Source organism: Juglans microcarpa x Juglans regia, chromosome 6S (genome assembly GCF_004785595.1).
Source record: "Juglans microcarpa x Juglans regia isolate MS1-56 chromosome 6S, Jm3101_v1.0, whole genome shotgun sequence".
Lineage (NCBI taxonomy): Eukaryota > Viridiplantae > Streptophyta > Magnoliopsida > Fagales > Juglandaceae > Juglans > Juglans microcarpa x Juglans regia.
The window spans coordinates 8,367,636-8,439,724 of NC_054605.1; the positions used below are offsets into that span (position 1 = coordinate 8,367,636).

The 72,089-nt window shown below is 36.2% G+C and overlaps 1 protein-coding gene across 3 annotated transcripts; it reads right to left on the bottom strand.

Moving 5' to 3' along the window:
* Positions 1 to 36,456: 36,456 nt before the first annotated feature.
* On the bottom strand, positions 36,457 to 41,667 carry LOC121237863 (tRNase Z TRZ1). 3 transcript variants are annotated; one of them, XM_041134770.1, is made up of 8 exons: positions 41,304 to 41,664; positions 39,952 to 40,114; positions 39,776 to 39,846; positions 39,585 to 39,680; positions 38,526 to 38,639; positions 37,302 to 37,370; positions 37,101 to 37,175; positions 36,457 to 36,760 (listed from the first exon to the last, which is right to left on the bottom strand). In XM_041134770.1, exons 1-8 carry the CDS (start codon positions 41,517 to 41,519, stop codon positions 36,686 to 36,688), a joined length of 879 nt encoding a protein of 292 aa, XP_040990704.1. In that variant the 5' UTR covers positions 41,520 to 41,664; the 3' UTR covers positions 36,457 to 36,685. The 3 variants fall into 3 exon arrangements, with proteins under 3 accessions (XP_040990704.1, XP_040990705.1, XP_040990706.1); XM_041134771.1 differs by lacking the exon at positions 39,585 to 39,680 and having other exon boundaries at positions 41,304 to 41,667; XM_041134772.1 differs by lacking the exon at positions 38,526 to 38,639 and having other exon boundaries at positions 41,304 to 41,667.
* Between the last annotated feature and the right edge of the window lie 30,422 nt (positions 41,668 to 72,089).

Here is a 72,089-nt window from a genome sequence, read left to right on the forward strand (position 1 = left end):
CATTTTCCTTTCTACGCTCCCCAGTGTGTACATGGTTACAAAACTTGCAGGGGTTATTTGATTGATAACCCTGCACTTGCTTTTGCCCCGAGCTGCTCCCATCATTTCTCTTCTTCCATGGCCCTTGATCTATCACAGAATGAGACCCCTGTGGTGCAGTCCTCTTCCTCTGATCCAGCAGTGCTACGCCTCTTTGAAGACTCCGCTAAAAAACTGTGGCCTTATTCACCAACTCTGAGAAGTTCCGGATTTGAAAGCCCACAATTCGTTTATAAATCTTTTCATTCAGCCCCTGTTCAAACTTACGAGACTTCTTCTCCTCATCAGGGATCAAATATGCAGCAAAACGTGATAACTCGATAAATCTAGCTGCGTACTGGTGTACTGTCAAAGCTCCCTATACCAAATTAGCGAACTCCATAGCCTTGTCATCTCAGACTGAGGTTGGGAAAAAGCGTTCCAGAAAGATCTGCTTGAAGTGCACCCAACGGACTGTTTCCGTCCCTTCCGCTTCTCTGATGGTTCTTTTAGAAATCCACCATCTTTTTGCTTCTCCCGTTAGTTTGAAAGCAGAGTATAGAACCTTCTGTTCGTCCGTGTAGTTTATAACGCGGAGTATCTCCTCAATATCTTGGATCCAGTCTTCTGCTAAGGTTGCGTCGCCCCGACCATCGAAGGTGGGAGGATGCATTCGATTAAACTGTTCTATGGTGCATCTCCATTCATCACTTGTCGCATTCATACCCAACACACTTCTTTCCCGACGACAAGGTGGCATCTTGATAACTTGGATTATTAAAAACTATTACAAGAATAAAGGGTTTGTACAAAATAAGCAAATGATGGTAATAGTAAAACAAACATAAGTACATATAAAAAATAAATTGTACAAGCAATAGTAGTAACTCTATATAACTCTAGAATCTAAACCTTCCATCCTGTTAAAAGCCCTATATGCGGTCTACAAAACCGAACCGAACCTCAATCAACATGAACATCTCAGAATATCTATAAAGATCCTACCCTTCAAATCCCATAAGATATCTTGCCTAACGTCTAAAACTTTTAATACCCCAAGTACCGATAAAGATCACCTCCTACAGTCTACAAATGTCCACACCACAGCTTTGAAAATTTCTTCCTAAACCCACAGATATCTAAACCTCCAAGGTTTATAGTATGTAGAATTCAAACCTGTCTCTCATCCCAACTGTAACGCCCCGATCCCTGAGGTCCGGAGAGTTAACTCTTAATATCTAAAATCAACTTAAATAACACAACTAAAAATCCAGAAAATCCGAAACAATGCTAATTCATTTAATCAATCCAAATATCTAGGTTTCTCGATGGGGACAATAAAGAGAATCTCAATAACATAACTTAAAAATTCTCCAAAACTCGAAATTATCCTTAACTCATAAAATCAAAATACTCGAAAAATAAAATCAGTTTACTAACTACGACTCTCAAATAAGCACTTGTACCCTCAAGCACTTATTCCACTTCGATCATCACAACTTGCTAAAACTTCCTATTCTTGTTCTCCAGTTGAACCATCAAAATTATCTGAAAAATATATGGAGATAAGGGGTGAATTATTAACAACTCAGTAAGCAGAGGACATATACTAGTGTGTAAACATGAGCATTTACAGAAATCAGAATGCATAACAAAACATTTTCATTTTCAGAGTGCGGAAGCAAAACATGTTATCAAAATATCAGAGCGAAGATTTAGAAATAATTTCATTCAAAAATATCCTTTTGGCATAGCATAAATGATCATCATCATCATCAGAACATCATATCAGAACATAAGCCATGTATAACCCCCGTGGTAGGGTTGTGCAATCTGCGGCTAACCAAGCAGAACATAAATCACTCTGTTACCAAGGTGTCCACTCAAAACAGAGACCACTACTATAACCCGTGGCAGGGCCATATCCACTATTATAACCCGTGGCTGGGCCGTATCCACTATTATTACACGTAGTTGGGTCATATCCACTATTGTAACCCGTGGTTGGGCCGTATCCACTATTATTACCCGTGGTTGGGCCGTATCCACTATTATAACCTATGGCATGGCTGTACTGAACAGAACGGAAACATAATCAAATTCAGAATAAAAAAAGTCATGCCAAATGATTTCAGAGATCACATCTTATCCAAATAGAGTATTGAACAAAATCATATTTTCTTCGTAATCAAAATAGATCCAAAGCATATTTACAATATTTATGCACAAATTTTTATATTCGCTCTTTTTGCATAAATCAGAAATAAAGTATAAAAAATAAGCTCATGTCTACACCAGTCATGGTAGCAAGTAATTTCTTCTTAAGCAAAATCTCATGAATGGTGCAGAACAAATAACTAAGGTAGTTCAAATTTCTTTTCATAATTAAATATGTATATTTTCCAAAAATAACCTCAACTCATTTTATTTTAAATGCAAAGTCTAGCATAGGAACCCCGCCTACCTGGACTTCTTAGCTTTTTCGAAATTTTCCTTAAAAATGTCGAACACTAATTAATCGTCACCTATAAAATAATCACATAATTCTCGTAAATTTCTAATTAAATCTCATATTTCGATATTCAATCCTACGCTTCTAAAATAGCCTATTAAATTCCTCAAAACCTAAAATTAAACTAATAACTTTCTAAAATCGTCACTGTTGATTTAATAACTATGACTACAACATTTAAAGATTGATCTATTTATTATTGAAAACAATTTATAAAGTTTAATACTAGATAATATAATTATCTCAAACTATTTTAAAATAAACCATAACTATTTTTAAATAGACTAAATCATATCTAAATTGTAAAAAAAAACACTACACCAATATTATTTACTCTTAAAATAAATCTTTACTTAATAACATGTTAAAAACATACTTAGTGATTTTCTATAATCCTAAATATATAAGAGTGTACTATTACATAATATAAATTAAAAGCCCATTAATAAATCATGTATTAGAGGGTATTATGGTAATTTCAATTAATTCCTTGAAAACTAAACAAAACCTACGTAAAACAACAGAACACGCACGGCAGGCTTACTCATGGAGGAAAATCACGAGGCAACGTGCGACGTAGCGAGGGGCTAGGCAGACGGCGATGATCTCGGTGGAGCACTGGACGAGAAAGAGAGAGAAACACGGTGAGAGAGAGACAAAGTCATGCTATAAAGGGTGACACATGGCATGTGCATGGAGGTGTTACCGAGAGAGAGGGTGGTGGTTTGAGCTTGCGGCAGTGTAGCAAGATGGTGTAGGGCGTAGCAAGACCGAGTTATGGCCGTTTCGTCGAGGACAGTGGCTGAACGCGTGCTTGGGAAAGATGGTCTGGCTATGGAAGTACTCTATTTCTTGATGCAAAAACAGAGCAGTTTTGGCTTCTTTCGGGGTTTATCTGCAGGTCGTGCGGCTGCTGGTGGAGGCTTGTAGTGGTCGATTCTGCTTCGGGCTAGTGTTTTCTGTCGTGCAAGGGGCCAGACGTGTGGGTTGCTTCGGTTTTACGTGGAGATGGAGGTGGTGATGCGAAGGTGTTTGCTGCAAACGTACAAGGACGCAGGCTACGACAGTGCAGTGGTTGAGGCTTACGTTCGCATGGTCTGGGCAATGGGCATGGTGGTGGGGTTTGGGGTGAGGTTCATAGTGGAGAGTGGATGAATTGTGCGGCAGCAACGAGTGGTTACAGTGGGTGATTGAGGCTGAGGCGTGAAATAGGAGAAGTGGCAACTCTCAATTTTCGTTGAGGATGAAGAACGTGCAAATATATAGATGAAAGGATGACCACAAATAAAACCCTAGAGATGAGAGAGTAACGTGCATGCGGACGGAGAAGAGTTGTGCATGTGTGTGCATGTCGTGGACGAAAAGGAGACTTACGGGTGAAAAAGAAATATAGATGGAAAGAAAGACAAAAAAATAAAAATAAATAAATAAATAAACATGCGGAAAAAAAAATATTTTACGTGTGAACAATTAGAACAAAATAAAATGAACAAAATAAATAAATAACAAAATCAATAAATAAAAAAAAGAGTTTGATTGGGTCTGGGTGTTACAGAGATTAATATTATACCTTCAAATGTATAAATATGATGCTTGAATTTGTTCTAACTAAATATATTCCGTTCGAACGGTTTAGAAACTTTCCCACCAGGATTTGCCACCTAATATTTTCCGTTCGAACGCAACAAATAATCGTTCGAACATTTGTGAACTTTCCTTGCCATAATAAATTAATTCTCCGCCAAATTTTACTGTTCGAACGGGAAAAAGTTTTTGAGACAATTTAATTCGTCACAGAAAATTCTGTTCGAACGGTTATTGTAACGTTCGAACGATTTTGTAAAGTCATCGATTTTTTGGAATGAAATTTAAATTTTGTCCCAAGAAATGAGTTTTAGGGACGAAATTTTTGTCGTCCCTAAATAATTTCATCCAAAAATCTCAAATTTGTTGTATTGTTTCTTGCAGCATGTGGTTTATTGCATGGATGCATATATATACTACATTACGGGACATGGTTATCTCCTCAAATATAAGTACGTACGTACCTTCTCCTAGCTCCTACATATGCAAGATTCGACACAATGATTTTGATCTATCTCATAGAATTTTTATCTGAATTTTAAGGTGTAGAATGCATGGGAGAAATTAGAAGCAGGTAATTAATTCCACACCATTTATAATTGTCTGGATGAATTTTTTAAACAACATTAAATAACTATTTAATATTAGAGATTTGAATCCACAACACATATACACTGTAAATTATATAAAGAGTATATTGTATGTTCAGATTAAAAAACACTCTTAACTCATCTCATCTCATCATTACAACTTTTTCAATTTAATTTTTTTTAATCTCAAAATAAAAATAATATTCTAACAATAATATTTTGTTCAACTTTCAACTCTCGTCTCAGCTTATCCTAACTCACTATCCAAACCTCCCCAAAATTTTCTAATTCATTTGCGTGTCTGATCAGTAGGGCCGGGTGAATATATATTGTATTCTACTCTTTCCTAATTTATATATATGTACTATATATATGTTTGAGATCAGATGAAATTAACTTACGTGGAGATTGATCATGATCATGATCAGCAAAGTGAAGTAGAGGTAGTTGTCATTTTATGTGCGTTTCCAAGTGCGTAGATACTCCGAGGTTAGATTTTGCATAAGGAGGACTTGGAGTTCCTCATAGAACACTTGAGCATGCTCATTCAACGCCTCCCTGCACCCACCACTCTCATTGAAAGTACGTTGGTATGGGCAGCACCCAATTGCTGGCACACTAATTATCCCAATTGTTTTCGCCCCCAAGATCTAGAAGACTCTACAAATGAATGGAAGACTCAAGTCAGGATAAAAGAATAAAAATTTCAGAGAAAAAAAAAAAGAGAGAAAAGAATAGAAAGATAGGAAGGTGCTCCAAATATTAGTCAATTACAATCTGATCTCCCTCTCTAACTAGCAGTGGTCATATAGTCTGACGGTTCTCTCATTTTAATAATAAGAAATAATATTTGCGGTTGTGGTGTGCACAAGTGTCGCGCACAATCTCTTTAAAAAAAGTAAATAAATACGAGATCCACATAAAAAAAAACTAATTTTTTAATAATAGGTCTCACTCTTTGTCAAAACAATTACGCGGTATTTACACACTTTACGACTGTATGTAGCATTACTCGTTAAGAATAAATATATATATATATATATATATAAAGAGTCAAGAAATTATATTAATTTGCAAATCAATGTAAATAACGTACCTTTCACATTACTGATATAATAGAATTTATATCGTACGGCATTATAAGATGTGCTCTTCACATGACCTACTTATAATTAAAAAGATTAAAAATATCACAAATCTATTGGGGACCTTTGCACAATGTGACATTATTGTCTAGTATATTGTTGTTAAAAAAAAAAGGCCTCGTACCTTTAAATGAGTATGGTAATTAATATCCATTAAAGAATTCATAAAGTCTTGCTGGCTTTGAGTACTGGTAGTGCCAAAATATTCAAAGATGTCATTGCTTCCCACGCTGTCCAGAAAAAAAGACTTGCTAATGATGTTCTCCGGAGATCCACCCATTGCAGATTAATTATGAGAGATTGCTATGAACGGTTGCAAACTGTTGGACTTGTTCTCTCTTGGAAATAACTTTTGACTGTTGTGGAACATATATATCAACGACAGAAGTGCATGGTGATTGATCATGAGTTGGTCCTATCCTATTTGGGATTTTAAGATCATAATTGTCAACCTACCAACTATTATGATCTATTACGTCCAATAAACTTTTGGCAGCATCTCCTTATAGTTCTCCAAATATGCTCGTTTAGTCGTGCACACTGACGAGTAATACATCGATGCACCATCACCGAAACTACATATCCAGAGAACAATAAGGGATGACTCTAATAAAATTATAATGTCGAATGCAACAGATATAGTTTGATAGTTTGCGAGAATGATCTTACAATTCCAAACTGTCCGCTCTGGACAATTCAAGAGTTATCAATCAACCGTTCAACATGATTGATAACTCTTGAGCAGGTCTAACGTTTATTTCAATGAAAAATAGAAGATACGATATTAAAATACAATAATAATAAAAAATACAAGAATACAAGATGATACGAGAATAGAAGATACGAGAATCCCCAAATCTTAATTATGTATTTTAATTATCAAACTATTTTTAAGTATCTATTTATATCATGGGTATTTTAAGTATCCTAAATTATATTAAGTGTATTGTAAGTATCCTAATTATATTAGTTTTTTAATATTAAGTGTATTTTCAGTATCCTTAGTATATTAAATTTTACTTAATTACTTATTAGATTAATTATACATTATAGTTATTTTTAAGTATTATTTAAAATTAATTTTATTATTTGTTAAGTTAGTCTTCATAGTTTTTAATTAATTATCTTTTAAATATTAATATGAATTTAAGTATTGATAATTCTTCTGTTTTTATAATATAATTTTAGCCCATTTTAAGTTAGTTGTAAGATAGTTTTTACAACTATTATCTTTTAAGTATTAATATGAGTTTAAGTATTATTAATTCTTATATTTATTATTTTTAAATTATTTAAAATTTAATTTAATTTTTTTTAAGTTAGTTGGAAGATAGATTTTACAACTATTATCTTTTAAGTATTAATATGAGTTTAAGTATTAATGAGTCTTATATTTATTATTTTTAAGTTATTTATATTATAATTCATGAACACAACCGTTCGAACACTTAAATGACTGTTTGAACTCGTTTATCAATTCGAATGGAATATTACCGCGTTCAAACAGTCTCAACTCAGAACCCAAACACCAATCAGTTCAGACGAAACACAATCTCACAAAACATCATAAATTCATATTCAGAAAACACTACAAACATACAATATATATACTTTGAATAGCAACCCTCTAACAAACATATTTTGTGTTTAACCTAATAAACACCTACACAACATATATATAAACTATAAAATCAATAAACAATTATATTAAATTATAGATTTCTCTAATAAACACCTATACAATATAAGTGTGCAATCCTTTTTGTAAGATGATAGAATGCAAAATTGTGTAAAGAAAATAAAAGATTTTGGAGAGAAAACAGAGAAGAGAGGAAAAGATGAGAGAAAAATGAGTGACTGACGGCGTGCAGGAACATTATAAGTTCTCACTAACCGTTCAAACGTAAATAAATTGCGGTCGAAAGCAAAAAATTTTCATCGCCAATTTTTCCACCTGCACAAATTTCTTTAACATGATCGAACGGAGACAAATGATATTTGAACGATTACAAAGGGGGCATTAATTAGTGGGATATTTTCCCACCACTACAAGAAACCATTCGAACGATTACAAAGGACATTCGAACGGTCATCCAAAGTCATTAATTGGCGGGATATTTTTCTACCACTGCAATAATCCGTTCAAACGTTGAAAAAAGACATTCGAATGGTAATCCAGATTCATTAATTGGCAGGATATTTTCCCACTACTGCAATAAACCGTTCGAATGTTTTTTTCATAAATTCAAATTCAAATAAAGCCTTCGAACGGTTTATGGATACCGTTCGAACACATCACCTTAATATTTAAATATATTTATTTTCATCATTATATGAAAACTGTAAGATCATATGTATTAGTAATATATACTATCATATATATAGTAAGATATATTATCATATATATAGTAATCTATACTAAATATCATATATATAGTATTATATGTATTATAATATACTAAAGTATACTATAAAAATGTAAGATGATATCTATTAGTAATATATACTATATATCATATCTATAGTATCATATATATTATACTATACTAAACTATAAAGGAAATTATAAGATCATGTGTATTAGTAATATATACAATATGATATATAGTAATCTATATTATATATCATATATATAGTATCATATATATTATACTATACTAAAGTATAAAGGAAAATGTAAAATGATATATATTAGTAATCTATACAATATGATATATAGTAATCTATATTATATATCATATATTTAGTATCATATATATTATACTATACTAAAGTATAAAGGAAAATGTAAAATGATATATATTAGTAATCTATACAATATGATATATAGTAATCTATATTATATATCATATATATAGTATCATATATATTATACTATACTAAAGTATAAAGAAAAATATAAGATCATAAGTATTAGTAATATATACTCAAATATATATTGCCTCAAATATACTAAGATCATATAGTAAAATATAAAGAAATTTACAAGATGATAGTATATTAGTAATCTATACTCTATATATGTTGTATAGTATCATATATAACATATATAGTAAGGTATAATGGAATATATTGTATGATATATATTAATTAAGTATAAACTCATATTTATAGTACTATATACTATCATATATATATATATATATATTATCATATATAATACTTTGATAGTAAAGTATTATAATATATTACTATTATACTACAATAAAATATATATAAGTTATTATGTTTTCATTTAAAGTATTATACTATCACAATATATATTATAATATGCTATAATATTACATATATATTACAGTATATATAATCTACTATAATAGTATATATATTATATTAAATTATGGGATTATAAATATAATAAACTATAATATAAATTTTTACTAAACTTGAAACAAATACGTTCAAACAGTAATTTAGAACCGTTCGAATGTTTAAATATAACATTTGAATGGTTCTGCATATATAAGTTATCACAGGTAGAATTTTCTCGAACGCCGCCGTCCCCACCTTTTGAAAACGAGAGAAAAGGTTTAAACGCCCATCAATTGTTGCCATCTGCCGTCGTAATCACCACCTACGTCAAATACTCTTCCTCCCAAGTGAAGGTATGCACTTTAAAAGTTAGTTTACAATTTATTTTTATGGTTTTATTTGTTTTATCTAGAAAAATTATATTTTTTCATCAATAGTTACCGTAGAACACCACAAATCTACCGTAGGATGTTTAAAAATAAAGAGTAGTATGTGTTTTGTCGAAGAAACCCACGGAATCGATGCATTTTTAAGTATTTTCATGGCCGCTAAGTTGACTCAACCATGGGCGAGCTTGATTTGTTTTCCGTTTGAACGCGTTCAAATGAGTTTAACCTGTTGTTCAGACACTTTCTTAAACGTTCAAACGGTTTGAACCAAACAAGTTGTTTTCCATTTGACCACTTTTTAACGTTTTAAAAATTGTCGTTCGACCACTTTATATTACGTTCGAACCATATAGTCTGTATTAGCTTATTAAATTATTTTCATCATTTTATGAAATTGTTTTATCAATTAATTTATTAAATTGCTATTAGTATATAATTTTGTAAATCTTTTCTCATATTAGATTTTATCACTAATGTTGAATATATATTTTATTTTTAAAATTTCAGGTTCATAATAATGTTTTATAGGGGCTATAAACATGGTAGATTAAGGGAACCTTCCATCCAAACTGTTCGAGAGTGGACTACTTTACTTGAGCAACATGTAAAATTGTTTGATTTTGTGACTCTCATATGGGAGCGTCATTCCCTCCCATCAGTATTCAATGATCGTGATTGGGCACTAATCTTAGATCAGCGAGAAGAAGGAGTGGAGCTCATTTCCTACGTTGATATCGTTTTTGAGTTTTATAAAGAGTTCGGTCGTGCTAGCCTAGACGATGGAGGGGCATACAAAATCTATGTTCGAGGAGCTCTTGTTATATTTTCAAAAGACCTACTCGCTGCATATCTCAGTATTCCTAGGCTGGTTGATGCTTATCCAAGCATGCCGCCTAGAGAGTCTGATCCTTCAGGTGATGCAGATATGTCTCAGGACGAGGGACCAGTTTATACAGATGAGATCGATACACTTGTTGATCATGAGGTCAGAGACTTGATTGTTGGTCCAGATGCTCTAGTGTACGATGGGACGAAGGGCATTAGGCGAACAAATTTATTTTCTTTCTTCAAGATCAAGAATTTGATCATCGCTAATAATATTGACTCTCAATAGCACAAGACCGAGGTTGGCATGGATCGAGTGAGATTTATGATACGGGTCGCTCATGGCATTCCGATCGACCTCATGGGGTATATATTTGAGAGGATCCGATCAGAGGCTCGGTACATTACAGCAGATATACTGCCGTTTGGAATCCTGATCACTCGATTTTTGCTACATTCCGAGGTCGTGCCAGAAGTTGCCGAGCGTGCACGGGAGCCGATAGGACCGTCAACAGCACCACCATGTCACAAAGCACGGGACACTCGAGATTTCATTTAGAGAGATGCACAGTCGAGAGATACTGGAGTATCGACTGGTGAGACATCTACGCAGGCTGATGCATCACGCACATTTACTCGCGAGGAGATGGCCGACATACTGCATGCTGAGATTGGTGTACACACATCAGCGTTGATCGATGCAGTGCATACTGCCATGTCTGAGTTGCGTATAGATATTAATGAGTTACGAATATAAATTAATGCCAATAATGTAACTCAGGTCATGCTCAGTACTTGACTGACACAAGTAGAGAGACAATTAGCTGCAGTCGAGGATGTGTGCAGAGACCTCGTATCACAGTAGTTTCTATTTTTTATTTTTTATTTTTTTATTATAGTTATGGACAGTATATATGGTGTTTTGATAATTTGCTTTAGTTGTAAATTAAATATTTTGTCTTTTTTGGAATAATTATTGATTTATATTATGGGGTATATAGCTGATAATATTTATTTAATTAAAAATCTTAATTAACATAAAAGAAATCATTAAAATATTTTTTAATTAATTAATAAAATTAATTAATGAATTTGTATATATGATATATATTTTTTATATTTTAAGTTACGTACCGAGATTAATATTATATGTTCAAATGTATAAATGTGGTGCTTGAATATGTTCAAACTAAATATATTCCATTTGAACGATTTAGAAATCTTTCCGCCAGGTTTTGCCATCAAATATTTTCCGTTCGAACAAAAATAATAATCGTTCGAACGGTTTTGAACTTTTCCCGACATAATAAATTACTTCTCAGCTAAGATTTTTATGTTCGAATGAAAAAATCTTTTTGAGACGATTTAATTCGTCACAGAAAATACTGTTCGAACGGATATTTATCCGGTCGAACGATTTTGTAAAGTCATCAATTTTTTAGAACAAAAATAAATTTCATCTCAACAAATGACTTTTAGGGACGAAATTTATTTCTCCCTAAAAATCAATTTTGTTGTAGTGTCCAGTCTAAGCTTGACTATCCGCTTATATGCTTTATCATTGCTAATTTATAGGTAAGTATGTACGTAGGAAATGTCGAAAAAGAAAATGAAAGAATCAGGAAGGAACTGTGTATTAATTCTCCAAGGGCTCATTGTCCAAAGTTCCAGTCTGTATAGAGCACATACGAGCAGAAAAGATTGATTTATAGGCAGAAAAAGATGTGATTTATTAGCCCGTTAGATTAATTCTCGTGTGATGCCCTTTGATGTCAATGATCATGGCTCCATCTTCTAATATTGCTTATTAAGTTGACAAAAAGGAAAGCTACATCTTCTACCCAAATAATCACTTCTTTAATTATTCATTCTAAAACATACAAATTAAATACAATTCAAAACAAATATAGAAAATAACACAGGCAGCTAACGGGCGCCTCCATGCAATTACTATCATTAATGAAAAAATTAATTTGCAAGTAGTTTATAATTGACACACAAAATACAACACTAATGTCATGTAAGCATATCATCTCAGCAGGTATTTAAAAAAAAAAAATAGAAAAAAATTGGATGTACAATAAGCCTTTTTTTTACACACCTAGCAGACCACGAGATGAAAAAATATTTATGTTTTATTTTTTTTTATAATTATAATGGCTCTCACAACAAATGATATGTTGACACACCCGAGTTGCGAGTAGAAAATTCAAAAAAAATATTGCTATCATAATTGTTTTTATAATTATAAGTAATTGAACTTACCAGCAAGGGCCATAAATCTATATCATCATATATATATATTGATCTGATATCAAACGCCTGTGAATGTATTGTAGTTTTAATTAATTCATTTTCCTTAATTGGCACGTGAAAAAAGTGTACATCATTACGTCCAAATGAGACATGACAAAGGGCCTATTCGGGGTTGTCTGAGGCGTCTTAAAAAGTGCTTAATTAATAACCTTAAAAGCTTTTTAAAGATAAATTTAAGTTATTTGGGTGTTACATATTAAAATACTATTTAATCTCTAAATAATACGTTTGAGGAAAATGATTGTTTCCTCATACGTGCTTTTTCGGGTTTCTGTACAACAGTCAATGTGTAACACCCAGGTCCAACACCAAATTGTTTTCTAAACTTTTTTTTGGGTTTATATGGATAAAAAGCTCACTTGAGATTAGCAAGCATTTTTTTGAAACCCCTTCGAGCCCAAATTTTATTTGTGACGGATGTCGAATATATTTTCTTTTCATTTACTAATTAGGTTAGAATCATTAAATATTTTTTTTTATTAGGTGAAATCCTTTTATGGGCAGAAAATTAGTGGGACAAGTTAGTTTATTTTAGAGGTTGAATCGGGAGCCCAAAACTAAGAAAAAAAGCCCAATCTACTCTCAAAACCCAAGCCCATGAAGCCAGGAACTAGTTTCCACACCAGGCGCGTTCCATGCTTGATACCATGCACGGTTACCCTCCTTTTTGTTCTCATCTAGGGTTTTTTCCAATCAACTCTATAAATACATGTTTTTCTCTCCAGCAAAAGAAGTTGACGCAGCCTAATCTTTTTTCAGTGAATCACCTCCTTCACATAACTGCCATTTTCTTCCTAGTTCATGCCTCTTTCCACCGTAGAAACAGCCCTAAATTGCATCTGTACCTCCTCAAGCAGACCCACCCATCGGGAGCCACTCCATGAAAGCCCAATCCCGTGTATGTCCACTGCATCGAACCACCCTTCCCAAACCATACAACCACCATCGAAGGGTAGTTCCAATACCAAGCTCTTCCACGCCGCAACCCACACGACAAGGCCCCCTGCATGACGGGAGACGCTGCTTCACTACTATCGAAGGACCTTTGTTTTTGCTCTCTGAAACAGAGCACTAGTCTTGACTCAACCAACCCACTGCACTTAAGCCACCGCCCACACTGTTTGCCTCAGCCGTAAAAGACAACACTGCCACCGCTCCCAGCCACCTTGTTGCCGTTTTTTCACTACCCTCACAGTGAGTCCCCCATACGTTGCTCTCTTTCTCTTGCTCTCTCACTCTCCATTCACTCTCTCACTCTTCGTTCTCTCTCCCTCATCACACACTCTCTCTCTCTCTCTTGCTTTTCGTGTTCTACAGTTTCGGAAAGCAGTCGCCAATTCCTTGTCGGAAACCACAACGACAAACCACGTCGCATGACGATCTAGTAAGTCCACCTTGCCTTTCCATTGCACATTAGTGATTTTAATCCCATAGATAGCATGTTATGTAAATACCTCTCTAATAAGTATTGATCGTGGGATTAATATTTTTAGGATGTGATTGTGATGAAAACCGGATAATTTAGGTATTTGAAGGTGGAGAACAATTCAAACATGGTGTTAGCGGGAGATTTTTAATAGATCTCAATTATTTTGGAGTGAAGATATTTTTTTAGGGTTTTGAGAATTTTAGATTTTTAAGAAAAATATGTTAGTTTAGTATTTTCAGATTTAGATATTAAAATATGTTTTAATTAGATATTTAAGTAGGTTACGTGTTCGATTGAAAATTTACGGAAGTACATGACTATCTTATAGGTGACGATTGATTTTTGTTTGGCATTGTTGTGAGGAAATTCAGAGAAGTTAAAAAGTCCAGTTAAGAGGGGTTCCTGTGCTAGACTTTGCATAAAATAAAATGATTTGAGGTCCCTCTTGGAAAATTTGCATGTTTTGTTATGAAAAGAAATATGAAACGACTTCAGTTATTTGTTCTGCATTACTCATGAAATTCTATATAAGAATAAAGTATTTTCTGGCATGACTGGTGTAGACATGAGCCTATCTTTGGCATTCTGTTATTAAACTGATAAAAAATGAGCGAAATATGAAAATTTGATAAACTTTGCATGTGATGTAAAGATGTTCTGAATCTGTTTTGGAAAATGTGAAATGATTTAAATTTCAGTACTCTGTTTCGATATGATGTGGCATATGAAAAACCTTTGTCATGACTTTCTGATTCTGTTCTGACTCTGATTCTGATATGGTGATTCTGATTCTATTTTGCTCTGATATGTGGTCCTGTCACGGAATATAATAGTGACTTCTAGCCCTGTCACTAGATACAATAGTGACCTCTGACCCTGTCACGGGATACAATAGTGACCTCTGACCCTACCACGGGATATAATAGTGATCTCTGCTCTGAGTGCAATCGCTTTGATAACATTGTAATTGTTCTGCTTGGCTTTCAGTAGACTGCACAACCCTACCACGGGAGTTAAACATGGTCTCTGTTCTAGTATGATACTCTGATATGATATGATAAGATGAAGATATTCGGTCATGTTGTGCCAAAGGAGTCATTGAATATGAAAAGTTGGTTTCTGAATATAAAATGTTTGAAATATCGCTCTTGTATTTTTGAGATTTACATATTGAAACTGAAATGTTTTGTTTCTGCATTCTGAATTCTGTGAAGATGCTCATGTTTATATACCAGCATATGTCCTCTGCTAATTAAGTTGTTGATAACTCACTCCTTATCTCCATAACATTTTTCAGATACTTTTATGGTTTAGCTGGAGAAAAATAGTTGGAAGTATTGGAAAAGTCTGATGATTATAGATAAATGAGTGCTAAGGGTACAAGTATTTTGGAGGATCATATTTAGTAGTTTTATCTCTAGCGGTTATTTTGGTATGTCAAGTTATGAATAATTTGAGTCTTTATGGATATGTGATTTATTTTATTGAGGTTTTTGTTTAGTATTTCTGTAGAGGGACACGGATTTTGGATCGAACAAATAAGTTAAGTATTTTGTGGAGTTTCTGTTTGTTTATTATTGATTATTGGAGACGTTTTTGAGTATTAGGAGCCAACTCTCCAAACCTCTGAGAACGGGACGTTACACAACGGGCCAGCGAAAATATCCATACAACTTTTAAATAATTACCAACTTTCAAACTTTAAAAAATATGGTCATAATATTTTAAAAAAATCAAATGATATTTTATGTCATTTAGTTCAAAAATATTTTTTTTAATTTATTTCCAAATAAATGTAACATATTTAAAAGTGTTTTAAAAATATAGTTACCATATAGTAAATAACTTTTTAATAGTAGAATTTATTATTTAAGTTAATTATAAGCTATAAGACCTAAAGTTAACAACTATATTACCCACAACAATCTCAAACGTGCAAAAAAGGCATTGAGGAGCTAAGGTCTTATATTTAAATTTGAGAAAACATTAATAAACTTCATTCCTTTAACGCCGGACAGAATAAGGATTATCATGGTTAATGACTAGTTAATCAATATAAATTAGGGATTGAGATTTAGAAAAGATGTCAAACAAAAATAAAAACTCTTAACATTAATGTTAATGACAAAATTCAAAATTAGTTTATGAAACCCACAAGTCAAGCTTAAACTTCAAAAATTGAAATTATATGAATTTTTTCAAAAAGGAAAAATCCAAATTATTGTATGAAAATTAAATACATATGTAAATAAGAATCTTGTAAAAAATTTGGCCAAAATCAAAATCAAAACCACTTTAAGAATTTAAAATGAAACATTTTCAAAGAAGACAAAAATGAAGAAAAACAAGTGATATTATATATCCCAATCCAATAAAACTTAAGTTTTTTTTTTTTACCATATTTGCACAGATAAACCCTCTTTATAAGATAATTCGGCATAATCAATATAAAATTTGGATTCAAATATCTCATATCAATTTAGATTCGCATAAAAAGAGGGAAAAAAGATAGAGCAGCCTCAACAAAGTTCAAGATGATCAAGTCGTTGAAGTACTTGTCCTTTTGTTTATATTTTGTCCTTTTTCCTCACTTTCCTTTTTCGAGCCTCGAAGAGTATATACCGTTAGAGTTTTACTACACAACCTCCACCACACTTCACACTTCACATTTTTTTAAAATTTTTAAATTTTTAATTTTTTTTTTAAATTTTTTTTGAGTTTATTCTTTTTAAATTATTTCAAATTTTCGATTTATTATTCATATAATAAATATTTGATAAAAGAAAAAAATTAAAAATTAAAAAAAATATAAAATTTGGAGTGTGTGGAGGTTGTGAAGATTTATTCTAATTTCTAAAACTTTTTCTTTGCTCCCATAAGCCACCTCAGTATTTTCTTAATTACCTTAGTTTTTTTCCTATTTAATTTCTTCTTAATTACAACAACCTTTTCACTCCACCCGTTGTGACTTTTCACTTCTTACACTTCTCCAACTATTTGAAAATGATAGGATTACTATTCTTTTACTACCCATTTACTACTCTTTTTATATTTAAATTTTTTTAAATTTTTTTATTTTACTTAATGGTTAAGAAAGTAACTATTAGTAAAATTATATATTTTTTAAATTTTTTCTTAATGATTAAGGATGTTAAAAAAATGATAAAAAAAAATTTTAAATACATGTAAGTGGTAAATGGGTAGTAATAGAGTAGTAACCCTATCACCACCCATTTAAATAACCATTTGTTGGGTCCCACCATGAATCTCTATTGTTCACCTAACATCGTTGTCTCCCTTTAAGCGTGCCGAACCTACAAAAGAAAAAAAAAGTTTCTACAAGCTTACACTTCATTCTAGGGCAAGGAACAAATGTAAGTTGTGGGCCCAGCCAGCACTTGTAAACTTGAACTGCACTCACTTGTGGGGCCTAGCAAATGTCAATTGTCAGTTCTGGCGCAAGGAATTTGGGTTTGAGTTGCCGGCGCTATTCATAATTCATGAGCTAAGAGAAGGAAAATGATTTATATATAATATTTTTTACAACACTTTATATAATTATGTTTTAAATGATAAATATTTTTATAAAATATCTAATAAAAATAACATTATTTTACAAAAATATTATCATTTATATAATATTATTGTATAATAAATTGTGTGTATATCATTACTTGAAAGTAAAAGTAGATTTGTCAGTTGTAGGGCTCAACCAATTGGTTCAAATTTGAACTGCACTCATTTGACGACCCACATGTGTTTGGATGTTCAAAGCAGCCTAAGGGTGAAGTGCACTCAATTACTCTGTGCATCCAAAGTGAAGTGCTCTCTTTATAGTAATGAAAGAGATGGTGACATGTTGAGTTCTACCTCCAGAAAAAACATGTGTCTTTTGTAAAAATAGAGAAAAGTGAAGAAGTGGTGGATAGCACATCTTTGAGTTTGAAATATTAGAAGAAGACATGGATCCAGTTTGGATTACAGAGCTCAGAGGCAATGAATGTACAGATTGCAATCTGTTGTGCCATCCACTAAACCTGACCTTTTATGGCTTTCATAAATGATAATGTCAAGCACACGGATAGTAAATATGGGACTAGGAACTAGGAAGGGGATCAGCTTCCCATTTAACTAGGCATAAAATTAAACATGCCAAAATATCCTTGTAATGCGAATGATGAAATATATAATTTGGGGCAAAGAACATATTCACAGTGCGCAGTTGAAATATGTGCTTATTGGATACTAACAGATATATATTCCACAAATTAAGACAAAGAAAACGATTATTCCCCATCAAAATTTGTTCAAATTATAGCACTTGATGTGAAGGGAGAGAAACTTCTTCTCCCATCATACGCATCACCTACCATTTTCATATAGGAGGAAATCATTTGCTCCGCATTTTGGACTAATGTTATCTGAGCGATCAAGATATCCATGCTGACAATGAAGGGAGAAATAGGGGCCGAACAAAGATAAAACAAGGGTTGGTGTGCAACGATGAGAGAATTGAATGCGAAGAAATATTCCGCAAAAGACAAAAAGAAAACGATTATTTCCCATAAAAAAAAACAGTGCAAATCATAGCAATTAGCACGACATGTAAGGGAGAGAGAGAGAGATAGAGGGGCTTTCTTAAGCATTTTAACATCAAAAGTTAATATTTAGATTTTCCATTTTTTATGATTCATGAAATTAAATAAGAATAATTAAAATACATATCTTTCTATTTACACTTGAATAAAGAATCTGACCTGATTATGAGAGAATGATCACCCTAACAACTTTGTCTCTAAGTGTATCCTGATAGTTAGAGGCATAATAATGTTGTAGATGAGAACCATTAACCCTCTTGGTGCTTAAATAGACGTTTGGTCATCATAAAATCTAGAGGTATTTGTGTCCCACTATTACTCATTAATTAAGAGATATATCTGAAGTAGCATAAATCTATAGAGATATGGGTATGTGGAATATTGAGTTTTAGTAAAACATTGATATTCTCCCACTTGATTCATATGCCCATAAAATAACATTTTTCGTTCATGGGTTTATTATAAGAAATTAATCATACTATGCAAGTTTATTTTTAGAAAACTTTCCTAACTTCAAATACATTACATGAGTTTCGTAGTATCAATGTTAGATCAGCTATCAATGCGAGTTATGATAGTCCTCTATTATATAACCAACAAAATTTCTCCCATGTACTATAACACTTGTAACTTAATTTAACATGATCTTTAATAGGGACAATTAAGGCTAATACTGTAATTCCAAAAAGGGGAAGGCTAGGACGGCCCAACGGGAACAATTTGTGTCCAACAAAGCAGACGCATCAGAGATTCTGATCAGCGTGGGAATTCGGGACAATGCACCAACAGACATGCCCCTGCTCAGAAAATCCATGGGGAATCATGTTGCATTAAATGATCAAGTTAGGGGTTAGTGCGGCAAGTACATGACTGATCGGGACAACAGTGAGGGCCCAGTCTTAACTTGATACAAGATCATGGACTTGGAAACCCAGGGACAGATCATATCCCTAACAGGGTGTCCAGAGAGAAGCCACAACTCACCACCTGCCCCAAGGGATATGACTCGAGGTACTATGGGAGAAGCCAAATTAAATGCGCCAACATGGCTCCACATATGGGTGGGGTGGGGGGGGGGGGGTGCACTCCTGGCACAGAAGAGCGATAGGGGCTCTATCGCAAGGGGAGTATATAAGGCTGAAATGCAGGTAAAACAACAAGCTCTAGCTCAAGAGTTTAGCTTTAACTTCCTAAAAAAATATACTAACTTAGGCATCAAAGATATTCTGGAGGACTCTCATCCCCCTTTTTCTTTTTGATTGCAGGCTGCAGGAGGACAATGATTTGCATTACGAAACACATCCCTAACAAGCACCACATTTGGTTGGAATGGAATGATCCTTCAAAGGATCACCGCAAAGAGTAACTTTGAACCAGGTATCTGAAGCAGTTCACTCATCAAGCTAAGATTTTGTTCGCTAGCATAATGGTATAAGCCTGCTTGACTGTGAGATCAACTGATCAAACATAGATGAAAGTTGGCCATAGTGATTCGAGAGTCCCGTGTGGAAGGGGCTCTTGCTCAACAAGAACAAATGTATGTCGAGGATAACAGGCTGATTACTCCCATGAGCTTTCTCAGATAAGAAGAAAGCTTGATACAAAAACAGGATGAAATGGATAATTCCATAAGGACTTAAAATGTTATGGGGCATATTTTTCTCTTGCTCGCCATAAACTATATGAGGAACAGGCGGGCCAGCTTCCCAAAACTGTCTATGGACCCGGGTGCCAAGGACCCAAACCATACTCTCACCAGCCCCTTCAAGGTTAGCGGAAAAGCCCTACAGGCCATTTCTTTTGGGAAGCCATACAGGGTCATGTGAGCTATGAAGGTTTCCAGGTGTTTGAGAGGGCTTTGGCCCCATCATACAAGTCCATGAGCAGAACCCAGAACTTCGATGGTAGGGGCACAACCATCACCTCCTTGTTGTAGGGTAGGCCCGTGTTGGTTAGCAGTTGGTCTACTAATGATGATGTGTAATACCCGAGTCTTACTATGTAGGTCCTTACGTCATTTTATCAATTATTTAAGTTAAATATTTTGAGATAAATATATTTTTATTACTTCCAATTATTTTATTTTAAGATGAGTATGTTTTATTTTAAAATATGGTTTATTAAAATAAATCAAGGGTGTTATTTTTAAGACTTTGAAATATTTTTCCTTAAATCCTTTAATTTTATTTATAGAAAATGACCCAATTAATCTCTACCATTGGATTGGTAGGTGAAAAACATTCTTGAGGTGGATAGATCTCCACCATCCATCTTTCAAGCTTATGTGATAAGATTTGACCAAGCAACTAAAGCCCTTTATCCCTTTCACCCATAGGATTCCCAAGACAAGCCATTAAGCTCTTTGCACCCATAGGCTTCCAAATCAAGCCATTGAGCTCCTTTGCCCATCAGCTTCCTAAGGAAGCCATTGACTTCACTTTTCATTTTACCCATCGTCCAAAGCAACACAAAAGGAGAAGAAGAAATATAAAAACTATTCTAAGGCATCCCATCTTTGCACCCGTCGGTCAAAGCTATACAAAAAGGCAAAATCAATTCCTTTTCTTCCCCTTTTCACCCGTAGCTTCCTCAATAAGCCAATTAAATTTATTTTTCTCCTTTATACATCGGCTTACAAGAGAAGGAATAAATTCTTTCTTCTCTTTAGCACCCACCAACGTCTAGAGCAAGGAAAGGAAGAAAACTCTTCCAGCTCTTACCATGCGACCAACCCACTACTCTCCCATTCCATTTCTCTTCCAATCTCAAGCCAAGCATCAATTTTCCTTCTCCTCAAGAGGAAAATAACAAGGTAAGAATACCCTCAATCTTCTCCCTTGTGTATTTCGAAATATTAGCCATGGTTTAATCAAGTGGGTTTTCTTTTGATGATTTTTTATGTTTCAGTTTTTGGGTTTAAAATAGTGATATCGTGTTGCTCTTCTTCCACACGACTATATCTCTATTTGGTCTTCCACTTGTGTTTTGAAAGGAGTTAAGAGTTTAAGGTAAAAATTCTAATTTGACTTATTTATTTTTTAATGTGATTTTGGAAGCCCATTAAGTTGTTTTAGCTCGTGCCTTGATGTGTTTAATTTTCTATATTGCAAAGAAATATGTATGCCCTATTTTTGGCCCAAATCGAATGGTATTATAGTTGTTTTACTATGTATTTTCCTATATTTTGAAAATACCATGTTGTTATTAAACTTGATTTAATCATAAGTGATGATTAAAATGATTTTAAATTATATATGTTGGTATCATGTGCCTTGTATTGAGATTTGGTTGGTAATCTATTTTTAGGATGCTAGAGGTTTGGTTTAGAGGTTTTGCTTGGTTCTATAATTTTATATCTTGCTTTTAAAATGTATTAAGTAAGTAAATCATAAGCTCAAGTGTTTAAATGTTTTCAAGTTTCTTAATGGGCAACTTTGCTATACTTTTTGCTACTTTAATTTTAATAAGAGGTTTTATCTAAACTAATTAATATATTGCTTATGTGAATAAGTTATAGCTTAGTTTAGATATAATAGATTAATTGTGCTTGATGTATTATGATATGTAAAGCTATCCAAGTACCTCTATGCCCATGTCATGCCATGTCTTGATGTAAAAGTAGCCCACTTATGTTGTCCCTCGTTGGTTAAATTCTACCTAACCCGAGAGTCCAAAATATTGATGACCTAACCCTTTTGTAATGAGGGACCACAAGTTGATTTAAAAGGCATGTTTCCTAAGCTTGTTTAGCCTACTTGAAATGCCTAAATCTATTTTAAAGCCCATTGTCGAGAATTCCAGATTTATCTCCAAATGTCTATAACCCAAAGTGAGCTTGAACCAAAAAAACCTTTGCTTAAAGCCTATGAATTCTTAACTACTTTTCATGTAAACTTTTAAAATAGCCTTTCCATAGACATCTAGCATGTCTTAATACTTAAGTTAATTCTCTTATAAGTTGAGGTGAGGAGTAGTCATTTGGGTTAATGCTAAGCATAGAAGGGACGTTAGATTGTAATATTGTGGCTTTCTCTTTTAAAGGGAGGGCTAAAGAATATTTTATGAGTATTAACACGCTTATGTTATTGATTGGAATAGGAATATTCATGATGGAAGTATCGAGGAGCATAGAGGTAAGTAGCTATGACCATGCTTCTTACACCAAGTTGTCTTTATGGAAGAGTGTCTCTCTCTCTCTCATTGCAAATGTTCTTCTAAAGAAAAGAGTAAATGTATATAGTATGTACAAGCTCTTTCTTGATAGCCCTTGTTAAGCACCCTATCGATTATAATTGTGTGTATGTGTATAAGGTAATGCATGCACTTTGGCTCTAAGTCATGAGGTTTCCATATATGCTCTCTCAATAAATTTATTGATTTTTCCTATATGTTGTATAGCATGAAAATGTATCTTTTTCATAAAAATGCATGTGCATCGAAGTAAGAAAGATGATGAAAATGTTTTGATTGCAAAGGAAAGAAAATGAATGTCTCATGCCTTATGCTTCAAGTGATGCTTTATATGAGTTTTAAAATGTCCATATGAACTGATACTTTAAATGACGCGAAGAAAGTGTTTTAAAATGCCCCTATGAACTGATGCTTTAAATGACGCGAATGAATGTTTTAAGATGTCCCCATGAACTGATGTTAAATTGTCCCTATGAACTAATGTTAAATTGTTTCTATGAATTGACGCTTTATTGATGCCATGAAAAATGATGTTTAAACTCATGCTTTTAAAATGATACTTTTTTCATGAATGCACAGTTAAATGAAGATATGTTGTTTAAGTTCATGCTTTTAAATTACATTTTCCATGAATGAACTGTTAAATGTTGAAAATGATTGAAAGGACTGAAATGAATGAATGAAAGAAATGAATGAATGAATGAATATGATTGAATGAATGAATGCTTTAATGTATGAAAATACGTAACGGCCATATGAATGAAAATGGTACTAAAGGAATGGGCAGATTGCAATGCTAGGTAAGTAGTACTGGTAGTGCACCCAGTGCTGCCCCCTGACTGAAAAGGGATTCTCAACCTGTGGCCACGGGCGGAATCCAGGTCCAAAGGAAGACCGCTAACCGCAACACCCGGGGCGTAATAGTGTGTACCGACCAAAGAAAGTGAAACATGAAAGTATGATTATTTCTTAAAATGTTTATGCATGAAAGCATAGTTATTTCTTAGAATGTTTATGCATGAAAGTATGACTTATTCTTAAACTGTTATGCATGAAAGCATTGTCAATAATTAGTTAAAATGTTTATATATGCATGTTTTCAAAAGAAAGAATAGATGCCTAGTATGTTCATTGCATGGTGTACTACTTACTGAGTATTCGACTCATTTTTGTTTTAAATGTTTTAAACGTCCAGGTAATGATGAAAAGGCTGGGGAGCAAGGCATTACTGCAGAGGGAAAGGCAGACGCTTAGGACCTTCCCTAACTAGAACAGTTATGTTATGGATGATGGGTTATGTTTTTATGAACGTATGGACTTTGAGAGTCTTTTATGGATGAATGTTTGAATAAAATGTTTATTAGGTGTTCCCTTTATTAAATTACAAATTTAGAGTGAACGTGTGTCATGAACATGCCGATCACATGTTACTATAGAGAGAAAAGAGAAAGAAAAAAAAATGAAAAGAGAAAAAGAAAGAAAAGGACAGGCACGTACTTCGCGATCCCGACCTTCCTGGGGTGGGGTTGTGACACGATGTGCCCATCTTCCTCACCATTTCTTTGTATTTCTCCTTGAAATTACGCAGATTGTCCTACATGTTTTTTCTTTCTTTCTTTGCGTAACCTCCCCTTCCTGCATTTCTGGACTTTACGTACTCATTGTTGTTTGGTCCTGCTTCATTTTCTGGTCCATTGGTGGCTACTCTAGGTGCCTCGTTCTCTTTTTGGAGGGTCTCCACTTTGGTCGTTAGCTTTCCTACCAGTTGTACCATCTTGGCGAGCCTTGCTTCCATGTTTATTGACGTTGCTTCTTCTTTTCCCTGGGTTGTCGCAGGCATATGAAGGACGCGTGAAGTCTATAGATATCTCACAGACGGTACCACTATTAACATTGTGTTTTGTATGCCTTTGGGCCGAGTTCTAGCAACTCGGGTCTTGAGTCTTTCACCTACATATTTAAGAAAACATGGAGTGTGGGGGGCCTTGGTGGAGGCTGGGGTTTTTCTGATGCTAAAGTTAGTGTATCTCCTTAGTAGTTTGTATGTGAATTTAGATGAATCAAAGAGAGAGTTTTTCGTACCTAGGGGTCGGCTTTTATACTAGGTTTCTGGGTGAGGACAACTCATACTTGACTTCGGGGAGCCCATGTCCCTTCAATTGTTGACTTAGTCATAATCATTTAATGCGGCGTGGCTTCTGGGACGACGTCATTAATGCGGCGTAGAGTCCGGGGAGTGGCGCCATTAATGCGGCGTGGCACCCTGACTCACTTTACCCTGCAGACGTTCCTTGTTAAGCATCTCCTTAACTGCTGTCAGAAGATCAAGGGTTCCCCATATTTCCTACCCACCTACCTGCGCAGGTTCTTGGGGTAGGGTGTCATCGGGGAGGTATCAGGGCGGCGAGTTTCATTTGCCCCTACCGTCTGCTTTCCCCACTCATGGGTTGCTTCGTGGATGAGTTTTGTTCATGGGCTGTGTACTCTACAAAGGTCCACTGACTCCTTTTGGGGGAGGGTCGTTGGGCTTGACTGGGATCTCTAGCTTACTTCCCCAGTGGTCTCTCGTGGGCTTGCTATACAAGGTGATGGGAAGTAAAACTCCCTTACACTTATTAGTTACTGTAAGGACTGGGCCAATTGTTAAATCTTCCAACTTCCTTCTCTCAGCAAGATCTTTTATCTTGGATACAAGTGAAGTTAGAGACCCAGCGCCGTTTGATCTTAATGTAACCTGCATCATGATAAAAGAAAGGGTTCCTCTAGTAACGCACACACCCACCCACAATAACTTTTGGGCAACTTGTGATTTAATTTGGACCATGATTAATTAATTGAACAACATTTTACTGATCAAGCATTTCTGTCGTTCTATAACATGATATATACAGTCAGAGGTTATTCCCATGAGGGAACAGGTCCAAGAAGTTCACAGCAATCTCTCAGAAGCAATGGGTGGATCTCTAGAGAACATCATTAGCAAGTCTTTCTTTGTCATCAGCGTGGGAAGCAATGACATCTTTGAATATTTTGTTCTCAACAGGACACAAGCCCTGGAAGGGTTTATCGCCACTTTAATGGATAATTACCGCTTGCTCCTGGTTCAATACAAAAAGAGAGAGATGCATATTAAATGTGATTCTATATGGGCGGCATTAAATGTTGCAACTGACATGATGCGTATATCTCTCTCTTATGGACGTGTTTTACCGCCATCGCCTTACGATCACCTGCAACCAAAGAGTAAGACGGCTTGGGAGGTTCGAGGGAACTCCTCCGATACCTAAGTCAGTGACCGAAAATAATTCTTTAATACCAATGAATTAGCTAATTTTTACATACCTGGATTCTTCTCTTATATAGAGCCTTTAAACCGTTCTGTTGTTAAATGATAATGGATATATCTGTTATTCAAATTCAAACACGGAGATGAAAGTTCATCTTTTAGTAAATTTAAATGATAACCGTTTTTATCTCATGCTACCGTTGGATAGTTATCTAGTCAGTTTTGGTTGTGGGCTGGATCCTCTTGATATCGAGCTGGGCTTTAGGTAGTGAGGTAGGCTTCAAGCTTAAGTAAGGGCCTAGGCCTATGTGGGACTAACCAATTGGAATATCCTCTCCACTCTCTAAAAAATTAGATCATCCAATTTAGTCAGACAAGAGAATATTCTCTATTCATTGTATCAAAGGTCACTAGCAGATATGTGACTCCTCATATATTTTCTCGAAAGAACACTGAATTATGGTACCTGCATATATGCCATAAGTTAAAGGGGGAGAGATTGCAATTGATTAATTGGAGCACTTCCTCTTTTTTTTTCTTTCCTTTTTGTTTTCTGTAGTTTTATTCATCATCCTGAAATTTTGCTTTGATTTACAGAGTCTTCTAGATCTTGGGGCAACAAAATTCGGCATAATTACCGTGCCAGCAATTGGGTGCTGCCCACACCAACATTCTTTTGATAAGACTGGTGGGAGACGTTGAATCCGTTTGCTCTAGTGTTCTCTGAGGAACTGCACGTCCTGCTGAATCTAACCTCAATGTAACCTGCGATGGCCTGCTCACTTGGAGACACCTATAAAATGACATGCTCTAATTCACATTTCCGATCTTCAGCACCAGCTACACTACTCCTAGAAGATAAAGTTTCGTTTCTCAAACAAATTACACACGCACACACATTTATAAATAAGTCAAGGAGAAAGAACACACTTTGACCCTCTAGTATAGAATCTCACATACGTATTAAGAGGAGAAAGAAACTTAAATGGGAAAAAAAAATCTATATATTGAAACTCAAATGCCTTACTTTTCAAACAATTGAATCAGGTTCGTAAATCGAATGGGAGGACTGATTTGGTTAGAGAGCGAGGGCCTTGATAAAGGGAGCACAGCTGCATTCATTGTAAAACTTGGGTGAACAGATTTCACACAGTTCCGGCTAGAGAGAGAGAGAGAGAGAGAGAGAGAAATAGTGAAAGAGAGGGATGGGTTTTGAAGCTTGCCTCTGCGTCTTCTTCTTGCTCACCTTTAGCTCATCTTCGCAGAATATTAGTTTTGGTGGGTGGTGGTATAGCAGGCTGTCAAAAAGTTCTTTGTGTATATTCAATCATTCTTACTCTGTTACAATCTCCTCTACGAGTACATATCAAAATATATTTTCTATTCTAAGCTATACAGATTTTGCTCCTATAATTAAGCTAATGTGTGAAGGAAAAAATTTATTTCCATCCCACTCTCTAAAATTACTCCACTTTCCTTTTAATATACAACTCACGCCAACACTCCCCCTCAAGTTGATGCATACGGATCCTTCATGCGCAACTTGATTAGTGAGTTGTGGAAGTCTTTGCTTGACACGGCTTTGGTAAGTATATCTGCAAGATGGTCCTCATATTTGACAAATGGGAACGAGATTGTATTAGTCTCTAGATTATGTTTGATGAAGTGTCGATCAACCTCTACGTGCTTGGTTCCTTCATGTTGGACCGGATTGGGTGAAATATCTATAGCCGCTTTATTGTCACATAAGAGGTTCATTTCAGACTCGGGAGCAAAACCGATCTCGACTAGTAGTCTTTTCAAGCAGAAAAACTCACACAACCCCTTGGCCATCCCACGAAATTCTGCCTCTGCACTAGAGAGTGCCACCACCTTTTGTTTCTTACTTCTCCATGTCACAAGGTTTCCACCTACAAATGTGAAATACCCTGACGTCGACTTCCTATCAGAGATGTTCCCAGCCCAATCTGTGTTTGTATAGCCATCAACCCTTACATGATCATTTTTAGAAATCATGAGCCCTTTTTCTGGAGAAGACTTAAAGTACTTTAGTATTCAAATTACAGCCTCCATGTGTTCTTCACTTGGACAATGCATAAATTGACTCACTACACTCACAACATACGCAATATCTGGATGAGTATGAGAGAGATAAATCAGTTTGCTAACTAACCGTTGATATCTGCACTTGTCAGTTGGTTTCTGGTTCGTATATACCCCAAGTTTGTGATTTTGGAAAATTGGGGTATCCACTGGTTTGCACTTCAACAGTCCAACTTCAGATAATAAATCTAGGACATATTTTCTTTGAGATAAAAATATGCCTTGGGTTGATCTGGCGACCTCTATCCCAAGGAAATACTTGAGCCCACCCTAGATTCTTCATTTCAAATTCACTAACCAACTGCCCTTGGAGTCGTGAGATCTCTTCAACTTCAACTCCTGTAATGATCATATCATCGACATAGACAATCAGAGCCGTGACTTTTCCTTGCTGTTTTTTTACAAACAAAGTGTGGTCTGCATTGCTCTGTTGGAAGCCATACTTCTTCATTGCCAAGCTGAATCACCCGAAGCATGCCCGCGGTGATTGTTTTAACCCATACAAGTCTCCTTGCAACTTACACACCTCATTAGTTCCCATGGTCACTAAGTAGCCTGGAGGGATGTCCATATAAACTTCTTCTTTAAGCTCGCCATGAAGAAAGACATTTTTCACGTCAAACTGATGTAGTGGCCAATTTAAATTTGCTATAAGAGATATCAACACTCTAACAGTATTTAATTTAGCTACTGGTGAGAAAGTATCTTGATAGTCTATACCATATGTTTGAGTATACCCTTTTGCCACTAGTCTTGCCTTGTATCTTTCTATAGATCCATCAGCTTTGTGTTTAATGGAAAACACCCATTTGCACCCCATTGTTCTTTTTTTCCCCTTCCGGTAACAACACTAGATTCCATGTCTTGTTCTTCATTAGTGCCTCCATTTCATCTTTGATTGCCTGAGTCCACTTCGGGTCTTCCAAGGCTTCCTCCACCCTTGTTGGAACATGACACACGGAAATGTTATGCACAAATGTCTTGAGAGGTTCATTAAGCTCCTTTGTAGACACATAATTAGCAATAGGATATCTTGATCTTCTTTCCTTAATGTCTGGTGAGTAGCGGCTTGGAGGCTTGCCACGATTGTGCCTGTTAGGTAACACATAACCAACAGGAGGTGCTAAGATGTTTGTGTTAAAGAAGCTTTGTAACACCCCCTTCTCAAAGGCTAGGAGTGTCACGTACTTTTCATAAAAATAAATCCGGCAAGCGACCTCAAATTTCATAAATGAATTTAGAAAATTTATTTTGTAGAAAATGTCTAATAAAATGTCTTCCAAAAATTTAAATGAAATAAACTGAACAAAACTCATGTCATAAAAGCATGTTTTATTTTAGAAAGTCTGAACAAAAATTTAATGCTCCTTCTACTCCTGGCCTGCCTGCTCGTATTCATCATCATCACCTGGGTGGTTAAAAAACATGAAAATAAACAAAAATGAGTCGAAGACTCAGTAAGGAATCCATCACAATGTAAACATACTAAACATAAGGTTTTCATAAAAACTTTCATGCTGAGAGTTTAAAATCATGACTATTCATACTGATGCTTGTGCTATGCATGACTGTTTTGACTGAATTAGCTAACTGATCTGACTGGCCAACACACTTAACCCTGTGTATGAGGTTGTGCACCGGCCCTACATCCTGCGGCCGCAAGGGGAGCCGCTGATAGTATTCTGGCATACTATGGTGGACCACGACTGAGTTCGTGGCTTGCACATCCACCCTGAAACTGAACTGCATTGGTACCATGTATCTGAATGACCATCTTAATAACTGATCTGATATTATCTTTCACTTGAATTTAAGATGGCTTACGTGTCTTATACACATGAGATGCATGACATACTACATACATAATCATAATTTCTGAATTTAAACATGATGCGGAATGAAAAAATAGTATGCTATGCCAGATGACATGTTTGCATATGACATGAGTGGTACATAAATAATTGAGTGGAAATGAACTATCTTGAATACCAATTATCTATAAACTGAACTGTGATAATCCTAAACTTGTGATCAAATTACTTACCTCTCTGCGTTTCTTCTTGAATAACACTTTGTAACTTGAGACCTATATGAAATAATAACTATCACTAAATCTGTTTGGGAACAATATGAACTAAATATCCTACTAAATTAAATTCACAATCTAAAAGATAGTCAAGTAAATCTTTTGTTTAACACCATAATCAATAAATCATGGCATTTAAATTACTTAAATACTAATTTATAATTTAGAAGAATACTCGAACTATTTTAAAATAATTCATAAAACTTAAATTCTTAGACTAAGTTTCAGTTCTTAACATAATTATTAAATCTTATAAGAAACCTAATAAACTTTATTAAATAATCATAACATCATAATTTTATTAAATTCTTAATATAATAATTTTATTAAATTCTACTAAATAGACAAAGGAATATTAACAAAATATTTGCAAAACATCCTTATAAAAATAGTCTTTGATTAATATATTTATTTAAGAAAAACTGACTTTTAAGATGTTAAGCCCAATAAGTTAGTAAACTGTTGTTGAAATAAAATAAAATCAAATACAAATTAAAGTACAAGTCCATTTAAAATAATTATAATAGTTTCTGTAAAATACTACAATCTGGCCCATAACATAATATTACTACATGAGCCGAACGACAGAAATAGTCCATCCCACGCATACAAGGGCCTAAGGCCCAAGGGCCCATCAAAATAAATTCACGGGTTTCTGCCAAAACCCGAAACACACGGGCTTAAGAGGGAAACAGAGAGTTTGAGAGAGAGAGAGAGAGAGAGAGAGAGTTCTACGCAAGGGGATCTCACCAAGAGAGGGCTGAGTGCGACGGCAGCTCTGGGTGGTTGGGAGTGACCGGCGACGCGACTCGGAGTTCCTATGGTGGTGCGGCACCGAGTGAGGGCGAGAGAGAGAGAGAGTTTAGAGAGAGAAACTGTAGGACCAAAACAAAAGAGAGGGAAAAAGAGGAGGTCGGCGGCGGTCGGCTTACCGAAAAAGAGTGGCTGAGCTGGGGCTGGGCTGGTCGGAACCTTTTGTGACGCCGGAGAGGGGGTTCGGCGCCTCTGAACAGCGTGGAGTTGTTGCGAAAAGAAGTTGGTGGCTCACGGTTTTTTTTTTCTCCGAGTTTCTCTTCTCGTATACGAGGTAAGCCAGCTTTATAATGGTAGATGATAGGGAAAAAATACAAGGAAAATCTAGAAGGGTAGAGACGTGCACGTGAATGAGAGTGTAGACGTGCGGAGTGGAAATCGTTACTCACTAACAGAGTCGGTTTCCACTAGAATTTGAATTTACTAAGCTAGGGATGAGGCTGAATATAAGGTTAGAATTTCAAATTCAACAGAAAGTGGGATGAAACTTACTGATTGGTGGTTTAAAGTGTGTAAAATAGAGGCTAAAAACAAGAGATAAGGTTCGGTGGAGGTAGAGAAAAATATAAACTTTAAATTTCAAACCAACTCTAGTGAACATAGTCTGATACAATTTAGTAATCATTATTAAAACAGACTCTAAAAATTTTCAAATAAAATTATAATAGTAATTCTTAAAATAAAATAAATATAAAATCTGATAAAACTATAATCATAATAATAATAGAAAAATTTTTACTAAGAAATTTACTCTTATACCCTAAATCCAGAACTAGTATGTTACAAGCTTACCTTAGGATCATTCTCAGGAGTTGGGTCTTCGGGTACTACAGAGGGGGAAGTAACATGCGCTTCGTGTTCATTTTCATGGTGTTCAGTTGCCAGAGAGACATGTTCTGGTGGCCTCGGTTCCACGTGTGTTTCAGATACATTCGGCCAATTTAATTCCATCCAATTCTGCTCTTCCTGTCTAGTCTCCCCCCGAGGAGGAGAAGTGGGTGAAAAATATGTTTCAGTTTCCATGAAGGTGACATCCATAGTAATATAGGTGCGGCCAGAAGTGGGATCATAGCATCTATATCATTTTCAATGAAAAACATAGCCCAAAAATAAGCACCGATGAGCACAGGGGTCTAGCTTAGTCCGCTGGTTTTTATGGAGATGGACATACGCAACGCACCCAAATACACGTGTGGGAAGCATCAAGACTGCAGGCACATGAGTATAGCCCGAGGGGGCTTGTAATGGGGTTCAGAAGTCCAACACCTTAGATGGCATTCGGTTGAGCAGATGAACTATAGTGGTAACGGCGTCAGCCCAAAATCGATTAGGAGCATAGGCACCAACTAAGAGAGCGCGAGCTGTTTCAAGAACATGTCAGTTTTTTCGCTCAACAATGCCGTTTTGTTGAGGCGTTTGGGGGCATGAAGTTTCATGAATAATGCCGTGTTGTTGAAAATACTCATGAAATTGGTGATTGACATATTCACCACCATTATCTGATCAAAGGACCTGAACCTTAGCGGAAAATTGTGTTTGCACCATTGCATGAAATGATTTAAATACGCCTAGTTCTTCGTCTTTATGTTTGAGCAAATAAAGCCAAGTCATGAGGGTACAATCATCAACAAACAACACAAACTATTTGAAGCTGGATACAGTAGTAATTGGGGAAGGTCCCCACACATCGAGTGGATCAAAGTAAATGGAGTATCCTTTTTATTCAAACTTAAAGGAAAAGAAGCGCCAAAATGCAAGTTTCACATTGAAAATCAAAAGTTTTCAATTGAGAAAATAAATCCGGAAGCAAATGTTTCATATAGGTGAAGGACGGATGTCCTAACCGATGGTGCTAAAGCCAGAGTTCCTTTCTTTGACACCAAGAGTATGTTGCGTATGATGTGCTCGACCCAAGCTCAAGTCATCCATATAGTAGAGTTCCCCCCTCTTAGTACCACGCCCAATGATCTCCTTCGTTAGAATGTCCTGGAGAAGACAGAAAGTAGGATACATTAGCACAATGCAATTAAGATCAAAGGTGACTTGGCTCATAGAGAGAAGCTTATGAGATAAGGATGGAACAAGCAAAGTATTATGCAGCTGTAATGTAAGGGATAAGGTCACAGTGCCCGCGCCAGTGACAAGGGAGGTAACGCCATTAGCATTGGCAATATTGGTACGTCGCGGTAGGGAAGTCGTGGTGAAATTCGTAGCAGCAAACGTCATGTGGTCAGTGGCGCTGGAGTCCAGTAGCCATGCACCATGGTTATCATCCTTAGTCGAAGTATAGCAAGCACAACCACAGCTACAAGAGTTTGGAACCAGTGCCATCAATGGTGTGAAGGAGAGTTGAGGTTCGGCAGTAGCCACAGCTACTTTACCAGAGCCTTCATCCTTAGTGCCCAAGTCACAACCCTTTTTAGCCTGGAGATCATTCCACCAATCAGGATACCCGTGCAGTTTAAAACAAGTGTCATGAGTGTGCTTCGATTTGCCGCAATGAGAGCACTTCAAGCCCTCTGAAGATGTTTGAGACTTATGCCTGCCATTGTGCACGGTAGGAGGTTGGGCAAAGGGAACCAAGTTTGAGCCCTTTGGTGGTGAGAACAGCGCTATAAATCATATCTGCACTGCTAGTGATCATAACAGATTGACGGAGGGCTTCGTGGCAGACTTGGGTGTACGCTTGCTCCACAGTACGAAACGGACGAAGCTGCAGCACGTCGCCCTAAGTCTTATCTAGGCGATCATCCAGCCCATCCAAGAAAACATACACTCTGTCTTCCTGAAGGAGAAGATTATAGTTGTGAATATCAACTACACACTCCATAGGATTAGGACGTCGGAAGTCAATCTCACGCCATAACCCTTGAAGGTCGTTGTAGTATTTCTCCAGGGAGTCTCCAACCTGTTTAAGTTGTGTCACGCGACGTCGAAGATCATAGACCTGAGACGTGTCACTACCATCGAAGTAAGTGGTAGCAATGGAATTCCACACCAACTTTGCTGTAGGAAACCGAATGAAATTCCCTATCAAGGATGGGTCCATGGAGTTGATCAACCAACCTTTGACAATGGCATTGTCGGTGCGCCATTTCCGAAAGGTTGGATCCATTGAAGGTGGTTGTGGTATATCACCATTGATATATCCCAGCTTGTCTTTGCCAGAGATATACATCTCGACAACTTGGGACCAGAGAGCATAGTTGATTCCATCCAACTTGATGCTAATCGGAGCAGCGGAGGGTTCAGTGGTCAGGGTCGGTGGTTGGACTTTGGTAAGAGCTTCGGTCATCTTAGCCATCGGAGTCCGATGACGTGGTGGGCGAGGTGAGGGACGCAATGTTTAGGGTGGGTGGGTACCAGGGTGAGGCTGTGATACCATGTCAAAAAGTTCTTTGTGTGTATTCAATCATTCTTACCTGTTACAATCTCCTCTACGAGTACATATCAAAATATATTTTCTATTCTAAGTTATACAGATTTTGCTCCTATAATTAAGCTAACATGTGAAGGAAAGAATTTCTTTCCATCCCACTCTCTAAAATTACTCCACTTTCATTTTAATATACAACTCACGCCAACATAGGCTAGCAGCGAAGAAGAAGAAAAGGAAGAACACACGTTTGACCCTCTTAGAATCTCACATACGTATTAAGAGGAGAAAGGTTGCAAGGGAAAGCAGATTACCATGTCCTTCTATGCAGCATAAGTATATGCACCCAATAATCCTTTGGTGGGGTCGAGACAAAGGAAACTTAAATGAAAAAAAAAAAACTATATATGTTTTAGAAGTTTTATCAATCTGCTATTTAGTTGGCATGAGAGCTACATTTTAGAGAGGGATATCATTAATTTGATAAAAATTGACTATTATCTCAAGGAAAGTGGGGATTACTTAGTAAGCAATAACGATATGAATAAATCTTCACAACCTCCTCATATTCTATACTCTATACTTTTTAATTTTTATTATTTTTTTCTTTTATCAAATATTTATTATATGAATAATAAATAGAAAATTTGAAATAATTTTAAAAAAATAAACTCAAAAAAATTAAAAAAAAAATATTAAAAAATTTTAAAATTTTAAAAAATGTGCAGTATAGAGTGTGGTGGAGGTTGTGTAGCAAAACTCCAGAAATTATATAGATAACAGATAGATTGTGGATACATTAAGCTTGGTAATCTTATTCATAAAGAGACCCTTTTGTTCCATTCACTTCTCCCCAACTTGAAGGCAAAGTAAGCTTCTTTCCCTCGAAATTTTTCAAGAGCTCTCTTGAATCTTTTTCTCCAATCCCATTTCATTGCTATTCTTGAGTCTAAAATGTTTGTAAATACCGTCATCCTCCTCTTGCGCACACAACGCTGGTCGGTGCAGAAATCAGGGAGCCCCTACGCTGCAGGAAGCTTTCCACATTTGGACACCCCCCTTTAGGATAGTTCGAGGGTGGGGCATCAATTTTAACTTGCCCCCATACCAAATCACATCGTATGCTTGGTAAGTTGGTGTGCTCTTTTGAACTGCGAGCTTTTGTTGCAACCTGATATTTAGTCGTGAGAAACGATTATCAATCAAAGATCAAGGGATCTTGTTCACATCACTTCTAATGAGACCATATGTAGGTCCATGCATTCTTCAATTCCATCCAAGATTTCTGGGGTTGGCAATTTTGAACTTCGGGGAGGTGGTTATTATTCGACATGTTCACGTGAAAAGACAATCCCTTCTTGGAATGAGAACAACTTTTGAGGATAGATTATTCAGATTTTGGAAATTCAGGGACAAAGCTGGAGTTTCCATTGGGATTTGATTCGTCTGAAAATGGGCATACCGGGGAGCTTTGATTGAGAAACCAGGTTCTTTGGTTTTGGAGACTTGGGAATTGTTGATGGGCTTGTTGAGCATCCTTTATCGGTTGCTAAAGAGATTATTGATTTGATGTATTTGGGAATTGAGAGGTTTCCTCAAACAGTTGTGTTCTTCCGCATCATCAAAGTTAGGTTTAAAGTCCTGCAGTTGGGAACTTCAGCTTGAAGGTATCATCAACTGTGTCAAGGATGAAAAGTTTTCTTTTTGATAAGTGAAAAAGAAAAGTTTTCTTAGCTGATATTTCATTCCGGAGTTTTGTAAAGAGCCGAAATCTATGGAGGGTGAAGACAGACTCGGGAATGCAAGAGGCAGCAGTATAAACCTGACAAGGAAAGCATCAAGCTACCACATTTTAAACCAGTTGAAATTATCACATAGCACTAGATTGGGACAACCATCTTGTAGCATACATAAATGTATTATAAAATACAAAGTAAGTGAACTTCACAATACCTGGATAATTGGTAAGGTTTGCCCAACTAAATAGGTTAGTTCTCTGATTCGTCCATCTATAACTCCATTAAGTCACTGCATTAGACATTGTGTTCAGAAAGCAGATCTTGCTATCAGATTTAACAACCTCCCCCAACACGCCCCCCCCCCCCCCCCCCCCGGCGCGAAAAAAAAAAAAAGCCCAAGAAACTATTGGAAATAAATCTCCTCTCGACGTCATCAGAATCCTTCTGTAAGTGCAAATACTCGACCTGCTAAAGGCAGAGGCAATGCAGAAACAGCTTGTTGAATTTCCTGATAAATCAAAGTAGAAATTAACATAGTACAAAAGGAGAAGACGGCATTAGACAATAAACCATTATATATAATTTGCCTCTCATCCTGCTCTTACAAAATTTTTAAATTTGTGATGAGTCAATAGCAGAATAAATAAGGATGACAATTCTTTTGAGCCAATTTGGTATGATATGCATAGCAGCAACCTACAAGTGAACTATCTATTCATTGTTTGGTAGTGGAGAATTTATCAGAGAGAAGGCATAATATCTTGGTAACAGAAATAATAAATCACGAGCAGTCATAATATCTTGCAAACAGCAATGATAAGTCACGATGGCAGTTTGTACAAAAATACCTCAAGTCTGTAGCGAGCTGAAAAGTGTATGAGAAGGATTGCCTTGTTCTCAAACCTCTCAGCATGACTTATTATCTGGTAGAAGCTCCCCCACAAAATTAAACAAAGAGTAAGAGACTCGGAAAGATGCATCATACAATCAAGAGGTCATTGAGACATGGAACATGGTAGTTTCAAACTACAAAAGTTTGGACACTCAACCTCAGATAGATGAGTGTGTCCATAGACTCTCGCATCCTCCACTGAAACAGAGTTATCAAGAAAGGTGCTCTGCAGTAAACAACGCGTGGCAAGTATAATATATTGATAATACATAAAATCCGAACCCACAGCACAAACCATCATAGATACTATGACGACTTTGAGCCATACAACCCATGTAGACAGTAAGGCAATTGTGGGTATGCGCACATGAATGCATGTCCAAGCGATATACAACAAATAGGAAAGTGTCTGAAGGAAAGCATAGCCATCTGAAGAACACATGTAGCCAAATTGCATGAACCGTCAACATTTAAGACCAAAGAAATGGGAGAAAAAAAGAGAGATGATTTTGAGTATGGAACTTCCTTGTACTTGATCCACATGATCTAACACAAGCATGCATAACAGAGAACAGTGATCAATTACAGTTTGACCACTCGTTAATGAACTATAATTGTACTGCAGTAGATTAAATTGCAAGCCACCACAAAACAATTATTGAAGGTTCCCTTAGTTTAACACACACACACACACAGAGACCACATTTCACATCACTCCACACTACATAAACAAATAGCAAGATTGTGACAGACTTCTCTCTGGTTTTTCCCTCCATGACAAGTGTTACTCGAATTACTTTTGAGTGTAAAGTTCAAGTGGAGCAATAAATGAAAAATATTCTGATTAAGCCAGCTTCATTTACTAAAATGTCAAAGAAAACCCATCTTCTGTATAACCATGAGGAGAAAGGCCAAAAAGCCAAATCACAAACAGTCTTCAATATTTACCATGTGTCCTTTGATTGCTGTAAGTTCATCTATATAATTACTCATTCATGCACATGTGTGCAGGAATGGCTGTGGGTGGGTGGTTGTTTGTGCGTGCATGTGATTGCTGTGTGGCATGCATGTGAGAGAGAGAGATAGGGAGAGAGAGTGAGAGAGAGAGTGCATTAGATACAAAATTCATCCAGCAAAATACGTCTTTGTTATGTTTCTTTTTTTTTGTTTTTGCTATGCAAGTTTTTGAGGGACATCAGCCATAATAGTTGCCCGCGGGGGGGGGGGGGGGGGGGGGGGGGGGGGGGGGGGGGGGGGGAGGGGGGGTTGGTGGTTGTGTTGAAACCCCAACTAGTGCCATTCTGCCAGAAGGCCATGGGCAAAAAATAAATAAATAAGTCACTAAAAATACAAGAGAATTTCAACAAACAAAGTGGTTCACCTCCATAACAAGAATCCTTGATCTCAGAACATCAGTGTTATTTTGGTCAATCATGAAGTCAGACGTGGTATCTCCAGTGAAAGCAATTTCTGGTGCTGTTATTGTGTATGTAATCTGAAAAAGCAATCCCAGGATTCATAAATATATATATATATATATATGTTACAAAAGTGGGAAGAAAGGGAGATTTAGATTTGAAATTCAAAGAAGGCTATGTTTCCAGAAAACCAAATGTAAAAACCTTCCGAGGATTAGAGAATTAAAGAGAACAACAGGCACCAAACAAGATCTTGGGTAAAAAGTAGAGCCTTCTAATGCAAGCATCTATCAGCCATGTCATAAAGTTTCAATATATTTGCAAGAACTTTGTCCCAACAATATTTCTCCTCAATGTCGCAAAAGCAAGCAACATATCTCCACCTACTCAAATTATGGCTCGTAAAACTCTGCGCTAATTGTACTTAACACAATAAATAAAATAAAATCTAAGCTTATTTTCATATCAAATAATTTTAACAAGAAAATTGTTCATCCATAACAGGGAAGATTTTCCTTGTAATGCCCCAATGGAAGGCCCAAACCACATGGCCTATACTCTAAAAGGACTAGTCAATGTGGGACTTGAGCCGTGCCACCTATAATAGACAGGCTCGACAAGGACGTCGGGAATTTAAGGGGGGTAGATTGTGATACCCCATATAATATGGATAATGGTAGGTGGTGTATGAGATTTCACATTGCTTGGGAAGGAGAAGTTCTTGCTCTTTATAAGGTCTCAATGGGGCTCCAATTGTATCATTGATTAGTCCTTTTAAAGTATAGGCCATGTGGTTTGGGCCTTCCATTGGGGCGTTACATTCCTGCCATGATCGGTTTCTCACATCCTGCTTCTAGTTCTCTCCTCATCGAACTAACAGCAGAAAAGAACAATATTGCAATAAAGAAGTGCTGGAAAAGGAATATAAAATTGCAATATAAAAATTATCAAAAAGTAAAGGCAGCAAATTACCAATCAGATATTATTGATAAGAGTTTATGAAGGCAACTGCCAAGACAGACCTCCACACCTGATGACTTCAAATTTTTAATCTCATTCCCAGAAAGGCCAACGTACTCCTGCTTAAGTTTCTGTTTTATAGAGTAAACTACATAACCCTACCATGAGCATTCAAAGTCATTAAATTAGGATAGCTCAAGTATATACCAACAAGTTAGCATCTACAGAAAAAAATTATAAGTAATTAGGATACCTGGCTAGGTATGGCATGGTAAGTCTGAAAAGCTCTTACTTTGAGGTCTTTTCTCAAGTAAAACTCTTCTCCTGCGAAATCATTATGAGCATGACTTACAATTATTCAAGGAGAAGAGAGCAGACGATTCCAAAATCTCAGTTGGAGAGATAATTTATTTGAAGATCAACTATTACCAACATCCAAGCCAATCAGATTATGGTTCAACTCTGATTGGTCCATTCTTCTGTGCACTTCAAAGAGTTGTTCGACATCTTTCTTTATACATTTTGGTACAATGATTGTAGGTGGCTTCATGCTGAATAAGCCACGAGTTGCAACATACATGGGAAGCCCTCCCTGTAAATTTATGAAATCATGAATAGAATTCTAAGTAATATCAATAAAGGCAATTATACAGATCAATAATATCAAAAAAATAAATAAAACTCCATGTGCGATCCAAACTAACCAAGAGAAATAAAAACTGCAATTTCTAACATGGAAAGTTCAATAAAATACCAAGAAGATAGGACAAACACCATTTTCCTGGATTTTCTTTCTGTCTGAATGGAAGAAAGGAGGTTTGCATCGTTTGATATTTTAGCTGTAACATCGAGAATTTGATAGTTGTACTAAAGAATTGATAATTGTTTGCATTGGTGGACACGTAAATACCATGCCCTAACATCAAATTATGCTTGAAAGGTTCATCAAAGATGCACTTCACCCAAAAAAAAAAAAAAAAAACTGACTTCTACAAACGTCTGAAAATTGATGCTTCAGTTGAATTCCAACTAAAACCATTTAGACACTAGCTGAGGATTGGAACAAAATATTAGATAGAGATAAATTTTACTGCAAATCTGACTTTAACAGAGTATCATTAGATTAAAGAACAAACTCTACAGAAGAAAGTTTTCAATATGTATGAAAACTTTAACATGATCTCTTCAACAGAGGTATATGGAGGGGAACGATCAGTCTACCACTTGTTTACTTTCGCCCTGTCTCAACCTCTAGGATGAAATAGAACATATGGCTGAATCACAGAGCGTGGAATGGAAAAAAAAAAAAAGCGTAGGCCTTATAATAAGATAAAAGATCCTCAGCTCTTAGAAATCTTGCAGTTAAACCTCAAATATAGAATAATCCTTAAAATCTTAATTCCCAATTCATTTAAAAGACAGTACCAAAACAATGCTTAAGCTCAACAATCCAACCCAACATTCCATACCATCACACTCTTTGGTTCGCTATTGCTTATTTACAATGGGGACTTAGAATAACCAAGATAAAAACACAAATAACGTCAATACGTACATAGTATTTACTATCTAACCACTCTAAATTATCAGAGGTCCATACCACAAAATAAAAAGCTCCAAAAACATCAAGATAAATAATAACATCAGGTAGATAGCAAACCCCGAATTAAAAGTATAGACAACAAACTAAAACGTAAACGATACGATTCCAATTTCAAGAGCAATTAAAAAAAAAAAAAAAAAAAACTAGAAACCGTAAAGAAAGCACAAAAGGGACTCACAATGTGGTCCATGTGGGCGTGGGAGATGCAGAGGAAGTCGTGGCTTATAGCTTGCTGGGGGAAACGGCCGATATCGAAGGCCAATTTGAGAGTGGGGAACATTACGCAGGTTTCGTGGCCTGCAATTGACAGACCCTTCACCGGGTACCCTTCGATGTTCATAGCACCCTTCGTCTTATCCGAGCCCGAGTCGGAGTCCTTGGTTCCCCTCTCCATAAAGCAAATTGGAGCCCCGAGGAGGGGATAGAATGTCGAGAGGATGCTACGGGGTTTTACAGCAACGGGGCAAGGGGTTGGAACTTGGCTTGCTCCAACTTGGCAGTGGGAAATCTGGGCACGGAGCTTTGGGCCGACAAAAAAAGCAATCACAGATAGAAGGGAAATGACTTACTACTAATTAACAACTCGTATACAATTATGTAATAAAATAATATTACTTTAAATTTTATTTTGATTTTTGTTTTTTATTTGATGTTTCTAAATATAATAAAAAGTAAATTTTATTTTGATTTTTGTTTTTTATTTGATGTTTCTAAATATAATAAAAAGTATTATCATATATATTTTTTTATTTGATAGAGAATACATAATTTTATTTCATCATAAACTAGAAAATTATATAGACTTTTCAATCCGAATGAGCTGCTGAATATAAGGGGGAACAAACTCCCCACCAAACCATTAAATCATCAACATTTCTTGCATATCTAGCAAGTGCGTGAGCCGCAACATTTGAAAATCTGTAAACATGTTCTATAGTGCAATTCTGAAATCTTTGCATCATCTATCGTACATCTAAAACCAGATTTCCCAACAATGTATCAGATTGTTGTAAGTCTTGAACTTCTTGCACCACTAAGAGAGAATCACTTTCAATGATCAAGTGTTGTATTCCAAATGGTAGACATAATTGTAAGCCTCTAAAGATAGCCAACAATTCTTATGTCAAAAGATCCTTGAACTACTACCTCTTTTTTTGTTGCTGTCATGATGACCTCCCCTGCACAGTCCCCAAGTATCACACCAATTCCAGCATATCCTTGTTCATGAAAAATGGCTCCATCAATATTAAGTTAAAAAACACCTTGTGGTGGAGGTTGGTATTCAAACTCCCCCAAGATCTGTCCTTTGCTACCTCAAAACTTTGCTGCAAACTCAAAGCTTGGTTGAATATTTCCTATGTAGAGAGCTTTTTGTCTTCAAATAGCCATTGATTTCTTCTATACCAGTTACCTCATGCTAACAAGAAAAATCTTTCTAATGCTCATTTTCTTGCTATCTTGCACCTGTTTTGCTCTGTCTTCAAAAGTTAGACCTATATCATTGAATTATAAATCTGGAAAGAACTTCATCCAATCTGTTAACAACTAGGGGCATTTATATAGAGCATGAATTGTGTCTTCAACTGAATTAGAACATAGTTGGCATATGTCATTCATCACAACCTTTTTCTTGCTCAGATTTAATTTTGTTGGCAGACTATCCCTGCAAGCCCTCCAAGCAAATATTTTAACTTTGTTAGGTACTTTCAAGCTCCATAGGCTCTTCCAGAACTGCCTTCGTCTGTTGGTATTTGAGGCCTCTCCCTATGTATGCTCTTCCATACTCTTAAACAGTTTATAAGCCCTTTGAACACTGAATTTTCCACTTTTCTCCCTGTCCCATATCGTTTTATCTCAATGACTTGAGGGGCTTATGATCAACTTTAAAATTGCATCTGCTGCTGTAGGAGGTAGCATTCTTCTTACGTTTTGAACATCCGAAACATCCCACCATCTGCTATGGGGATCAATCAACTCATTTACTCTTTCACACCCTTCTCTCTCACACCCTTCTCTCTCACACCCTTCTCTCCTATGTGTCTTTAAATCTTGAAAACCTAGAATCCAATAATCATTCCAAATATTAATTTCTTCCCCATTCCCAACTCTCCATCTGTAGCCTTGAGCCATTTTTTACTTCACAATCCATATGCCTTTCCATGCACAAGAGCTATTATAACCTATGTTAACTTCCAGGAAATTATTGTTTGGAAAATATTTAGCCTTAAACACCTTATACAATAGACTGTCTTCCATTTACATGAGTCTTCATCCTTGCTTAGCAAGAAGTGCATCATTAAAACAACTCAGCTTTTTAAACCCCATACCACCTGCACCTTTAGGCTTGAACATGTTTTGCCAACTAATCCAATGTATTTTCTTCTCCTCTCTTTTCTAACCCCACCAGAAGTTTGCCATCATTTGTTCCAGCTCATTACATAAAGAAATTGAAAGTTTAAAGCAACCCATAGAGTAAGTAGGGATGGATAGGGCAACTGCTTTAATAACCACTTCTTTTTCCACCTTGTGACAAGAGCTTCTCCTTCCAACATTGCAAATTCTTCCACACTCTATGCTTTATGTCTGAGAATGCTTGGGTTTTAGATATGCCAATCATTGGTAGGAGCCCCAAATACTTATCATATTGCTGATATTCTTGAATATTCCAATGGGACATTATCTCTGCTTGAGTAGATGGATTAACATTTTTGCTAAATACCATTGATGTCTTGTCTCTATTAATTTTCTGGCCTGATGCTTTCTCATAAGTCTCCAATATTCTCTGCATTGCTTCATTTTCATTGAGAGATGCCTCGCAGAATAGTATACTGTCATCTGCAAATAGCATATGACTCACTATAGGAGAACCTTGACATATTCTGATTCCTTTTATGTTGTTGGATTGCTTAGCTTGATGTAACAAGGAGACTAATTTTAAGTTGTTTATAAGTTGTAAATAGGTCATTACCGTATCATTACCCTATTAATATTTTTTTTAAAATGAGGCATACCTCGTGAGTTTATCTAATTTTACTAAAAAAAAAAAAAAAATAATTGAGTCAACTTTTGATACAATCCATGATTTAGATCTAGAAAGAATACCCAATCTATACCTTATATTCTAAAAATTTAAACATTTGAATTTATCCTATATTTCGTGTCATCGATGTAGGTAGATGAGTGACAATGTGAAGATAGTTAAGCGTTTTGTGACTGATTGTAACACTCAGGTCTAGCACCGAGCTGTTTTCTAAAACTTTTGGGTTTATACGGATGAAAATCCCACTTGAGATAAATGAGCATTTTTGGAATGGACTACGGGTGTAACGTCCGTCCTTGTGGTGTGACTTTTTATAAAATATTTTTATAAAGGACGACGAGAATTACCGTTCGATTTAAAACTTTTTACCTGCATACTCAGGGTGCAAGACTCTATGTTTATAACATAAAAATGTGCTTTTAGAATAAAAGAGATTTACAGTGGAAAACATTAATCTTACAATAAAAAGGGGCTCTCATACTATTAAAACCCGTGCCTAGACTTCCGTGCTCTTTCCATGGGTCGTGTCTGTCCTGATCATTCAGTTCCTATGAGGGGGAGGGATATGCATAAAAAATAAAATGAGTCGATAACTCGTAAGCATTACTTCATAGTTAAAATATAACAACATAGGTTTTCTTTCATGCATTCATCATTCATACATACTATACGTACATGCATGCGTGCATACGTGCGTTCTTTTGAAAACATCACTAGACGGGGTATTCTTTTGAAAGGGGCTTTCTTTTCGTAAAACATGTCCCCATCAATGCCTTCATTTCTTAAAAGTTCGTGCATTCGTGCGTTCATGCATACATGCGTTCATACATTCTTTCTTATCACTTTCATAGGCCAGTACACACTATTACGCCCCATGTGTTGGGGTTAGCGGTCTTCCTTTGGACCCGGACTCCCCCCGTGGCCACGGGTTGTGAATCGCTTTTTAGTCAGGTGGCAGCACTGGGTGCACTACTAGTACTACTTACCTGACATTGCAATCTGCCCATTCATTGGTACCATTTTCATTCATTCATGTGGCCGTTACGTATCTTCATACAATTCATGCTTTCATGTCTTTCTTTGCTTTTCATTCATTCATGTCAGCTTTAAAGAGCTGGAGCTTTCATTCTTTTCTTTTCTTTAATTTAACAGTCATTTTATGAGAAGACATTCCTTTTTATGAGAAAACATCATTTCATGAGAAAAACATCGTTTGGGGCGTAAGATCGAAAATCGTCTTTTCTTTTTCAGTTCATTTAACCTCTATCTTTCGTTTAATAGTTTGTTCATGGAAAACATCATTTTAAACATACGTGAACTTAAACGTCAGCTTTTATGGCATCCATAAGCGTCACCTTAAACTTCGTCTTTCACGGCATCCATGAGCATCACCTCATGGCACGCATAAAAGCGTCGGTTCGTAGGATCCATAAAAGCGTCCATTTTCATGCCTTTCATACAGTTAGTGGATTTTCGTAGAAAATACATACAATAGATACAACATATAGTCATCCATTCACATGTGTACAATTAATACTTTTGTTGCGTAAAAAGGGGCTGCCAAGGAGGGCTGTACATACGTATACCTTTGAACACTTAGCATTTTCTTTCGTAAAATGTTTTTCGTGTCTTTTCGTAAAGCATTGTGAGGAAAAGCATTTCGTTTTCATTTCTTTATATTTTAGAAGACTCTAGAAGAGTATGAAAGTAACACTTACCTGGACTCCATGCTACTTGCATATCATGTAGTCCATTAATGTGAGTGTCAGATGGCAACCTACATGTATACACATAACCTTAACGTCATTCTCTATCTAATGCATAAGCAATTGAAACTAGAAATAGAGCTACACATCACTTGGAATACTCTCCTTCTATCCCATGCTCTTACGTGCCATTTACTATGTTAACACCTTCAGGGACCGCTTACGGTCACCACATCTTCCAACTCAAGGTCTTGTCTCGAGTGCTCATCCACTAAAGTAAACCCATGATTCACCTTAGGATTAAAACACTAAGACTTTCGTTTTACTCTTCTTACTAACCACATTCGACGCATGATTCTGACCGATGGAATCACGCATCCCAATTCTAAATAATACACCCATCACTTCATGCACCTTAGCCCACACTAAATCCCCATTCCCATCCATACAAGCCACACGACTCTAAGCCAACTCTGAAGCTTAAGCATTGTGTAACTGTGCTCAGGACAGATTACCCATTACATATGGTGAATCCGTCCGGCACATGTGTCTAACCATATTACACATGTACCTTACTCTCTTATCACCTAAGATCAATATATGACACGTTGATCACCTACTCATAGGGACAAGGGTCATACTGCGATACTAACCTTCTCTTAACCCGGCTAGCATGACTCTTCATGCTATTTGTCCATTTTGACAGTTCATCCCAACACTTAATACGACAAGACTCCATTCACCACTACGTCTTATGTCAAGTCATATAGCTCGAGACTACACCCAAGCTACACCATGACCTTGTCACGTCACCTGACATCCCGCTACGTCATTCTTATATCAATCCTTAACTCATCACGAGTATGGTTCCTCACGTACTCCTATTACATCATGACATCTCGTCACGTTCCTGCTACATCATTTCTACACTAACTCCTCACTCATCATAAGCATGACTGTCAATAACCACATTACTTCGTGACGTTGCCAAGTCATGCATCCGCTGCGTACTCTTACACTTGTTCTGCTACTTCACGCATATTCCTAGCCATAAGTCCATGATGGTGACACTTGTCACCTCAAAATACAGGTTACGCCATAACTACTTCGGGACACTGTTCCACAGTTCCCGATACTACTCATCACATTCCACACCCATCAATTACACAACCATCCTTATCTCTACGACACACCATACAGAGTGTCACTGCCTTCTGGAGTACACTCCATGTATACTCCCTTTATACATACTACACCACATCATCACTACGGCATACCAGCAATATGGTGCATTGCTCTACTATATGGAGTACACTTGATGTATACTCCATTCATACACACTACACCACATCACCACTATGACATACCTGCCATACGGTGCATCACTCCACCACATGGAGTACACTCCTCGTGTATTCCCTTCATACACACTACGCCACATCACCATTATGGCATACCAGCCATATGGTGCATCACTCCCATTCACACACTCTACGCCGCATCATCATTATGGCATACCATCCATATGGTGCATCACTCCACCACATGGAGTACACTCCACGTGTATTCTTCACATTCCACATACGTCAGGAGGGTATATTTTACATATACTCTCCTTATCTCACATTACGCCACACACATAGTACACTCAGCTTGTACTATTCCCATTCCACATATGCCAAGAGGGTATATTTTACATATACTCTCCTTATCCCATACTACACCACACACAGAGTACACTCAGCGTGTACTGTTCCCATTCCACATACGTTAGGAAGATATATTTTATATATACTCTCCTTATCTAATACTACGCCACACAGAGTACACTCAACGTGTACTGTTCCCATTCCACATACGCCAGGAGGGTATTTTTTACATATACTCTCTTTATCCCACACTACGCTACACACAATACACTCAGCGTGTACTGTTCCCATTCCACATGCCGCATCACCAATATAGCACATACTCCACAACCACGCTATACAGCAGCACATTCCACAACACTTCTCAACTACGTTCCACACTTCACTACACAGAATGCCCAACACTTCACTACACAACACATCATAACACAACGAACTCCACAAATAGTAACAGCAAAGTCCACAACCTAATCAACTAATCAACATCTAACATAATTAACGAAGGATAGAGGGTTATACCATCGACGGGATAACCCGTGTGTTGTTCGCTGATCGTCACGGTCGATGATGTCGGAAGGGTAGTACGTGGCGGCCAACCCACGTACGGTGGCTGTTTGGGCGTTTGGATAGCTAAGTGTGGTCTTGGAAGGGCTCGTGGTGGCCATGTGATGGTGGCAAGGAGCGTAACACGGCGGATCTAGCCGTGTAAAGTGGCGGTTAGCCACGCGCAGTGGCTATCCATCACGTGTAGTGGCTACCCACCACATAAAGTGGTGGTTCGGGCTTAGGGTTAGACCAAGGGAGGCTAGGGCCTCGGGTCACGTGGAGGAGGAAGGGGGAGGGATGGAGAAGCACATGGAGGCGCTTGGTGGCCGTGGGTGGTCGCGCACGGCGGCGCAAGGATGGGAAATGGGTTAAAAACCCATTTCGGCTACTTACCTTTAAAAGAGAGGGAGGGCTGCACAGTGGAGGCTAGCTTCAGTCGAGGGTGATGGCCGGTGGGAGGAGAAGTTGCGGTGGAGGTGGTGGCGCCTTTGTGCGGCACACGGCGGTGTAGTGAGCACCAAGCCCATTCGGGCTGTGCACTGCCGAGAGAGAGGAAGAGAGAGCGTGAGAGAGGGAGACCGGCATGGGAAGACTCACCGGAGTGAGGTGGAGCTGGTGGTGGTGGCGGTGAGGCCAGGCAGCGCACAACGTCATCGGGTTGAGCAGTGGAGTAGTTTGGCTTGGAAGAGCTGTGTACGACATACGCTTGAGGGAGAGGGAGGAGAGAGAGAGGGCTGGGGAAAAGTGAGGGAGAAGGAAGAGGGGTCTGGGTATTTAACCTAGTCCCTTCGTCTTGGGATCCTCAAAACGATCTAACGGTGGAGTTTAAAACACTGATTTGAAAATGCCTAAACATTAACTTAATTAAAAGCACTTAGAGAAATTAAGGTAGAATATTATTTAAACTAACTTTAGTTTATAAAATAATATTCTTCATCATTAATAATTGATGAAATCTTATTTAATATATTTAAAAGGATAAAACCATTTAATTAATTAAAGCTTTCAATATAATTTAAATCCCATAATCTTTAAAAAACTAAAATCATTTTAATAATAATATTAAAATGATTCCCGATAATTATAATATTTTTGGAGCTCTTCAAGAATATTATAATTGTCGTATTTAAAATCAAACTTAGTTCAATAACACTGGAAATACTCCTTATAAATATTTCCAATACATTTAAAACACTGGGCGTGCCTTAGAAGTCACATAATATCTTTTGAAACATGCCATCGGGGTTTGGCACGCATGACGAGGCTCGCAGTCATTAGGGGCAAGGACATACTGTTGCATAATCCCATCCTTGAAATTTGCTTACGTCAGAAAGAAGGAATGTACGTCAGAGAGAAGAAACGTACGTAAGAAGGAATGAGCGAGGTATTACAATGGGCCCAAATTTTTATTTTGACGAATGCTGAATATATTTTTATTAGACTTGCTAATTAGGTTAGAATCATTAAATATTTTTTTGGATTAGGTGAAATCTTTTTATGGGCCAAGGGAAATAAGTTAGATTATTTTAGAGATTGAATCGGGAGCCCAAAACTTGGAAAAAAAGCCCAATCAACGCTCAAAACCCAAGGCCATGAAGCCAGGAACCAGTTTCCACACCAGGCACATTCCTTGTTTCATGCCATGCACGTCTCTCATGCACGGTTACCCTCCTTTTTATTCTCATCCAGGGTTTTTTCAATCAACTCTATAAATACATGCATTTCTCTCCTGCAAAAGAAGTTTCCGCAACCTATTTTTTTTTCAATAAATCACCTCCTTCACATCACTGCCATTTTCTTCCACTCAAAAACCACTATGTGATAGCCTCACCGCCCAGCTCGTTGGCAAACCGTCAACCTCAGTCCAGCTGTTGCCTCCACAAGGCTGTTACTCCAGGCCTTGGTCACGTAAACACACCTAGTCTCCATCACGCAACACAGCTTAAACCTCCGCCTAGACCACCCAACGCTGCCGAGTTCACTCCTACACAACGAAATCCACCAGCCCACTGCCCAGCCAACGAGTAAATGCAGCACCACCTCTGTTTTTACACACTCAAAACAAAGTTTTTATACCCCACTGTGAGCCGAAAACCACCGAACCTCGCCAGCCCCTCCACGTCGTCACCACCTGCATGGAAAGGGACGTCGGGCACCTCAAGCCACCCCAAACCGTTGCACGCCTCCTCCTTGTCTCACGGTGAGTTTCTGTTCTTTCTCACGCCGAGTTCTCGCTCTGTCCCTCTCTCTCTCGTTCATCACTCTCTCTTTCTCTCTCGTGCTCAGCATCTCAGCTCGACGACATCTTCGCCGCACCACCCTCAGCCAGCTTCCATTGCATCTCTCTGCTCCATGCCCATAGTCAACTTTGACGGAGTGCTCAGCTGCACAGAGCCTTGGTTTTGGTTTCTTACTTGGATAGGTACAACTGCACAGCACTGCTAGCTGAAGCTTTTGTTGCTTCGAATCATTTAGGTCCTCCTTTTTCAGAATACACATTCGTATCTTCAATATTTACAAGTCTACCATTAAAGCCCATAGGCTTAGCTCGTGTTGGGCATATTTTTGGTTAAGGCTTGGTTTATTTCAAAAGCTTGTTAATGTTTCAAGGTGTTTGGGGCTTAACTTTTAAGTTAGATTTGTTTTATCATGAGCTTAGTTTTATATTGAACATTGATGAATTTAGAAAGCGATGATATTTTAGGGTTAAGAGAATTTTTAGGTTTTTGAGGATTTAAAATAGGTGTTTCAGATGTAAATATGAGGTGACTGTTCAATTAGAGATTTACTCAAGCTACATGATTTTTTTTTTTTTTGTTATTAGGTAACGATTGATATTCCCTTAGCAATGTTGTGAGGAAATTCTGAGAAGGTAAGAAATTCAAGTAAACGGGATTCCTATGCTAGACTTTTCATAAAAATAAAATGGGCTGAGGTTGATTTTTTGAAAATATGCATATTTTGTTATGAAAATAAATTTGAAACGACCTCAGTTATTTGTTTTGCATTACTCATAAAATTTTGTATAAGAATAAAATATTTTTTGGTATGACTGGTGTAGACATGATCTTAATTTTGGCATTTTGTTATTGAACTGAGAAAAATGAGTGAATATGAAAATTTGATAATTTTTGCATGTGACATGAAGATGTTCTGAATCTGTTTTAGAAAATGTTAAACGATTTGAATTTCAGTAGTCTATTTTGATATGATGTGGCATTTGAAAAACCTTTGGCATGACTTTCTGATTCTATTCTGACTTGGATTTTGGTTCTGATATGGTGATTTTGATTCTGTTTTGCTCTGATATCTGACCCTGTTACGGGATACAATAGTAACCTCTGGCGCTGCCACGTGATATAATGGTGACCTCTGGCCCTATAACGGGATATAATAGTGACTTCTGACCTTATCACGAGATATAATAGTGACCTCTGGCCCTACCACGGGATATAATAGTGGTCTCTGCTCTAAGTGCAATTACTTTGATAACATGGTAATTTATGTTCTGCTTGACTTTTCGCATAATGCACAACCCTATCTCGGGGGTTAAACATAGCCTCTGTTATGATATGATGCTCGGATATGATATGATAAGATGAAGATGTTCAGTCATGTTATGCCAAATGGGTCTTTGAATATGAAAAGTTAGTTTTTGAATATGAACAGTTTGAAGGGTCGCTTTGATTTTATGATAATATGTATTTTTGAGATTTGCATTTTGAAATTGACATTTTTTGTTTCTACATTATGAACTCTGTGAAAATGCTCATGTTTACATAGCAGTGTATGTTGTCTACTTAGTAAGTTGTTGATAACTCATCCCTTATCTTCACAAATATTTTTCAGATGAAGTGAATGCTTAGATTGAGGATCGAGAATAGAAACGGGTACAAGATTGCTAAGTGTAGGGAATAGATACAGAGATTATTGAAAGGTTATTATTTTGTAAATTGATCGATTGTATTGACTAGATTTATTGGGATGTTGACAATTATATTAAGTCTTGAGTTGTCGTATTTATGGTTATGGAGTTTTTGAAAATGGATGAGGATATGTTTATGGAGCCTTTGGAATATTTATTTGCATTGTGAAAACAGATTTAGGTGATAGTAACACTCCGACTCCATTCGGGACCGGGGCGTCACACTGATCTCATAGTAATAATTACGTTGAATTCAAGATTTCAAGTACATATAATTATATATCTATATATGAAATTTGATGATAGTAAATAAGTTCAAGCATAAATGAGTCTCAAACTCAAGTTGTATACATAATGTAGTCAAGCACAACAATGTATTAAGCGAGCAAGAAATGGAACAAACTTACAAATAAAACCCTTAGAGTAAATCTTGTACATCTTTTTCAAAATTCAAAAAAGGATTAAGGCTAAAAAAGAATATTTTCTCATAATGTATCAAGTTACATTTTCCACATGTGCATGACATATTTAAAAAGTAAAAATTTGAAATTTGAATTTTTGAAAGATAATTGATTGTTATCTCTCACATATGCATGATAAGTTTGAAAATTTTGAAAAGTGATTGATACTCTTTTTGACATATGTAAAAGGTAGTTGCTTTTGTTTGAAATTTTTGAAAAGTGATTGATACTCTTTTTGACATATACAAAAAATAGAAGATTTGATTTGAAAATTTTGAAAAGTAAATGATGTTGTCTTTGAAAATTACAAAAAAAAAAAAAAAAAGCGAAACTTTTATTTGAAATTGAAAAATGAGTGTTACTCCTTTTTGACAGTTAAATATTTTGAAAATTGAAAAGGAAATCTCATATGTCTATAAATAGCTTATTTGAAATCTTCAAAATTACAACACAACACATCCAAGCTTAACAACATCCATTCATAAAAGGATTTCAATCTCTCTTCTCTAAGCATTGAGTCTTAATACTTATTCATTTTGAGAGAGATATAGTTTGCGCGGTATTATTTTCATTTCATTCAATAAAGAGTGTATTCTGATAACCTACCCATTGTCAGCTATTGTATAAACAGTAAGATTGTGTGTTTAACCCTTATGAGTGTAGGAGCAGCTCTAAGCGGGAAATAGTTAAATCATCACTCGTAAGGTGATTATAAGTGTAGAATGTGTTTTACATGGAATCTTTGAAGCGATATTGCTCAAATGTGTAATAGATTTCTATCTCCACCTGAAGGAGGTTGAATAACGAATTTGGGAATCTTAAAGGGGTAACTTGAGGTGAAGACGTAGGCAGTAGGGCTAAATCTTGGAAAAATAATGCGTTCGTTTCTCTTACCCTTACTTGTTTTATTTACTTATACTTGTTATTTTATTCACATTTTATATTGTGTAATTGATTCATAATTGTTAATATTTTAAAACAACCCAATTCACCCCCCCTCTTGGGTTAGTCATCTGGGCAACAATTGGTATTAGACTAAGGTCTCTTTTGTTAGATTAATTATGTTACATTTCATCTATTTTCAGTGAAGGTCAATCCAGTGGTTGGCCTCCACTATTTTGTGGAGATAATTACACGTTCTAAACAGCGAGAATGAGAATATTCCTTCAGGTACAAGGTCTAGGAATTTGAAAAAGTGTAGTAAAATGACCTTATATCTCAACAAAAATTGTTGATGGAGTAAATGTCATAAAAAAAAAAAAAGAAGATTTGGATCATGAAGTCGAGAAATCTCTAACCTTGACTGCACAACTAAGAATTTGTTATATTGTGCTCTCGATGGGAATTAATTCAATAGAATAATGACTTGCAAGTCAGTAAAAGAAATTTGGAATAAGTTGGAAGTAACTTATGAAGGAATTTTGCAAATCAATGAATAAAAAATTTACATTCTTGTTCATGAATATCAAATGTTTAGAATGAATGATGACAAATCTATTTCCACTATGTATGCTCATTTTACTAATATTATAAACAACTTAGCATATCTTAGAAATGTTTATTCTAACTTGGAGGACAGCAAGAAAAATTCTCAACTCTGCCAAAACAATGGGAACACAAAGTGACGGCAACTCTTGAAGCCAGAGACCTTACGAAACTCAAGATAATGAACTCATCGGGTCACTTATCACCCACGAGTATACATTAAAAATAGGAGGAGAAGAAGAAAAGGTAAAGAAGAACTTGACACTTAAAGTTGTTCCTCATGAAAACGAAAGTGATGAAGATGAAGAAACTGCTATATTAACAAGGACGTTTGAGAAACATAAGAAAAATAAAGCTCTTTCAGGAAAACCCTTCAAAAATATTTCTAAGAAATATACAGGTAAAAATGACTCTCTAACTTGTTACAAATGAAATAAGCCCGGACATATCAAGGCGGAATATCCTCTATTAAATAAAGATTGAAACAAGGAAAAGAAAACAATGAAAGCCACATGAGATGATGACTTAAGTAGCTTAGGAAGTGAAACAAGTAATGAAGAAATGACCTTGAGGTAACAACTCTTGATAACATTTCAATTGAAAATTCTTCATATGAGGAATTACAAAATTCTTTTGAAGAGTTATATGATAAACTTGAGAAATTGGGTATCAAATATATTTCTTTGAAAAAGAAAAATTCATCTTTAACAAATCTTTTACCATATATCACAAACCTGCCTTGTCAAAACACATTTTTGACTACCAAGAAGTTTTCAAAATTGCTTTTTTCCATTAGTAAAATTCTCAACAACCTTTTATCAACCTGTTACTTTCTTTTTTAACTCATGATTTTTCTTTTTTTGAAATGATGTTTTCTTTTCTTAAACTATCAATTTCGTTTGTTAAAGAAGAATTTTTATTTTTCAAATAAATATATTTGATATCCAATTTCTCAAATTCCTCATACAACTCTTCAAAAGAATTATGCAATTCCTCATATGAAGGATTTTCAATTGAAATGTTGTTGATAAGTGTTACCTCAAGGTCATCTTTAGCTAAAGGACAAAGATTTGTCATTTCTTCGTTATTTGTTTCGCTGTCTGAGCTACTTGAGTCATTATCCAATGTGACTTTCATTGTTCTTGTTTCAATCTTTCTTTAGTAGGGGACATTTTGCCTTGACCTATCCGGACTTAATGCATTTATAACAAGTTGGAGAATCATTTTTACTTCTATCTCTTTTCGAAAAACTTTTTGAGGGGTTTCCTTGAAAGAACATTATTTTTCTTTAAGAGTTTCTGAAATCTTCTTGTTAACATAGCAAGTTTTTCGTCTTTGTCATCAGTTTTCTCATCTTCATCATTTTATCTTTCACAAGAAATAACTTTATGTGCCAAGCTCTTATTTCGCTTTCCTTCTTCTTCTCACATTTTCAATATGTACTCGTGGGTGATAAGTGACCCGATCAGTTTATTTATCTCGAGTTTAGTAAGGTCTCTAGCTTTAAGAATTATCGTCTCTTTTAGTTCTTAGCGTTTAGCATAGAGATGATAATTTTTCTTACCATCTCCATGTTGGAATAGACCTTGCCGAAGGCTGCTAAACTGTTTATAATATTAAAAAAACGAGTGTACATAGTGGAACTTGATTCATTAATATCAGTCATTCTAAACATTTCATATTCATGAACAAGAATGTAAATTTTTTATTCTTTGATTTGCGAAGTTCTTCATAAGTTACTTCCAACCTATCCCAAGTTTCCTTTGCCGACTTGCAAGTCATTATTTTCTTAGACTATTCCCATCAAGAGCACAATATAACAAATTTGTAGCAATTGCATCTAATATTAGAGCACTGGATTGACCTTCAGCAAAGGTAGCTAAAATGTTGGCCATAAGATCTTTAACTCAAAATATAATTAATCTTAAAAAAAAAAAAACCCTTGCACTGATACCATATTTACCTAGATGACTAACCCAAGAGCCAGGGGGGTGAATTTAGTTGTTTTATAAATTAACAATTATAAATCAACTATACAATGTAAAATGTGAATAAAGTACTAAACAATAGTAAATAAAAGAAAAATGCTATAGACAACCGCCCTGGGGATCCATTGCCCACGTGGATATGAGAAGTTCCGTTTCATTTGATGACTCAAAACGCACGCACCATTGGGCTTCCCCAAGAGGCCAACCCCTCCCCTTCCCTTCGTCTTCTCCACTCATGCCAAGCAGATACCTTTGTCTTCTCCACTCCCGGTTGTCTCCACGAACCCATGAAACACCATTGAAGACCACTTCATCATCTACACTCAGAGCCACAACCACTCTCCCCTTTGTCTTCTCCACAAACCCAAGGAAGCCCCCTTCGTCTTCTCCACATTGAAGCCATCTGAACTCCACCATGTTATTTTCTCCAACGACCCATACTTAAACAGGTAACCACAAAGACAAACACGCTCAAAGACCAAAAAAAAGGACCCAGAAAAGTGAAGCAAGAGAAAAAGAAAAAAAAGAAGTCAGAAACTGGGATTGAAGCAGCAAATATAGACCCAAAAGCTAATAGGTATTCTTTCTCCCTGGTAAGTACCTCATATTAGCTTCTACGTAATGGGTTGGTGTTGAATATATTTCGTACCATTGTAAAGGTTTTAGTATAATAAGATATTTGGGATTCTGGCTCTTTGTTGCTGAGTCTTTCCATTAGGTTTTGTGATTATCAGATTTTGCAGGGAAAATAGCAGGTGGGTTTGTGGATAAAACCGCATTTTGCTTCTTAGGTGATTTTGTGGGTTTGGTTGCTTTGGTCTTTTTTCTCGGCTGCGGATTGTTTGGAGGAAGTCATTGTTGGTGGGTTTTAAGTTTCTGAATTTCAACAGTCTTTGGGCTCTCAGATTTGGGGAAGTGTCCCTAATTTCACAAGTCACACACCGAAGGATCCATCTTTTTTTTTTTTTAATATAGTGGCTGACATGGAGATAGAAACCTATTATACATTTGAGCAATACCGCTTCAAAGAATCCGTATAGAATACATTCTATGCTTACAATCACCTTACCAATAATGATTCAACTATTCCCCGTGTAGAACTCCTACTACACTCACGAGAGTTATACACACCCTTTTACTATTTATAGAAGAACTATAGTAGGTAGGTTATTAGAGTACACTCCTTAATGAGGAAAATGAAAACAATATAGTGCAAATATATCTCTCTCAATCACTTTCCAAAATTTTCAAATAAAAGCAATTAACTTTTACATATATCGAAAAGAGCATCATCACTCTTGCAAATATTTAAACATATCATTCACATGTGAGAGATGACAATCAATCATCTTTTAAAATTCAAAATTCAAAATTTTAATTTTCAAATATATCATGCACATGTAAAAATGCAAATTGGTGCTTTATGAGAAAAGATTCTTTTTGAACCTTAATCATTTTTTGAGTTCTGAAAGAGATGTACAAAATTACTCTAAGAGTTTTGTAAGCTTATTTCCTTTCTTGCTCATGCTTGATTTGCTGTAGTGCTTGGCTCCATTATGTGGATAACTTGAGTTTGAAACTCCTTTATACTTGGACTTCTTTGTTATCATCAAATTCATATGTAGATATATAAAATATATGATAGTTGAAACCTTGAGTTTAATAAGAAATGATATTTGGAGTCTTAGGGTGTGCAAGTCTCATGTATTATTTAAAAGAAATTGTGTATGTATGGGACCCACTTGAAAAAACTAATTTTTTAATTGTAACCATACTCTTTTTTAAAGTAAGTACATGAGTCTTGCACACCTTAAGATTGTATTTAGTATTAGTCAAAGTCAAATAATTCACCATAAATCTAAATGATCCGAACTCTACCGACACATTTAGGCCCCGTTTGGATGTTGAGATGGTCTCAACCCATCTCATCTCATTCCACTTCATCTCATCTTATCTCAACACCCAAACACTACTTAAATACAAACACTTTTAAATTTTTAATTTTTAATTTTTTCATCTAATTATTACAACTTTTCTAAACTTCCAAATAAAAAAAAAACAATTAAACATTTTCAAATCCCAAAACAAAAATAATATTAAAAAATAATATTCTAACAGCATTTTGACTTTATAATTTTTTATTTAACTTTTTCCTTTTAATTTTCCAAAACTCAAATATCTTAGTTTAAACTATTTCATTACTATTCACATACTATTTTACTATTATTTACGAATTTCTCATCTCATCTCAATATTTAAAATAATGCCTTAGTTATTTAGATATTTACATTAGGTTAGGGTTGATTGCTTGTGATCCACACCCGCTAAGAGCACTGGCATTGATTTATTTATATGCAAATGCAAAATTACATGTTTTGGAGATTGCCTCTGCCATTCAAGAAAAACTCACACATTAGATTATGCATCTTTGAGCTAAAATAATAATAAAATATTATTTTTTTATCATTATTAATTTTTTTCCTAAAATTAATTTTTCTTTTATATATATTTTGCAATTAGCACCCATCTTGCATGTGATCCACACCTGCTAAGAGCATTGACATTGATTTTTCTTTTAGATATTTTGCAAATTTTCTTTTATGACAGTCTTTCATAATATAAAAGCTGAAAAATAAAAGAAATGACATAAGCTAGTTCTGCGTGAAACCAACACTAATTAAATGTCTAATAAATCTCTGGAAATTCATCCTACTCCTGGCACTCCTACTCTGTATCCACAAAATCATCATCTAGGACATAAAAATATAAAAACAAAGAAACAAACAAATGAGTCGAAGACTCAATAATAGCACATCATACTATAAACTTAACTTAGTTTAACATTAGGCTTGATTTTGAAAACTTACATATATCATCACACATTGACATAACATATATATCATTCATTAGTAACATAAGCAGAATCATGACAATACATGTAACGTAGATGCATGAATGACTGACTTCATGCATTTCCTAACAATCATACATGACTTGTTCATCTTGTCTTTCACTTAATTAGTGGAAATGATTACATGTGTACATCGGTCTAATTGCCATTGACCATATATAACATATAATAACATGTGGTGAAACACGCTTAGGTCTGTGTTATCACTTAATATCTGGTGAACCACGCTTGAGTCTGTGGCACCGAATAACATATCATAATATATAGTGAAACACACTTGAGTCTGTGTTGTTACATGTCATATGGCGAACCACGCTTGAATCCGTGGCACCCCTCAACGTATAATAACATGTAGTGAAACACGCTTGGGTCTATGTTATCACTTAACATCTTGTGAACCACACTTGAGTCCATGGCACTGCATAACATAACCTATGGTGAAGCACGCTTGGGTCCTTGTCACCTCAAAATATCATATCTTTCATGTGGTGGACCACGCTTGAGTCCGTGGCTTGCACATCCACCCATAACGTAAGACTAATTTTAAAGTTCCCTCGTCATTCGTGTGCCCTTGTACTAACGTTCATAAGACATGAGAACATGGTTTGACTTTATGAATTTACTTTGCATGACATTATACATGGCATATTAATATGAGTTTTATACCACATAGTATAACATAGGCATGGCATAACGTGATCTAAACATTACATGAACATTACATGGCATACGTGTGATTTTCATAATATCTCATCCATCTAACAATCCATATCAACATAGCATCATAAGTATATCATCGAGATTCATGAAAAAGGGCCTAACCTTGACTTGGTTCGTAGCGTAGCGTAAACATCACATTTTCATGCAAAATCAGAATATTTATAGCACACATAAATGTATGATCATACTACTTACCTCTTAGCATTGCTTCCACAATCTCACTTCGTAGCTCGTAACCTATACAAGGTACTAGACATTACTAAACTTCAAGAAAATGTGTCGTAGCATTCTACCCCATTGAACACATATCATGAACTTCAATCTAATAAGATCTTCAGCTATATACTGAATTCAATAATTACTAATATCATATAATTAGTAAAATAATAATGTCATATCTAGTCCTTCAAATATAATTTAGTATAGAATATATTTTATCTATTCTATAAAATAACAGTGAAAATGTTCGAGTCATAAAATAGACTTAATAATACTTAATATTAAAATTTTTGTTGGCCATTACTATAATCAAATCTTAATTTAATACTTATAACATATATTCTGTAAAAATAGAGTTTCTAGGCTAATATCTTTATTTAATTTAAAAACTAAGTCCAGCTCAACATAAAAAATACCGACCAAGAGGTCAACCCAATTAAAAGTTAAATCCTACAAGAAACTCAGCCACTTAAACATTAAAGGGCATCAAGGTGATGGTCTGCTCATTAAGCCTCAAAGGGTAAAGGCTCAATGGCCCATCTCTAATTTAAAGATGTAAGAACAATCTGGAAATTAAAAGAATTTGAAAATAAAGGGTGCGTGCAACAGATTCAGAATTAAACAATTAAACGTGGGTTGCCACGTGCATGGTTGGAAGGGTATTTTTGTAATGCTGTAAACTTATGGGTAGATTATAGTAAGACCAAAAACAAGAAAAGAAATCTGCTTGTATTCACAGAACAATGGAAAAACTAGGAAATCAGGCGATAACAAGGGACTCACCAAGAGAAGAAGAACCAACTGCGACGTGGGTCTGGGTGGCTAGAAGTGATTGGTGGCACAAGCTGCTGAGAGAGGAAAAGTAAGTTTTGTGGTTTGTTAGACCGAGAACCACGACGTAAAGGAGAAAGAGGGGGAAGATTCTGGCGTGGGTTTCACAGGAAGGTGTGAGTTCAATGGGTAGCGAAGACAATTTCTGAGTTGCTTGAGAGGTGTCCTGACTTTTCTAGTGGTCGAGGAGGACTGAGCAAAAGCACACAGGGGCAGTTTGGTTATTGACAGTGGAGAGAGAGAGAGAGCAACAAGGGGGGTTTAAGGGGTTGATGCACGTCGTGGTGGAGGGGAGACTTACCGTTAGCGTCTTCTGTGGTAGTTCCCAACGAGGTGATGGTCTGGTATGGATGCTACAGTGGCTTCTGTTTTTGACGTGGGGCTTGTTGTGAGAACGAGTTTCGTTGTGAGTATGGGCAGTGGCTAATGGGAAGGTTTTGGCAGCAAGAGAGCTGCAAGTTTGATGGAGGAAAAAGCTTTAGGAAAAAGAGAGGATTTATGGGAGGGTTTTTGAGGTTAGAGTTGGTTTCAATTAGGAAACTATTCCAATTAGAAAATAGAGATAAAGGGCGTACAATCGAGGAATCGTATTCAAATCAAATTACTATCTCAAAACATATCTTAATAATAAAAATACTAATAATAATAATAATAATAATAGTGATATTACATAAAAGTAATAATTCTAATCCCTAATTTAGGACCTATATGTTACAATCTACTCCCCTTAAAAGAAATCTCGCCCTCGAGATGTAATGTGTATGCAAATCCCTTTCAACACGTCAGAAGGTCCTAAATATTATAGACTCTACTAGCCTTTCTTTCCGACCTCCTGATTCTCTTCACCGATGCCACCTTCAGGAATACTTTAGTAATTCTAGAGAAACTGGTGTGCTACTAACCTTAACCAAATTTCATCTCAAGTGAAATGCTAGATACAAAAGATTCCATAATTAACATCATTATTTATGAAAAAAAAAATACTAAGAAAATCCAAATGAGAGCCTACTACATAAGCACTTATTAAAATCAACCAAGTCTCACGTGCTTAATAAATAGCTTATAAAAATAAAATAGCTCATAAAACAAGCATGTCATAAATTGCCTAGGCCTCTGTCTTGTATCCTCGATTCGAGTCCTGTCCTGTAGCTCCATTCTCACAAATTTCATACCTGCAATCACATCATTAGTAGTAAGAGCAAACACTCTAGCTAGTGTTGTAGCCCTCTGATCAGTCCTTGTGACTGGAGCTGGGTGCATTCCTTTTTGGGAAGTCCCGAGCCATGTGGTTTGGCTGTCCACACTTGAAGCAAACATTCTGGCCCACAACAACCAACCACCAACAAAATCACCAGCAACTAGCAGTACAAAAAGAATACCTAATTGACATACAAGCACAACAAAATATATGTTACCACACAGTAGAAAACAATTACAAAATCACTCAAAACCAAGCATACAACTATGTACAAGATATGACCTTATTTGAAGATTATGGAAATACTCTTGCTGCATAGAATTCATGGAATCCATATCCAATTTCATAATTTCCATATCAGTTCTCCTATTCTTAAGAGTTATTAAGTCATATTTATCATTCTCAATCTTAATTTACATATCAAGTTTTCTCTTCCTAAGATGTAGTAACTCAAATCTATCATTGTTAGACTTCATTATTGCTTCTTTTCTCTTTATCATATAAGTCTTCCTATCATCATTCACGTGCCTTAAGACCTCATTAAACTCATAATTTGTCTTTCCTTACACTTTCTTTATTTCTCTCTTTCTTTTTTAGTCTTCTTGTCTGGAGGTCTCTCACAATCCACAAGCACATTTTTCATGTCTTCCCCTAATCATATTCAGTTTGGAGTAATACCTAAATATGACACATTGTCTTTTATTCTTATGAGTTCAATGTGTATTTGCCATTTCGGTTGGTGCCTCAAAAGATTCCAACAATGTTCCATGTTGAAGTTGGTCTTTTGGGTCTCTCGGTACAAAATTTGTATCTTATCAATCTACAAAATAGTTTCACAATCAATACGCTGTATCATTGTAAATACTTAACAATTACAACAATAAAACATTGAAAAAACCAGTATACCTTGTCTAGCTCAGTTGCACTGCTTGGATGCATTCTTTCAACTTGGGCTATGGAACCACAAAATTTATTGATGCATTTTTGCATGCTTGACCACCGATTGGTCAAAGAGGGTACAGACCATTCTGGACTGTTAGGTTTTTTATAGGTATTGTCGTAATCATAAATTCTACACCAGAATTGTGTGGAGGTTTGGTTAGTCCCCCGTATGGAGTCTATACTAATGTTAAGTCAAGCTGGAACGAGAAGAGTATCTTCCCCTGCAGTAAATGACACACCCCACTGGGATTTTTTATTTGGTGCCCTTATTTCCTGTTGGGATTGTCACTTGGACATCAACATTTGCACTATCTATAAGTGGGTTGTTAATACCACCATCACCACTTTTCAACAGTGTGGTGAAGAATGAATCCTCATCAATTAAAGTGTTCATCCTTCAACAAAATATTGATGGACAAAATGTTACTTAGACATCACATTAAACAGTACCATTTTATTAAAGTACACAGTGTTCATCCTTCAACAGTACCATTGTATTACTCATAGTCACATTGCCAATTAAAACAATACATTATAACAGAGGATTAGCAAAACAAACAGAAAATTACAGTCACACATCTTCAAAACAACAACTAAAAAACCTCAATTCAAAACAGAGGATCAATTAAAACAAAAGATTAAAACTAGTCTCCTAACAGCAAGTCCAAGCCAATTAAAACAAGCCAAACAATTTCCAAACAGTAGAGGACCCAAAAGATTTTAGCCCAAGCCAATTAAAATAGGCCAATTAACTAAACCTCAGAGCATAAAATATTATAGATAATACATTTAATTGCACATTATAAGCATTGTTTTTTATGAGTGATTAACGAAGGATTTAATAGAAAAGCCAAAGTAGCAATTGAACCAAATTAAAATATCACGAGTCATGATGGTTAAAGCTTAAAACTCAAAGTAAAAAAAAAAAAAAAAAATCATTTCAAAGAAGATATAAGTTTCATGCCCAAAAATGGAACAGAAATTTCTAGAAAAATGAAAACATCCCAAGGGTACACAACAAATATTTTGCAAGACTCATCTAATTATCTCAATCTACTATCAAATGGGTTTGTTATTAAGTCCAAGTCGAGTCTCACAGGACAAAGTTCTACATCCTTTCCATCCAAATTTTATCGATCCAGCTTACAAAAGAATTATGAAGCTAATAGAAAATCAAAATCCAAGTGTTCTTAACATCAAAAACTGATATTTAGACTCGAAACAATAAAACACTAGAAAAATCAATGGTTAATGGAGGTACGAGAAAGCAAAAATTGTAGAGAAACTTGAAGCAAAACCCTAGCATTAATGAAACAAAACATTGTTGATCTTTGAGTAAAAAGAGGGCCGATTAAATCACTTATGTAAAATCAGAAGCTCCACACTAGTAGAGATCTGGAAGAGGAAGAAGAGAGATATAGGAATGAAGCAGAATCTCTTGATGTGAAAGCTCAGAAGGAGATTCGTTCACAGCCATCGTAAGATCCATCAAGAGCTATCGTGAGAGAGAGCTGCTTGGGTTTTTCAGAGAGAAAGGCTTCTATTCGAGTCGAGGAAGGGAGAAGAGGAAAGTGAAGGAGAGCTCTCAGGAAAAATAATCCCGTTGATGGAGAGAGAGAGAGAGTGTGTGTGTGTGTGTGTGTGTGGGAATAGGGTGAAACAATTAATAAAATAGCATTTGTAGAGTGAACAATGCATCTGTAAAGATGTATTGGCATCGTTCATATCTATGAAAATATTTAAATATGCATAATCCAATGTAGTCAATTTATTGGTCTAGTTATGCAAATATGTGTTTGCATTTGTAAATGGATAAACCAATGACAATGCTCTAAGTTAACACTAACCATACTACCCATCATGTATTGTCATTTCTAGAAAAGATTATTGGAAAAATTAGGATTGACATTTGGTTTCGGCTCATTCAAGATTTCTTTGGGTTTGTCAACTACTTCATGCCCAGAATAAATTAACCCTAATCCTATTTGAGTAACTAAATATGTATTTATGTTCGAGTCATTTAGATTTAGTTCAGTTGGCCTTATATTTTTTTTACTATTTATAACTATATATCAATAATTTTTTAATGGATCTACTTCAAGTCTTCAATTTCGTAATTATTATTTGTTTCTTCATGAAATGTATCCTCGTTTGCTTCGTCACTCACCAAACATCAACACATTAGCAGCATTTATAAGATTAGGAGGATACTATAAATTCGTAAGGTTTAACTTTGAAGGAAGTGGAGTAGTATAGATTGTTGTACTCTATTATTTTAGCATGAGAAACGAGACAACTTGGTCAAATGGAGTAAATCTCTCCTTGCTGATCTCTTTTGCCAATCCTCTCAATGCTTACAGACCCAAAAAGAGAGTATTCAGATATGAGGCTAATTGGTCAAGGCAGGGAGAATGTTCACACATCATTAAGAAAGCTTAGACCTATCCCCCAACTATCCTAGTAGCACTGAGTTCATTAAAAAAGGTTTGGTAAAATGCCAGGAGCATTTGGTCAAATGGAGTAAATATCTCCTTAGCGACATAACAAAGGTTATTGCTGAGAAGAGGGTGAAGATTAAGGAGCTGCAAAGGTTGAATCAAAGGAAACTCTCAGAGTCAATTAAAGAGGTGCAAAAGGAAGTAGATAATTTTCTTGAAGCTGAGGATCTCAAATGGTGCCAAAGAGCAAATCAAAGGTGGTTGAAAGATGGAGACAGAAACACAAAATTCATTCACTCCTGTGCAAACCAAAGAAAGAAGTTCAATTCCATTCTCAATATCTCTAATGAGGGTGATGTGCATGCAAAACAACCAAAGGAAGTTAGTGACCTTTTTATGGCTTTCTACATGGACCTCTTCACCACCTCACAGCCTCAAGGGATCAAAGATAACATAGCTCACCAAGGGAAACAGTTACTGCTAAGATGAGCTCTCAACTGCTTAATGAATTCACCTCTAAAGAGATAAAAAAGGCAGTCTTTGAAATGATCCCCCTTAGTTCCCCAGGTCCTAATGGCTCCCCTAGAGCTTTCTACCAGGACCATTGGGACACTGTTGGATAAGACCTAGTTTCTGCAGTGAAGGATGTGTTGAATTCTAGGACTGGTCTTGCAGTGCTGAATGAAATATATATAACCCTCATTCCCAAGAAATAGAACCTTAAGCTGGTCATCGAATTTCGCGCCATAAGCCTTCGTAATGTGTCTTACAAACTCAATGCAAAAGTCCTTGCTAATAGATTGCAGCTGATCCTTCCTGCGATTATTTCCCCAACACAAAGTGCCTTCATACAAGGCAGACTTATCTCGGATAATATCATAGTGGCATATGAGGCTTTACACACCATGAAGACTAGAATGCAAGGTAGGAAGGAAGGCTATATGGCTTTGAAACTGGACATGAGCAAGGCATATGATCGAGTTGAGTGGAATGTTTTGGAAGCTGTCATGCAATAGATGGGATTTGACAGTAGATGGATTTCTTTAATTATGCAGTGTGTTTCCACAGTCAATTATGCCTTTCTCGTAAATGGAATCCCTCAAAAAAGGTTCAACCCCTCTAGAGGAATCAGACGAAGGGATCCCCTCTCCCCTTACCTCTTCATTCTTTGTGCAGAAGTCTATCCTTAATCATGCTGAATCCATTGGCCATATCTCAAGCATCCCAATGGCTCGTGGATCCCTTAGTATTAACCATTTATTTTTTACAGATCACAATCTCATTTTCTGCAAAGCCAACTCACTAGAATGGAGCAGGCTATACACGTTCCTTGACACCTATGAGCAAGCTTCAGGTCAGAGGCTAAATAGTGAGAAAACCTTTATTTTCTTTAGCAACAACACCAGACCAGAAGTGAAAGACATACTCTTGGCTACCACTGGAGTGAGGGCATCAAACTCTTATGAGAAATACCTGGGATTACCATCTTATGTTGGTAGACACAAGTCAAAGGCCTTTAACTCCATTCTTGACAAGATTATAGGCAAGGTCAGCAATTGGAAAATGAAGTTCCTGTCCCAAGTAGAAAAAGAGATTCTCCTAAAATCAGTCATCCAAGCAATCCCTACCTACAACATGGGCTTGTTTAAAGTCCAAAAACATTGGTAAAGGAGATCAACAGAGTCAATCGAAATTTCTGGTGAGGACTAACAGATGACAGATCCAAAATACACGGGCTTAGGTGGTAGTAGCTAGGAAAGCTAAGAGTGTAGGGGGTTTGGGCTTTAGGGAATTTGAGAATTTGAGAATTTCAATATGGCTTTACTAGCCAAACAAGGATGGAGATTAATTCAGCATCCCCAATCTCTAGTAGCAAGGATCTTGAGGGCCAAATATTTCCCTCAGTCTGATTTTCTAAATGCTAAAGCTGGGTATAATGACTCCTACTTATGGAAAAGTTTCTTGGCAGCAAAGCAACTCTTAAATGAAGGTTTGATCTAGAAAATAGGCAATTGTGAGTTAGTCAAGATCTGGAAACACAAGTGGATTCCTAAGGCTTCTTCTTTCAGAATCTAAACTCTAGTGAGTCTGCTGGACGAAGATGCCTTGGTTAAGGAACTAATCGTTCCCAACTCACAACATTGAAACCTCTCTATTGAACAACCTCTTTTCTGAATCTGAGTGTGAGCTTATCAGTAGAATGCCCCTTAGCCTAATCAAGAACTCAGATAAGCTAGCTTGGAGATGCACTGTTGATGGTAAATTCTCTATTAGAAGTGCCTATCACCTACAAGTGGATCTTATGGATAGCACTAAGGGTCAATACTCGAATAGCACTGCTCTTGGTGACCTCTGGTCCAAACTATGGAAGCTAAAGATTCCCAATGCAGTTAAGGTATTCCTATGGAAAGCTAGTCACGAGGCCCTCCCTACCAAACTGAACCTGTTCAAGTGGAAAGTAGTAGATCTTCCTAATTGCCCCATTTATTGTGTGGAGCCTGAATCAATTGCTCAAGGAAACTGCAAAAATGCTCTGTTGAGGAAATCTCCTTCTTGGGACTCCTAAGCCAATTTTCCTCATCCCTGCAATGGGAGGACCTAGAAGAGTTTGCTGTGATAGCCCACCATCTATGGAGAAGAAGGAACTTTTTTGTCTTTGAAGAGGTGTTTACCCCTCCTCTCACTCTGGTTTCACAAGCTCACCAATCAATTTATGAGTTCAAAGCCTCAAATCAGATAGCTCAAAGTCTGCCAAGGAATGGTATCCTCACTATTCAGCAGTGGACAACACCTCCACAGGGTACCTTTAAATCAATTGGGATGCTGCCATTGATAAAATCCATTGCAAGGTTGGAATTGGTGTTGTAGTTAGGAACTGGGAAGGCAAAGTAATGGTTACTCTTAGATCAGTCCGTGCCCTCTTCCCAAATCCTCAACTAGGTGAATCACATGCTATCCTTAAGGCTACACTACTATGTATTGAGATGTGGTTGTCTAATGTGCAACTTGAAGGGGATGCTCTAGCAGTGGTCAATGCTGTTAAAAGCAATCAAGAGAATTGGTCCTCACTGAAGAGGTCATTCAACTGGAGAGGTCATTCAACTGAAGAGGTCATTCTAGGGAAAGTGCTTCACTGGTCGATTATGTACGTACCTAGGAACTTAAAAATATTAGCTCATGTATTAGCTAAAAATGCTCTTCTCCTCACTGAAGAGGTCATTCAACTGGAGGTTGTCCCTCCATGTATTCTCCCTTTGTTTTCATGAAATTAATGAGATAAACCCTTTTTGTTTAAAAAAGAAAAAAAACTTATTTATAACTTATTTCTACAGTAGACTTATTTCTAGTCTCTAATTACATGTTATTATACTTTAGTAAATTATTATTATATATTATTAACTTATTATACTAGACTTATTAGTTATATCTTTAGTAGTATCTAATTTATTTCTATACAAGACTTATACTATAGTGTCTGATTACATGTTGTTATATATTAGTATTACATATTATTATACTGATGTCTAACTTAATCATATACTAGACTTTCTAGTGTCTAATAGCATGTTATTATATTTTAGTAAAATTTGTATGAAGTGTTATTAACTTATTACTCTAGGCTTATTTCAATAATAGTGTCTAACTTATTTCTATACTTGATTATATAAGGTAGTAATACTATGATGTTTACATATACTAAACAATTATTAGTCTATTTATATTACAGTCTAAGTATATTATTTTATAATAATTAGCTCAAACTAGTATATTATTGAATTTAACTATATAAGTTCTAGTTATATAACTATTTAATTATACTAGTATATATGATAAATATATAAATAAATACATATTTTTGTAACATAGGTACGATATTGGATTCGGAGTCAAAGTTGGATTTAGAGGGCAAAGTCAAAGTTGGAGTCGAAGCATAAAGCCAGAGTCGGAGTCGGTCCAATGATACCTCCGACTTTGACTGAAAAATTAATATACAAATCTAACTCTGACTCTGTTTTGTCGGATTCGAAGTGGAGCAAGAGTGGAGTCAAATTTGGAGTTGGGTTTTTGTATTTTGCTCAGCCCTAGAGGAAGAGGAGGAAAAGAGTCCTAGCCGTTTCCTAGCTTGTCCACTGAGTTTGCTCCACAAGCAGCGAAGAGCCAGGGCCATCGTGAACAAATTCCATTCATCGCCAAGAGCTCCTTCATGACCATCGGTGAAAGCCGCATCAGCCCCTATTTTAAACATTGAAATAGAGCAAGTCAAGACCATTGGAAAAGTAGTCTCGCATATCCTCCACCGTGGATGCGACCCAGTCCTCCACTGTGGATGTAGCTTGGTCCACACCAAGCACCTCCGCCCAGGAAGCTCCTTGCACTGCCACACTGAGCACTACAAACCTAGTCGCATAGCAACCCTATTTTACATAGCAAAAACTGATAAGTTTCACTATTTTTTCTCTTTATCTTTCATCTACGTTTCTGTTTATTCATTCATTGGGAGTCTTGTAGAATCGAGGGTCATTGCTTGGAACACCTATGTGTGTGCCTGGAAATCCCCATGTAAGCAAAGCAGCTCACCCAGGACAAGAGCCTAGCAAGCACTGACCATGATAGCACTCAAACATCATGTTCAAGCTCCATTGCTCACTCAGGAAACAAGCGAGCAACACATCTCGCCTAGGAAATGAACACTAACCTGCCTGTGCTCAGAAAGTCCCAGAGGAGCAATGTAGCTGGCCCAAAAGACAAGCAAGGAGGCCACTTAACCCACCTGCACATAGAGAGTCTCTCGAGCAATGAGCCCATTCGAGCAAAGCTCAAGGCGAGTAACCATCAATTCACTTGGGCTCTAAATGCTTAGCCCACCCTCGCAAGGATTAGTTTAGGCCAGTAAGGCGAGCAATCAACAAGACCCGCACATGGAGAGTTTCGTGCTAGCAATGAGCTTGCCCAAGCAACGATCAAGGTGACCAATGAAGTTTGCCCCAATCATACATGACTTACCTGAGCTACGAAAAAGGCTAGGATTGAAGCTCGCCCGAGGTTTTCTCCTGAGCCAAGAAGTCGGCCTTCATGTAGCCTGCCTGAGTATTGAACGGAAAAGTCAAGCAATCAAGCTCACCCAAGCAAGGAAAGCAATGAAACTCGCCCAACTAAAAAACACTCTAAGTAACTCAAGCAATGAAGCTCGTTTGAATTTGCTCGCCCCAAGAACAAGATTTAGCTTTCACTTTTCTAACAAGTTTGAATTTTGCATGTTCTCCCCATAAGGTGCTCTAGTTTCTATGAGGCTTTTAAAGGAACGTATGGATGGACATACAGGCACCTACCCTGAAGCAACAAAGAGACTTCGGGTGAGCAATAAACCTGGGTCACGAGCAAGCAGCCTGCGGACACCTTGCTTGCCTAATGGCAGAGCATTGTAGCTCACCTCAAGTCATAAATTCTGTATGTAACGCTCCGATCCCAGAGGTCTGGAGAGTTAACTCTTAATATCTAAAATCAACTTAAATAACACGACTAAAAATCCAAAAAATCCGAAACAATGCTAATTCATTTAATCAATCCAAATATCTAAATTCCTCCATGGGGACAATAAAGAGAATCTCAATAACATAACTTAAAAATTCTCCAAAACGCGAAATTATCCTTAACTCATCAAATCAAAATACCCGAAAAATAAAATCAGTTTACTAACTACGACTCTCAAATAAGCACTTGTACCCTCAGGTACTTATTCCACTTCGATCATCACAACTTGCTAAAACTTCTTACTCTTGTTCTCTAACTGAACCATCAAAATTATCTGAAAAATATATGGAGATAAGGGGTGAGTGATCAACAACTTAGTAAGCAGAGGATATATACTAGTGTGTAAACATGAGCATTTACAGAAATCAGAATGCATAACAAAACATTTTCATTCTCAGAGTGCGAAAACAAAACATGTTATCAAAATATTAGAGCGAAGATTTAGAAATAATTTCATTCAAAAATATCCTTTTGGCACAGCATAAATGATGATGATCATCATCAGAACATCATATCAGAACAGAAGCCCTGTATAACCCCCGTGGTAGGGTTGTGCAATCTGCGGATAACCAAGCAGAACATAAATCACTCTGTCACCAAGGTGTGCACTCAAAACAGAGACTACTACTATAACCCGTGGCAGGGCTGTATCCACTATTATAACCCGTGGTTGGGCCGTATCCACTATTGTAACCCGTGATTGGGCCGTTTACAATAATGGGCCGTATCCACTATTATTACCCGTGGTTGAGCCGTATCCACTATTATAACCCGTGGCAGGGCTGTACTGAACAGAACGGAAACAGAATCAAATTCAGAATCAAAGAGTCATGCCAAATGTTTTCAGAGATCACATCTTATCCAAACAGAGTATTGAACAAAATCATATTATCTTCGTAATCAAAACATATCCAAACCATATTTACAATATTTATGCACAAATTTCATATTCGCTCTCTTTTCAAAGTTCAGAAACAGAAAGTCAAAAATAAGCTCATGTCTATACCAGTCATGACAGAAAAAAATTTCTTCTTAAACAGAATCTCATGAGTAATGCAGAACAAATATCCGAGGTTGTTTTCAGATTTATTTTCATAACAAAACATGCACATTTTCCAAAAAGGACCTCAGCTCATTTTATTTTATGCAAAGTCTAGCATAGGAATCCCGCTTACCTGGACTTCTTAGCTTTTTTCGGTATTTTCCTCAAAAGGTCGAACAATAATTAATCGTCACCTATAAAATAATCACGTAATTCTCGTAAATTTCCAATTAATCACACATTTCGATATTTAATCATAAACTTCTAAAATAACCTATTTTAATCCTTCAATACCTAAAAATCTTCATAACCTTAAAATACCATCATTTTC

Coding starts and splice junctions, on each gene's coding strand:
- LOC121237863 (XM_041134770.1), bottom strand. CDS start 41,519: ATGGAGAGGGGAACCAAGGACTCCGACTCGGGCTCGGATAAGACGAAG. Junction 38,640..39,584: donor TGAAGTCATCAGGTGTGGAG/GTCTGTCTTGGC, acceptor TTGCTTTTTCAG/ATTACATACACAATAACAGC. Junction 37,371..38,525: donor CAAGGATTCTTGTTATGGAG/GTGAACCACTTT, acceptor TGTTTACTGCAG/AGCACCTTTCTTGATAACTC.